The 72,089-nt window shown below is 46.4% G+C and overlaps 1 long non-coding RNA gene and 1 other non-coding gene across 2 annotated transcripts; one reads left to right on the top strand and one right to left on the bottom strand.

The window, feature by feature from the left end:
* The first annotated feature begins 16,953 nt into the window (after window positions 1-16,953).
* On the top strand, window positions 16,954-22,623 carry LOC141042295 (uncharacterized). The gene is made up of 2 exons (XR_012204432.1): window positions 16,954-17,084; window positions 17,193-22,623. It is a non-coding gene; the product is annotated as an uncharacterized lncRNA (long non-coding RNA).
* Window positions 22,624-40,110: 17,487 nt separating this feature from the next.
* Window positions 40,111-40,229, bottom strand: LOC120962142 (5S ribosomal RNA). Its single transcript, XR_005753003.1, has one exon. It is a non-coding gene; the product is annotated as a 5S ribosomal RNA (ribosomal RNA).
* Window positions 40,230-72,089: the final 31,860 nt, after the last annotated feature.

Below are 72,089 nucleotides of genomic sequence, written 5' to 3'. Positions count from 1 at the left end.
CACATCACTATAAGCCTTGCAAGCAATTTGACTAATGAGTTAGTTACGGGATGATGCATTACGGAACGAGTAAAGAGACTTGCCGGTAACGAGATTGTACTAGGTATGAAGATACCGACAATCGAATCTCTGGCAAGTAACATACCGATGACAAAGGGAATGACATATGTTGTTATGCAGTTTGACCGATAAAGATCTTCGTAGAATATGTAGGAGCCAATATGAGCATCCAGGAGTTCCGCTATTGGTTATTGACCGAAGATGTGTCTCGGTCATGTCTACATAGTTCTTGAACCCGTAGGGTCCGCACGCTTAACGTTCGATGACGATTTGTATTATGAGTTATGTGATTTGATGACCGAAGTTTGTTCGGACTCCTGGACGAGATCACGGACATGACGAGGAGTCTCGAAATGGTCGAGAGGTAAAGATTCATATATTGGAAGGTTACATTCGGACACCAGAATGGTTTTAGGAAGTTTCGGATAAGTTTCGGAGTATTGGGAGGTTACCGGAACCCCCCGGGAAGGTAATGGGCCAACATGGGCCTTAGTGGAGAAGAGAGGGCCGGCCATAGGAGGTGGCGCGCGCCCCCCTTGACAACCCGAATTGGACAAAGGGTGGGGGCGGCGCCCCCCTTTCCCTCTCCTACTCCTTCTCTCTTTCCCCCTTTGCTACTCCGGAAAAGGAAAAAAAGGAAGGGGAATCCTACTAGGACTAGGGAGTCCTAGTAGGACTCCCCACACTTGGCGCGCCCCTAGGGGGCCGGCCTCCTACTCCTCCCCTCCTTTATATATGGGAAGGGGGCACCCCAAAGGCACAACAAGTCTTCTCTTCCCAGTTTAACACCTCGGTCATATCATCGTAGTGCTTAGGTGAAGCCCTGCGCCGGTAACTTCATATCACCGTCGCCACGCCGTCGTGCTGACGGAACTCTCCCTCTTCCTCAACTGGATCAAGAGCTCGAGGGACGTCATCATGTTGAACGTGTGCTGAACACGGAGGTGCCGTACGTTCGGTACTTGGATCGGTTGAATCGTGACGACGTTCGACTACATCAACCGCGTTACTGAACGCTTCCACTTTCGGTCTACGAGGGTACGTGGACACACTCTCCCGTCTTGTTGCTATGCATCTCCTAGATAGATCTTGCGTGATCGTAGGAATTTTTTTGAAATACTGCGTTCCCCAACAGGATCCTTACCGGTGCGGTGGATCAGGGACGTCGAGATGTTGCGGTGGACGATGTTGTCAGGGAAGAGGCTTCGGCTGGGTGGCGGACAGAGGAGGGTGTGGGGCTTTGCAGGTTTTCGCGGCCTCGGTGTACGAATGGGGGCGGAGGGGAGGGGAGGGGGAACCATGGCTTAGGGATGCGCTTGTCCGAAATGTGCGGTAAGTTATGAAAGTACCTCCACCGATTTGAATTAGGTGGTTCTTTCGGTTCAGGGGTATCACGGGAATTTCACGTGTCGGGATTTCGGAGGAGGTGGGAGTTTTTGCGTGTGTCATAATTTTGGGATAGCAAGGCGCGGGTTGGGATGGAGGAAATTTTAGGAGCACAACGAGACAAAGAGGTATCTTAAAATTTCGGGATAACAAGGCGCGGGTTGAAATTTCCGGAGAAGCCTAACATGTACTGTACCAAATCAATTCGCACTTCCCTCGACGAAATAAAAAGAAATCAATTCGCAGTCTAGCCCCGTTTTACTGTATGAGTTACTACAAATGCCATTCAAAACTTTGAATCCAAGTTATGTGCAATTAAAATATGTTGCTACGTGTATAATGCATGTAACTTGCTACTCAAATGATTATTTTAATGCATCCCAAACGTATATACTACCACTTCAATATGAACTAAATTTGAATTCGTTTCTCTATTTGAATCAGATTTACAATCATGATTGTTGTCAAGGTAAACCATTTGAATTTGTTTCTCTATTTTAATAAGATCTACAATCATCATTGTTGTCAAGTTAAACCATTGTTTGTATATTATCTTCACAACACACCACATGATTACTGTCGAGTTAGATATGAACTATGTGTACTATATTAACTCGAACTCGAATTTTTGAATCCACTTTATGTTGATTTCAAATCATAGTACATTTCAAGCTCTAGCTAGATCTTCATAATCTAAACCATGTCTCATATGTATAATGTGTTCATCACATAATGTATGTTGCCCCACCCCCTACCCATACAAGTATTTAATTGTGAGCTGCAAACACCACACATTATCACAAATTCAAATAGAATGTGAGATTGTTCGATATATAGTATGGTTTACATTGTTCAATATTTAGCTGTGAGCTGCAAACGCCACACATTATCATGAATTCAAATAAAATGTGAGATTGTTCGATATTTAGCTGTGAGCTGCAAATGCCACACATTATCACAAATTCAAATAAAATGTGAGATTGTTCGATATATAGTATGGTTTAGATTGTTCGATATTTAGTTGTGAGTTGCAAACGCCATGCATTATCACATTATAGTATAACATGTCCAAAGCCATACCACACGTAACACCGCTATATTCATGCATGCATAAGTTTAAAACACTATGACCTCTTATTCAAATGTATGAATCCACTTTAATAACGAATTATGATCTTTGTTAGTCTTTTACACCCACACAATCCTCTAACCTTTGTAGCTAGCACTAACTTTCTCTCGTGCATGCACACACCCTCCTCGCCCCCTCCCTCAGCATTCTATCCATCGCGCACATTCATTTATTTTATTTAGGTCGTTCTCCCATGGTCTCCACAACTCCTTCTCTCCGACACACACAGATCGATAAACCTCTCTGGCGAGGCCTGCCTACCACATACACACACACACACTTTCCATCTCCTTCTTTCACCGTCCATGCCTCATGTCTCTCATACGGTCCCACACACGTGTAAGATCTCGCCCCTGTTTTCATTGATCTCACAATCGCACACTCCCCCCCTGTCTAGTAGGCCTCTCGCACTACCTCCTAGCTCCATTCTGTTGGGGAAAGTAGCATGCAATTTCAAAAACTTTCCTACGAACACGCAAGATCTATCTAGGAGATGTATAGCAACGAGAGGGGGAGTGTGTGTCCACGTACCCTCGTAGACCGAAAGCGGAAGCGTTAGTATAACACGGTTGATGTAGTCGAACGTCTTCGCGATCCAACCAATCTAGTACCGAACGTACGACTCCTCCGAGTTCAGCACATGTTCAGCTCGATGACGTCCCTCAAACTCTTGATCCAACAGAGGGTTGAGGGATAGTTTCGTCAGCACGATGGCGTGGTGACGGTGATGGTGATGTGATCCGTGCAGGGCTTTGCCTAAGCACTACGACGCTATGACCAGAGGAGTAAACTGTGGAGGGGAGCACCACACAAGGCTAAGAGGACAACTGTTGTGTTTTGGGGTGCTCCCCTGCCCCCGTATATAAAGGAGGGGAGGAGGAGGCCGACCACCAAGGGGCGCGCCAAGGGGGGAGTCCTACCAGGAGTCCACTCCTAGTAGGATTCGCGCCCCTTTTTTTCCTTTCTCATGGAGGGGAAAGAGGGAAGGAGAGGGAGAGGGAGAGGGAAAGAGGAAGGGGGCCGCACCGCCCTCCCCCTTGTCCAATTCGGACTCCCTTGGGGGGCGCCACCCTGCAGGCTCCCTTCTCTCTTTGCCCTATGGCCCATGAAGGCCCATTACTTCCCCGGGGGGTTCCGGTAACCCCTCGGGACCCCAATAAATATCTGAAACGTCTCGAAACCATTCCGGTGTCCGAATACATTCGTCCAATATATCAATCTTTACCTCTCGACTATTTCGAGACTCCTCGTCATGTCTGTGATCTCATCCGGGACTCCGAACAATCTTCAGTCACCAAAATACATAACTCATAATACAAATCGTCATCGAACGTTAAGCGTGCGGACCCTACGGGTTCGAGAACTATGTAGACATGACCGAGACAAATCTCCAATCAATAACCAATAGCGGAACCTGGATGCTCATTTTGGTTCCTACATATTCTATGAAGATCTTTATCGGTCAAATCGCAATAACAACATACGTTATTCCCTTTGTCATCGGTATGTTACTTGCCCGGGATTCGATCGTTGGTATCATCACACCTAGTTCAATCTCGTTACTGGCAAGTCTCTTTACTCGTTCCATAATGCATCATCCTGTAACTAACTCATTAGTCACATTGCTTGCAAGGCTTATAGTGATGTGCATTACCGAGAGGGCCCAGAGATACCTCTCCGATACTCGGAGTGACAAATCCTAGTCTTGATCTATGCCAACCCAACAAACACCTTTGGAGACACCTGTAGAGCATCTTTATAATCACCCAGTTATGTTGTGACGTTTGATAACACACAAGGTGTTCCTCCGGTATTCGGGAGTTGCATAATCTCATAGTGAGAGGAATATGTATAAGTCATGAAGAAAGCAATATCAATAAAACTTAACGATCATTATGCTAAGCTAACGGATGGGTCTTGTCCATCACATCATTTCTCTAATGATGTGATACCGTTCATCAAATGAAAACACATGTCTATGGTCAGGAAACTTAACCATCTTTGACTAACGAGCTAGTCAAGTAGAGGCATACTAGGGACACTCTGTTTTGTCTATGTATTCACACATGTACTAAGTTTCCGGTTAATACAATTCTAGCATGAATAATAAACATTTATCATGATATAAGGAAATATAAATAACAACTTTATTATTGCCTCTAGGGCATATTTCCTTCACATTCCTCTCTCTCCATCCGTCTGTCTGGGCCTTATTTTCCTATAACAAATGGATGTGCACTGATCAATCTCCCACTATACATATAGCTAGCTAGGTCGTCTATAACTCGTTTTCCCTACGTGCCGATCGATCTACCTCATTAGTTATGTCTCTCCCTTCCTCCGACACACAACAATTGATCTACCGATCTAGTTAGGTCTGCTTACCAAACACATATGGCCCCCCTTCATCATCCATGCATGCCTCCCGATACGTGTATCACGCACACGCACACACAAAAACACATCCCCTCTCTTCTTTCATATTGCAGTTGTACCCTCCGCTTGTCTAGTAGACCTCTCCCACCATCTCCGAGAAGCAACTCCACCACCCCTCCGGCACTCTACCTCTATCTGTCTGTCCGTCTCTCTCTCTCTCTCTCTCTCTCTCTCTCTCTCTTCTCTCTTCTCTCTCTCAACCTATTTACCGTCCTTCGCTTATGTATGGACACCGATCGATCTCCCTCAAGACATAGGTAGTTAGATCTCTCCTTCTCAACACATATACGAGGTCGATCTACCTCTCTAGTTAGGTCTCTGCCCCCTCGCACCCCCCCCCACACACCGATACATCGAGCGCACTAGTCATGTGTCCCTGCCACACAAAACTTTCCCTCCCCCCTCTGACATTCCGATAGGTCAGTCACGCTATATCTTTGACGTGCGCACACACAATTTCGATGGATCTCTTCATCAATATCCCACCCACACTTGATCCTCTCTTCGAATCTATCGATATCTATGACCCTCCCTCTCTTCTCGTGGATCGCCCCCTCTATATATGATATAGCTAGGCCTCTATTTCACACACATTGCATGTGTCACATTTTTTTGAGATATGATCGACACATATCACTACAAAAAAAGACACATCCATGACATTATGGGCTGAACAAAAAAATGTCATGCTTATGACACTTCTATGACGATAATTGTGACAAAACCACGTATCATCATAGATGTGGTGGGCTCATACTTCTATGACAAAAAATCATGACAGAAAATGAGCTTTTTGTCCTGGGCGGGCCGGGCACGCACCTGCATGACATTCTTTGGGACGTCTGAGGGAGTCCTGGATTAGGGGGTCCTCGGGCGTCCGGCCTATGTGACATGGGCCGGACTAATGGGCCGTGAAGATACAAGACAGAAGAATTCCTACCGTGTCCGGATGGGACTCTCCTTTGCGTGGATGGCAAGCTTGGCGTTCGGATGTGAAGATTCCCTTCTCTGTAAACCGACTCTATACAATCCTAGGACCCTCCGGTGTCTATATAAACTGGAGGGTTTAGTCCGTAGAGGCAATCATAATCATACAGGCTAGACATCTAGGGTTTAGCCATTACGATCTCGAGGTGGATCAACTCTTGTAAACTCCATATTCATCCAAGATAATCAAGCAGGAAGTAGGGTATTACCTCCATCAAGAGGGCCCGGACCTGGGTAAACATCGTGTCCTTGTCTCCTATTACCTTCAATCCTCAGACGCACAGTTCGGGACCCCCTACCCGAGATCTGCCGGTTTTGACACCGACATTGGTGCTTTCATTGAGAGTTCTGCTGTGTCGTCGATGACAGGATTGATGGCTCGCCTTGTTATCAAGGACAGTATCACTTCCGGAGGAGCCATGGCCTTAGGCCAAACCCTCCGGCTGGGAAGCTTTACCATGGCCGCCCGTTCGGCCGTTAAGCCGATGATGACCTCCCTAGTCATCGAAAATCGTCTCCGTATTGGCCCCGAATACTCCAAACGGATGGATCCGGCGGATTTGTCGTCTTTAAGCAAACTCCTGGATCGCATCGCTGCCCTGGGGGTCGCTACAGACTATGATCAGATTGGGCTTAAGCCCGATTAGAGAGAAATCAAATCTTCGCCGATCACCCATCACATAGTGGTTGTAGAGGAGCAAAACAACAACAACTTGTCCCCTATATTGAAAACGAGCTATGTTCGGATTTCTGTGCCCCGAGAGACGGATACCCGTCCGCGGGGCGACACTCCTAGTCCTCCAAACTTAGAATTGGGCGTTGAGCCTAAAGAATCATTGGACAAACCGGAGCCCGAACTAATAAAATCAGAATTTTTTAAACTCTGGACTCCACATTGGGTCAGGGTTCGGATTTAACGCCACCCACCCACCACAAGCAATATTCTCCAAGCAATTCTGGTCCCCCGGATATATGCGACCTCATGCACGTACGACAGCAGTCTCAGGAAACTGTCCATCACTTTTGGGCCAGATTCCTCCTTGTCAAGGACAAGATTTAGGATTGCCCCGACGAGGACGTGATTTCAGTATTCCGCAATAATTGCACGGATGAAGGAATCCTCAACGCCCTCAACCGCCGTCGCATATTACACTTCGCTGACTTGGCAACCATAGTACAGAAGTACTGCACAATGGAAAGCACATGGAAAATTCAGACAGCTCGCTGAGAACCACCGGCCTTCTTGCCACCTCCATGGCGGGCAAAAAGGATGCACTCTCGCGGGGCACCCGACCACATAGGCAAGAAAATTAAACCCATTACGGGGCGTGGAAACGTTCTTGAAGGATGGCTCGATAAGCCATGCAAAATACACATGACACCGGATTCCGAACCAACCCACAGCCTTAGAGCATGTTGGATACTCCGGCAAGTGGCCAAGAGCGGCGAGGATATCCTCACCAAAAATACCTCAGAGCAGTACTCTCCGGAGGACGACGACGTCAGAGTATTGACGATCTTCAAGACTTTCGCTTCAAACAATCGGCGCAAGAGGGTACTTCGTGACCTCGCCGAAGTCTGCCAAGTCGCGGCAATAAATCCCTGGAACGACACGGCCATAACTTTTAATGCCGATGACGAACCAAAGTTCCGGTCAGTCCGGGCACCAGCTGCCTTGGTCCTCAATCCAATTGTGGATGGCTTACGGCTCACTAAAGTGCTCATGGACGGGGGCAGCGGGCTGAACCTCATTTAAGAGGACACGCTCAATAAAATGCAAATAGACAGAAGCCGCATCGAGCAAAGTAATATGACCTTTTGAGGAATCATTCCCAGTCGGGAAGCAAGATGCGCAGGAAAAATTAAGCTCGACGTGGTATTTGGCACACCGGAGAACTATCGGTCCGAAGAGATAACCTTCAAAGTGGCCCCTTTTAATAGTGGATATCATGCCCTATTGGGGCGAGATGCATTCACGCGCTTTCAAGCCATACCTCATTACGGGTATATGAAGCTCAAGATGCCCGGTCCGAACGATATTATCCCTCTCACCAGTGATCCGGACATAGCACTCCGCGCCGAAAACAAAACTGCATCCTGGCCCTCGAGGCACTATCCGAGGCCCTTGCGGCCGATGAATTGACTGCACTACATTCCACAGTGGATAGGGACGACGTAGTCCTTGATAAGCGCCCCAAATCCACCTCCTTCAAACCAGCAGACGAAATAGTCAAATTTCAAGTTCACCCGACGGACCCCAAGAAGACAGCTTCCATCGGGGCACAGCTGGACCCGACGGTTGGCGCCGCATTACACGCGTTCCTGCGTGAAAACTGGGACATATTCGCCTGGCACCCTTCTGAATGCCAGGAATCCCACGCAGGTTGGCCGAACACAGTCTCAATATATTGAAGGGATACAAGCCGGTCAAGCAAACACTGCGGCGCTTTTCTAAACCCAAACGACAAGCTATGGGGGAGGAGCTAGCAAAGTTAATTGAGGTTGGATTCATCAGAGAAATAAAACATCCGGACTGGCTAGAAAACCTGGTGATGGTACCAAAGAAGGATAAATCCTGGCGCTTGTGTGTCGATTTCAAAGATCTCAACAAGGCCTGCCTTAAGGATCCCTCCCCCTCCTCCGCATCGATTAGATCACTGATGCTAGGCAGGACACGACTCAATGTGTTTCCTCGACGCATACTCCGGATACCATCAAATCAAAATGAAGGAGTCTGATCAAGCCGCGACGGCATTCATTACCCCATACGGGCCTTTCTGCTTCAACACTATGCCCTTCGGGCTGAAAAACGCCGGCGCCACCTACCAACGCATGATTCAAACATGCCTGGAGAAACAAATTGGCAAGACGGTCGAAGCATATGTGGACGACGTCGTCATCAAAACTAAGCACGTCGAGTCACTAGTAGACGACCTGCGTCTCACATTCGACAACCTTCGTACATATGACATTAAGCTCAATCCGAAAAAGTGTGTTTTCGGCGTCCCCGCCGAAAAACTGCTGGGCTTCATCGTTTCCAATAGAGGAATCGAGGCAATCCCAGCCAAAATCCGAGCTTTGTCACAATTGGCTACACCAACAGACCTCAAACAGGTCCAAAAACTAGCCGGGTGCGTGGCAGTTTTAAGCCGCTTTATCTCCAGGTTAGGAGAAAAGGCATTGCCACTATATCGCCTGCTCCGACGCACTGACCACTTCGAGTGGACGGATGTGGCAATGGCCGGACTGGAAGAAATAAAAGCTCTTTTAGCAACTAACCCAATCCTTTCCGCGCCGAACGTCGGCGACCGATGTTATTATACATCTCTACAACACACCAAGTGGTGAGTGCGGTGCTCGTCGTTGAACGAGAGGAGGACGGACATAAATTCCCACTTCAGAAACAGGTATACTACGTATCCACTATCCTCACAACATGCAAATCCCGGTACCCTCATTACCAAAAGATAGCATACCCGGTCTCCATGGCATCCCGGAAGCTACGCCACTACTTTCAAGAGTGCTCGACCACGGTGGCTTCCGAAGTACCACTCAATGACATAATAAACAACTGCGATGCTACAAGCCGGATTGCCAAGTGGGCCTTTGAGCTCTTGCCATTCGATATAACATACAAACCACGCCGAGCCATTAAATCCTAAGTATTGGCCGACTTCGTCACCGAATGGACAGAGGCCGAACTCCCTGAAGAGTACGGTACATATTACAACTGGGTCATGCATTTCTATGGCTCTAAAATGCCGGCCGGTTTAGGAGCGGGCGTTGTCTTAACGTCCCCCACAGGAGACACAACCCAACACGTACTCCAAATATTATACAGAGACTCCAATAACGCAGCCGAATACGAGGCCTTATTGCACGGTCTTCAGATGGCTGTCTCCATGGGCATACAACGCCTGGAGGTGCGCGGGGATTCAAATCTCGCAATATTCCAAGTAAACGGAGACTTCGACGCAAAAGATCCGAAGATGGTGGCCTATCGTAACGTCGTACTCAAAATATCAGCTCGGTTCGAGGGACTCGAGTTTCATCATCTGGCTCGAGAAAGTAATCAAGCGACGGATGTCCTTGCTCGCATGGGCGCCAAGCGTGACCCCATCCTGCCTAACATCTTTTTGGAAAGGCTCTTCAAGCCATCCGTGGCGTGGCAGGATGAGAGCAGCAACACTAGTCCGGATCCGATTATACCCCCAGATTCCGAACACAGTACCGATATCATCGGGGGCTCAGCCACCGAAATAACACCATCGGCCCATCAAATAATGGCAGTAATTGCCCCATGGACCGAACCCTTCTTGGCCTACCTCAATAGGCGAGAGCTCCCTGAGGATCAGAATGAGGCTCGATGCATCGTTCGGCGTTCAAAAGCCTACAAGGTTCATGAAGGAGAGATCTACAAGAAGAGCGCTACCGGAGCCCTTCAAAGATGTATCTCCGAAGAAGAAGGACGACAGCTCCTGGCCGAAATCCATGCTGGCCTCGGCGGTCACCATGCCGCGGCTCTTGCTCTTGTAAGTAAAGCCTTCCGTACCGGTTTCTTCTGGCCGACGGCCCGAGCAGATGCATAGGACCTCGTCCAACATTGTGTGGGATGCCAGCTTTTCGCCAATCAAAGCCATATGCCGCCTACCGCTCTACAAACAATCCCCATTACTTGGCCTTTCGCGGTCTGGGGGCTTGATATGGTCGGACCCCTTAAAGGGGGAAGCCATAAGAAAGAATATCTGTTGGTCATGGTAGATAAATTCACCAAGTGGATAGAGGCCAAACCAGTTAAAACGGCCGAAGCCGGACCAATGATAGACTTTATATCCGGTGTCGTACACCGTTATGGTGTCCCACACAGAATCATCACCGATAACGGCTCCAACTTTACAGTCGACAAAGTGAAAACTTTGTGTGCTAACCTGGCATCAAGCTCGATTATGCCTCCGTCTATCACCCTCAAATAAACGGACAAGTCGAACGAGCTAATGGTCTTATCATGAGCGGCATTAAGCCCAGACTAGTACGATCTTTAAAAGAGTCAGACAAACACTGGGTCGAGCAGCTCGACTCCGTACTCTGGGGGCTATGGACCACTCCCAATTGCACTACCGGTTACACACCATTCTTCATGGTGTACGGCGCGAAGGCTGTTTTGCCCTACGGCATCATTCATGACTCACCTCGAGTGCGCATGTACGAAGAGAGAGAAGCTGAGCTTGATCGGCAGGACAGTCTAGATGCCCTGGAAGAGGAGCGCGACGTTGCAAAAGCCCGTTTCGCACTATATCAACAACAAGCTCACAGATACCAAAGCAGAGAAGTGCGGGCCAAAACTTATAATGTTGGTGAACTCGTTCTACGCTTGCCGGAAAAGAAAAAGGACAAACTCACGCCCAAGTGGGAAGGTCCCTTCATTATAGATGAAGTTCTCACTGGAGATGCGTATCGTCTGCATGATGCATCGGATAATCGCTTAGAGCCGAACCCGTGGAATGCCGCTAGACTCCAAAGATTCTACGCCTAGAGCCGGACACATTGTTTGTTTTCTTTTTCTCCTTTTTCCATTTTCTCTCTCTTTAAATTTTTTCTTTACCTTTATAGCCCTTGTGCGGCTAGACCGCACACTTATGAGGTACACATCCTTAAATGTACACGCCCATAATACCTGGGGGACTTCTTTTATAGAAGCTTATTATCATTTCCCGAGCATCAAGCTCACAACATATGTGTCCTTTTCTCATATGTACCTTTTCTTCGCCATTATTTGCACCTTTATGACTTAAGTTTTTGCCAAGCTGGGTTACCTGGCTCCTGTGCTTATGCCCTACGTTCCCATTTGTTTGGCTAGGGCATAAAGGGAGCACCTCTGCGATTGTTATAGCCGGGTCATCCGGACTTGTACCTCAGACTGGGTGAAGCCGAAAGCTAGCGTTCTTAAGGGAATAATCGGTCGGCAGACTAAAGACGTTTTACCCTCGTTGCACTATGAACCCCCAGATATTATGTATGCTATGATTTTTTGAATCACAGTTTGGGCATGCATACTAACGCATGTTCACCCACGGAAAGGAACCCTTAACAGAACTATTCTCTCTGGAAGATGTTTCTTACAATCAATCAATAATATAACATAGCTAGCCGAATACAACTTGTCTGTTCAAGCAACTATGACCCCTACGCCTGGTTTCCCCGCATGCCTCGATATTTATCACCGGTCCGGTATTCGGAAACACTCCGCACCTTCGGGTCCGGAGGTCGAAGCGAAAAGGTCTGCCATGACAATTGTTTTACAATTCGGCTAGGATCAAATTTGTCAATTGAAGTACATAGTCAATTGGACTCAAAAACTTCTTCCTTTATACCGTCTAACAGGCTGTCTAGCTTACAATCCTGTTGTGAAAACTTGGCGGCTATCTTTACTTGGTCATATACCAAGCTCACTGGAATCTCTTGTCCATCTGACCCTCGAGGTCCGACCCGGGCCATATGATTCGGATCAAGTCCGGTGTACCGTGTTTTCACCATGGCCCAGGCCTCTCGCGCGCCTTCCCGGCAAGCCGATATCTTCCATAATTTAAAGCGGCGCGAGCTCCCTTGAACAGCTTCACAAGCTCCTCCATACTTCCTGGAGGGGATGCAGATGGCCATAAAGCCTTGGCAACGCTCCGGATTGCTTTCCGAGCTCGATCGTGCACTTGGGACAGCTCTTGCAGCAGATCGCCTTGGGATCCAGACATTTCCTCTTCAGGACGGCCAGTCAGCATACCTGCAGACATAAATCTGTTAACTCATTTCTTCACTACACTACACGAAGGTAAGTTCAAAAGCATACTGAATATGCCGCCCCGTAGCCTCCTGTTTTCTTTTCCGGCGTCCACTAGCTGGGCTCGCACGTCTTTTAGCTCTTTGCCCAGCTGGGTGTTGGAATCCTGCAGCTTGTTCTTATCATCCCTGGTCTGCATCAACACACGTTCGCCAGCGGCCAGTTGCCTTTCGGCCTGTTGTCTACCCGCCTGCGCGACCTTTAGTTCCTATTTCAGTTGATCTAACGATCCTGCCATGGGAAATACAACAGTATTAACATTACGAGTATATGATTATATTTTTCTGGATGGAGGGGAACATTACCAGGCGGTGCCTCCTTGGATTTCTCTAGTTCGGCGGTAACGACAGCTAGATGGGTCCGACACTTTTCCAACTCATGAGACAACATGTTGTTCTTCTCCGTGAGTGCCTGATTATACGATGATCCTTAAATCAGTTGTTTCAACTGCTTCAAGTCTCGGGGGCTACTGGTATATGATTACCAGATCTGTACAATGCGTACTTACCCGCATATCTTTCAAATGCTGGTCAGTGGCTCTGGCAAGCCCATCCCGAGCAGCTCAGATGTACGCATCAGCCGAGCTGAAGGCATTTAACGCCTCTTTAGTAAAGCTGGGGTCGCGAAGAGCGGCTCTCTGGCGCCGATGATTCATGGCGCTCTCTACTTCAGAGTCCGTAACGAATACATCATTCGAATCCTCTGAAGGAGGACAATCTGGCGTCACTCCCGTGTCAGCCCCCGCCCTAGAGGCAGGGTCTAGAACCTGATTGGTGGAGGCGCGACCGACAGGATCCCCGGACATAGTCCGGCAAACACTTTTCCTGATAAAACATAGCGGACAATGTCACAGTTCGATGTGACTTCCAGAGGGCATATTTAATGTCATACCTCTTTGATGAAGGCTCAGCCGTATTGTCATTCGCCTTCCTCTTCAAAGACCCGCCCAGCGCAGGCGCCGCTCTCTTATGAGACGCCTCTGGTGTAGAAGGGTGCGCCGAACGCTTCCCCTTTGGAGCACGAGACAGTGCGGCGGGTGAGGCATAATGAGGAAGTTCTTTTGGAGGAGATGTCTCCTGACTACTTACATATGAAGCGGTAAGGAGGCGAGGATAATCGGCCATGATGGCCACTTCTGTGCGATCATAGCTCGCCTGGTAGAAGACTCCCCCCTTGAGCTCTACAAATATGTCCGGATCCTCTTCGTATCCGGGATCGAGGTCCTGGTTATGGTCCTCCGGCTGTGGAGCGGGGCTATGGATCCCCGCGACAACCTTCCGCCATTCCTATTAAAAATGGACAGGTTAATGTCAATCAAACATAACTCAGGGAGAGGATTGAGTAAGGTGGTGGGACTAAAACTCACCCAGTTAGGAGGGTTGTACATGGAAAATCCCTCTCGACGCTTAAGATGAGTGAACTCCTGTTTCTCCCCTTTGTACAAAGCGGCCAATATTGTGGCCAGGGCGGCAGGAGTGTCCGGACCTCTTCGTCCGCAGCATGAGGCATCATCTTCCCCATTATAGTGCCACACAGGGAGCCCTCTGAGTTGGAGTGGCTGAACGCCTCGCGCTATGGAAGTCGCCATTACCTCGATTATTGATAATCCGGATTGGGCAAGTGTCCTTATCTTGCCCATTAATTGTTGAACTTCCGCGCTATCTTCCTCTTCAAGGCTCCGAGGGCGCCAGCTGTGGCATTTCCTCAATGGAGCGCTGGAAAATTCGGGAAGGCCCATTCGGACTGGGTCGGTGTCATAGCCTGATTTTTGGCCCTTTCTTTTTCTTTTGTTTTTCTGAGATTTTTGCTTGAGTTTTCTTTTTCCGTGGCTTTGTGGTCTGGAAACTGAAGAAGATGATCTCTTCTTTATTTCCAGAGTGGCTTGTCATCCTCAAATCCTTCCCTAGATCATATCATTTCCATCCTAGCCCAATCCCAAAATTCTTTTGCTAGGGAATATTCCTTTTTCTATTAAAGGAATAACCCTGTCTGCCCTAGGTTGTGAAGCAACCTATATTTCCATCACTCCTAAAATTTCCAAATAATTCTCATAAATTTTTTGGGTCCTATATTCATCAAATATGGAAAAACTTTTCATTGCCACGTTCAAAAATATTCCTCCAATAATTCTTTTCCCATTCTGCCCTAAATGGCACTTTGTGAAGCAAGTGCTATTTACCTTTTCTCAATTGACCTCAAACTCCTTGGACATCTTTTCCTGTCCATATCATTGCCACATGCCAAAATTCAACCTCATTTGCCTAGTAGTCATTTAATTATGATTTTCCAAACTTTCTGTCCAAACAAAAACTTTGTGAAGGAGGTACAATCTAGGCATATCCAAATGAGTTTAACTTTTGCATGGTCCTTCATATCATCAAATCATAGCCCTCCGCCAAAGTTGACCTCATTTAATGTCTCCATGTGAGCACAGCTTCAAATCTTTGATTATGTCCAAAATTTCAGTTTGTGAAGCAAGTATATTTTATCTTGCTTCATTATGGCTGTAAATTTTTCTAGGCCTTCTCCTATCCATATAAACTCCCCCACCAAGTTGTGGCTCAATCCATTTAGCCATTTTCCCTCTAGAATTTCTGCAAGTTTCTGGTCAGTGGGGATGTTTGTGAAGGAAGTACCATTTTGGTTTATCCAAATGGTGTGAAACCTTTTTCAGCATCTTCATATGACCAAATAACTCTTCCCTGCCCAAGTTCAGCTCAAGTGGCTTCACCATTTGAGTGCATCATCATGATTTCTATTCTGGACCAATTTAGGCAGTTGTGAAGCAGCTATATCAAATATTTTTCCTAATCCCTCCATAGTTTCCAGGACCGTAGTCCTTCCATAGTAAAACACCCCAGACAGCTCTGTTTGACCCAATCATTTCCCTGTTGATCAGCAGTACTCAGCCAAAACTGATACAGCAAACTTCAGGCGATCACTCACATCTCTCCTTTGCACTTATGCGTGATCTATCACCTCCCTCGGCCTCTAGTATGAAAGGACTAAACTCTAGACAACGTATCCCTGCCTCTTGCGTCCCCTCCTTGCCGGTCACAGTGGTGACCACCGCCCTGGCACGCCATGGACGCGAGCTGAGCGGTGTTTTGCTCGGGCCCCTCCTCGGTTCGTCGTGCTCGCGCGCCTCGTCGTGTCCAACAGCTAGCCTGCGTTGTCTCCGTTCCCCTGGAGCCGTCTCCCCCTCCCGAAGCCTCCTCGCTCGCGCTCGTCGCCGTGCGCCCACGGGCGAAGTGTAGCCGACCGGCTCTGTTCGCGCCGCGGCAGCTTCCCTCTCTTGTCCCCGAGCTCCGCTCGTCCGCGTGACCTCTGGCGCTCGTCCGTTCCCTCCCCGTCGTCTTCCCCAAGCTCATGAGCGAGCACACGCGTCCGCGGCGCTGTCCACGCGTCCGCGGCGACGCCAGCTCGGCCATGACCTCGCACGGCTATAAGTAGCCCCTCCCCGCGCAGCCCGAGCACTCCAGCAGCCTCACCTCGCTCCCAGGAACCTTCCTAGACTCTCCATTAGCCTCCAGGAGCTCTCCTCGCCCTCCCTTGCCGCCATGGCCGCCGCCTCAGCCGTTTCAAATTAGGGGCCAGTCGAGCTTCCCCCTCCCTCTAGACCCCACCATCGCCTTGCCCATACTCCGCGACTCTCCCCTTGCCCTTGCGCCTTTGCCGGAGCCCCTCTAGGGCCGTGCCCCGAAGACCATGTTCGTCGGAGCCCGTCTCTGTCCACCTCCGCCCCGCGTGCTCCTCCCCTCCCCGGCGCCCGCTAGCCCTCTGGATGGGTGCGGTTGGCCGCTGCGGTCCCACCGGTGCCCTCGGTTGGGCCGGAGACGGCCGGAGCAGGCCGGCCCCCTCGCCGCCCCTCCCCTGCTCTGCCTCTGCTTCACGCGAGGAACAGGGCGAGCGGGAGGAAGGGGACGAGCGCCCGTGCCTCCTCCCCCTGCGCGTGGGACCCGCCCGTCAGCCTCACCTGCGTTGACCAGGCGCTGATGATGTGGATAAGTGGAGGCATGTTTCCCTCTTGCGCTTTTCTCTCTTGTAAGCGTATTCCAGGAATACGTTTTCCCTTTGAGGAAACGTACTTTGGTTGTTCTTCGGCTGAAAATACGTTTTATTTTGCAGAAGGCGTAATCTGTCCGAAGGCGCTTTCAGTTTTTGCCTCCACAGACTTGTTTGTTGAAGATTTATTCATAGATTGGTCCCTGGTGTTCAAGTCCTCCTAACTCCGCAAGAGTAACTCCGATTTAGGTGATTCCAAAGCCCACTTCTTTGTCTCGTTGAGCCCGAACTTTTGGTACCATTGTCACTATGGTTTGACATACTGGAAATGACCATTTTACCATTGCCCCTAATCAGCCCCCTCCGAGAGCGAAACCTTTCCGGCGATTCTTTCTGCGATCTTTCTGCACTTCTCCCCGGAGCCTTCTTCATCCCCAGGCAAGCCACAACCACAATTTGCATGATAGCCATGCAGAAGCATTGGTTTTCAACTTGAATCTTAAATAACTGTTTGTTTGCTTTGCTGCTATTGTCGTTATTTCGGTTATGCTTATGGATCGGTGTTTACCGTGATGCTTTGTTTTTCTTGCACTCTGTTATTATGTTCCTCATGCTAGTGCGACTTTAATATTGGCCATGCTTGGTAATAATACATGTTGGTGATGGTCTTCGGTGCATGACTATCGTCTGTTCCGAGTACCGTTGTTATGCATGTTATTTTGCACCGAGTTGGTTAAATATTTGCATGGTAGTTTTATCGTTTGCATGATATTTATTATTGATGCTAGTGTTCATGTCATGCTATGAGTAGTGTTCTAGTTGTGATATTCATGCTCGTTAGTATGCCATGCTCATCTGGTTAAATGATTAAATGTTGTTGTTATGCTCGTTGATTATGTTGCACCCCCATGCTGATGTTGATATCATGTTCATGCATTGTAGTTGCATCATGTTATTTTTATCATGGCTCAGCATATTGCATTCAAGTTTAACCGGATTAAATTGAACTTGAACAACTGTTGGCTGAGTCATGGTGCCACCAGATCGAGCTGACCAGTGCAACCACATTTGCCTTGTGTATGGGAAAGGCCCTAACGGGTCTATTGTCATGCCTCTCGCCGGTGCCTCCAACGTAGGGAAGGTTATGCGCGGGCGCTACCTTGGCCAGGTAGGATGGCATAAGCCTTGTGAGCCCGAGTTGTTTGCGCGCTTTGTCCCCGTTTGGGACCGTTTTCGCCACGACGGTGGCCGTAAGACCTTTGGTAGGCATGGGCCACCCAGGACTGAACCCAAAAGGGGTGTTGGTCGGAGTGGCCGAGGGAGTGCCATGGCAATAGATCGGATTTGTCGGAACGCCGTTGGTCTACCCGAATGAGAGTGGGAGGCCATGGGTTTCGTGGTGTGGGTACAGTGCGCTACCTCTGCAGTGTGTGTGTGTGTGTTAAATCTATCGATACCCGCGCCCGCGGATATGGGCCCAGTTCGTGTCGGTCACACTATGGGTCAACAGTAATAATAATGATGTGCTTAATAACAACCTTGGTTCGATGATGAAAGAAGTTGGTTGATATTTATGTGATCGTGAGAGGATCACTGTAGTATCGTGAATACCAACTTGTTGGATATTTGGAATGTTATTCGAGAGTCAAGGGTAAAGGTCAAGCTCCTTGTGATCATAAATGATTGCTACGGTATTGTTAATACCAAGCTTGATTGGATCCTGAGATGATCGTGTGATATCCGTGATGGTAAGTGATATAGGTGATGGTTACAAGGTAGCCAGAGCAGAGTAAGTTGGTGCATGATAGTTTCATCATGTTGCATGCTAGGCTCATCTTGTTCATATGTTCATGCCATGCTCGTATTGTTCTAGCTGTATCATCTTGTCCATGCTATGATTGATCTGATAGTATCATGTTAATCCTTGTTAACCTGTAATTGCCATGCTGTTGTTTGTCTTGATTGCTTTGGTTGCTGTGAGCTTGCAAGTACATTCAATGTACTGGCCTGGCGTGTCATGCCAGCTTGCAGGTCATGCCGGATATGATTGCTTGTTTGCCCTGGATTCCTTGTTTGCGAGCTTGGATAAGCGTTCCAGCCAGAGTCCCTGCGGAGTGGAGTTCACCACCGTCGTCGGTTTTCCGCTCCCAGTAGTCATTCCGCTACGTTGTGTTGTTCTGCTGCTTGCATAGAGCAACGGTGGCAGGCGTAGTGTAGCCATGCCGATGTAATCCCCTTGTACCTCAATAGATTGCAAGAAAGAGCTAATTTGTTCTATGCTAAGCAGTGCCGTATTCCAGAAGACTTCTCCTCGACCTCTGGGCTGGAATACGGGGCGTTCCGGTTTCTCTGAGCCGGGGTGCCACAGTCGGGAAGAGCGACATCTTCAATATAAAACCACTCTGAGGGCCACTCTTCGGACGCCTTCTTCAGCGTGCCGGACAGGTATCCGGTCCCGGCTATGCGCCAAATCTCAGCGCCGCCCACCTCGAATACAGATCCCTTTTGGGTGCGAGGGACGAGGCAGAAAAGCTTCCTCCATAACTCAAAATGGGCCTCGCAGCCCAGGAATAGCTCGCAAAGAGCGACGAAACCCGCGATGTGCAGGATAGAGGCCTGCGTAAGATTGTGCAGTTGGAGGCCATAGTACTCCAGGAGACCTCGGAGGAAAGGGTGGATTGGAAATCCAACGCCTCTTAATAAAAAGGAGACGAAGCACACTTGTTCCCCCTTGGTTGGATTGGGGAAATTTTCCGCCAGGGCTTCGCCAGTAAAAGAGGTTAATCCTGCCCGAACGGGGACTAGATTTGCGAGTGGAAGGAATCCCTGTGTTTGAAGCTTAACCAGCTGGTCATGGGATACTGAACATCTCTCCGAGTCGCCTTTTCCGGAGCCATGAGGATGGGAGGAAGAACTGGGAGCGCTAGCCATGTTTGAAGGGTTTCTCCTAGCAAGCTCTAAGGATTTTCCGCCTGGTGTGGAAGGGCATCTGAGATCTAATCCCTTTAAATAGGTGCCTTTCTTACATGACCAGGGTGTTATGTGCAAAAAATACTTTGACTTTTTGTATTCACTCGACACGTGGAAGCAGAAGCAATGGAGGCGCAAAAGCCGAAGGGTATGACATTAAATAGAAAACCGATTACAACTCTTCGGGCCGGATGCTTTGGACTATTCAGAGGAGGAACTCGCCTTGCAATGCCGAAGACAATCAGCGTGCCGGACACATCATCATTGAAGCCTGGTTCGGGGGCTACCGAGGGAGTCCTGGATTATGGGGTCCTCGAGTGTCCGGCCTATGTGACGTGGGCCGAACTAATGGGCCATGAAGATACAAGACATAAGACTTCCTCCCGTGTCCGGATGGGACTCTCCTTTGCGTGGATGGCAAGCTTGGCGTTCGGATATGAAGATTCCATTCTCTGTAAACTGACTCTGTACAATCCTAGGCCCCTCCGGTGTCTATATAAACTGGAGGGTTTAGTCCATAGAGGCAATCATAATCATACAGACTAGACATCTAGGGTTTAGCCATTACAATCTCGAGGTAGATCAACTCTTGTAAACTCCATATTCATCCAAGATAATCAAGCAGGAAGTAGGGTATTACCTCCATCAAGAGGGCCCGAACCTGGGTAAACATCGTGTCCCTGTCTCCTCTTACCTTCGATCCTCAGATGCATAGTTCGGGACCCCCTACCCGAGATCTGCCGGTTTTGACACCGACAACGTCCATGAAGGAAAAAATCATGGTAGAAGCGAGGGCGAGGAAAATTTCAGGGAGTTCCCGGTTATGGTGGGTGGTCGGGGCCGGGCGATGCACGGACGTTTGCGCGCTTTTCTCGTACATACGCGCGTGTGTGCGAGCCGTTGGGCTCTAACTGAACCCGAGCGAGGCGTTCGCTTACTGAACCCGAGCGATTGCACTAGCTACGTTACTGAACCCGAGCAATCAATCCCTTGGCTGCTAACTGAACCCGAGCGATTCCTTCGCTACTGCTGCTAACTGAAGCCGATAGAACCTGCTGCCTCTTGATGAACAATGACCATTGTTGGGGTTTGGATGAACAGGACCCGTGGTAGTAGAGGTCGTTGCCGCTGGATGAACAGGACCCCGATCGAGGAGGCCGCCACACCCGAGCCGGTTGGGGGGTGGATGAACAGAACCCCGTGGAGGGCTGGTTGAACAGTAGCCAGTGGAGGCCGGATGAACAGTAGCCCGTGGATGAACAGTAGCCGGTGGAGGCAGGAGGAAGACGTGATGGATGAACAGTAGCAGGTGGAGGCTGGAGGAAGTCGAGGGTGGATGAACAGTAGCCCGTGGAGGCTGGAGCAAGGTAGTAGACGGTGGATGAACAATAGCCCGTGGACTCCTGTTTTGCGGTACGCCACACCCCTCCTGATGAACAGGGCCCCGTTTTGACCGTAGGCGCTCCAACACAAGTCCGTTTCCTCCGTTTTGCGGTAGGCCACACCCCTCCCAATCAACAGCACCCCGTTTCGACCGTAGGAGCTCGAACACAAGTCTGTTTCCTCCGTTTTGCGGTACGCCAGACCCTTCTCGATGAACAGGACCCTGTTTCGACTATACGCGGTCGAACAAAAGGCCGTTTCCTCTGTTCTGCAGTATGCCAGACCTCGTTTCGGCTGTTCCGTCCAAGCCGGTAGGCTCACGATGAACACGACGCATTCTGTTGCCTCCCGATGAACACGACGCGGTTTCTCCATTCCCATCCATCCGGCCGGCTACCGATGAACAAGATGCCGTTGCTGATGTCCGTTGCCTCTCCATGTACACGAGCCCTGGCCGTACATATGCGCGAGTAGGCGTTCAAGACCCTGCCCGTATGTACGTGCGTGGCCGTATTTTTTAGCATGTGGTTGTATGTACGTGTACACGGTTTAGAAGGGATTTCCTGAACCGCCACGTCAGGGGCTCTACTACTACACTTGCCACTGCTTGCTCGGCCACTGTTCATCATTGCAGAGAGACCGATCAACCAGTATGTACGTACATGATACGTCTCCAACGTATCTATAATTTTCGATTGCTTCATGCTATATTATATTCTATTTTGGATGTTTAATGGGCTTTATTATACACTTTTATATCATTTTTGGGACTAACCTATTAATTGGAGGCCCAGCCCAGAATTGCTGTTTTTTTGCCTATTTCAGTGATTCGCAGAAAAAGAATATCAAACGGAGTCCAAACGGAATGAAACCTTCGGGAACGTGATTTTCGGAACAAACGTGATCCAGAGGACTTGGACCCTACGTCAAGACATCAACCAGGAGGGCACGAGGTAGGGGGGCGCGCCTACCCCCTGGGCGCGCCCTCCACCCTCATGGGGCCCACGTTGCTCCACCGACGTACTTCTTCCTCCTATATATACCTACGTACCCCCAAACCAACAGAAGCATCCACGAAAACCTAATTCCACCGCCGCAACCTTCTGTGCCCGTGAGATCCCATCTTGGGGCCTTTTCCGGCGTCCTGCCGGAGGGGGCATTGATCATGGAGGGCTTCTACATCAACACCATAGCCTCTCCGATGATGTGTGAGTAGTTTACCTCAGACCATCGGGTCCATAGTTATTAGCTAGATGGCTTCTTCTCTCTCTTTGGATCTCAATACAAAGTTCTCCACGATTCTCGTGGAGATCTATTCGATGTAATCTTCTTTTGCGGTGTGTTTGTTGAGACCGATGAATTGTGGGTTTATGATCAAGTTTATCTATGAACAATATTTGAATCTCCTCTGAATTCTTTTATGTATGATTGGTTATCTTTGCAAGTCTCTTCGAATTATCAGTTTGGTTTGGCCTACTAGATTGATCTTTCTTGCAATGGGAGAAGTGCTAGCTTTGGGTTCAATCTTGCGGTGTCCTTTCCCAGTGACAGTAGGGGCAGCAAGGCACGTATTGTATTGTTGCCATTGAGGATAACAAGATGGGGTTTATATCATATTGCATGAGTTTATCCGTCTACATCATGTCATCTTACTTAAAGCGTTACTCTGTTCTTTTGAACTTAATACTCTAGATGCATGCTGGATAGCGGTCGATGTGTGAAGTAATAGTAGTAGATGCAGGCAGGAGTCGGTGTACTTGTCGCAGACGTGATGCCTATATACATGATCATACCTAGATATTCTCATAACTATGCTCAATTCTATCGATTGCTCAACAGTAATTTGTTCACCCACCATAATACTTATGCTCTTGAGAGAAGCCACTAGTGAAACCTATGGCCCCCGGGTCTATTTTCCATCATATCAATTTCCCGACAACAAGCTATTTCTGGCACCGTTTATTTTGCAATCTTTACTTTTAATCTTTATCATAAAAATACCAAAAATATTATCTTATCATATCTATCAGATCTCACTTTAGTAAGTGACTGTGAAGGGATTGACAACCCCTTTATTGCATTGGTTGCGAGGTTTTTATTTGTTTGTGTAGGTGCGAGGGACTTGAGCGTGGTCTCCTACTGGATTGATACCTTGGTTCTAAAAAACTGAGGGAAATACTTACGCTACTTTACTGCATCACCCTTTCCTCTTCAAGGGAAAACCAACGCAGTGCTCAAGAGGTAGCAAGAAGGATTTCTGGCGCCGTTGCCGGGGAGTCTACGCAAAAGTCAACATACCAAGTACCCATCACAAACTCTTATCTCCCGCATTACATTATTTGCCATTCGCCTCTCGTTTTCCTCCCCCCCACTTCACCCTTGCCGTTTTATTCGCCCTCTCTTTTCCGTTCGCCTCTTCTTCGCTTGCTTGTCGTTATGGCTAGTCCTCTATCTTCTCCGTTGTCTCCTGAGAATGAAGTTCTTAATTTTAAGCAAAGGGAGGGAGAAAATCTAAAAGACGCTTGGTATAGAATTTGCAATGCTCAAAATAGATCTACCAGGAAGCAATCTACTTCCGTTCTTCTCCGCAATTTTTATGTAGGCGCTACTCCTTGGTACAGATATATTCTTGATACCATTACCGGAGGGAATTTCTTGGGAAGCCGCACTTTTGATTCTTATAATGCTATGATAGATTTGTTTGGCTCACCACCTCTTTTGGTTAATGGAACTATGTTAACTTTGGAGCATGTAATGCAAAGACTTGAAATTATTGAAAATAAGGTTGCTACCGTAGAGTTAATTGAAAATTTGGATAAAAATATCCACAACCAAATTACCCAATATGGATCTAAAGTAGGAGCCACTTTGAAAAATATTAAGGAGAAGGAACCCATAGTTGATGAAAGAATAAATCAGGATTCCACTAGAATCGATAAACTTGAGGGTATCATTACCAACTTGGGGACCGCCTTTTCTTCCATAAAGAATACTCCAAGTCCTCCAACTAAAATTTCCAAGCTTGTTTATGTTCCTAAAAATAAGGGTGAATCCTCTAGTAAGGAAAATGCGGATCTAAAATCAATAAGTGTTCATCCCAATCTTTTTGCTATCGTTAAGGAACCGTTTGTTGCAAATGATTTTCTTGATTTTGTGCCTAGAAGTTTGATAATTAATATAAAGAAAGAAACTCCTAAGGGTGATAGGTGTCTTATTGAAGAATTGCCTACCAAAGATGGCAACACCTAGATCTATCCTTGCTTTTATGCCTAGCTAGGGGCGTTAAACGATAGCGCTTGTTGGGAGGCAACCCAATTTTATTTTTAGTTTTTTGCTTTTTGCTTCTGTTTAGGAATAAATCATTGATCTAGCCTCTTGTTAGATTTGTTTTTATGTTTTAATTAGTGTTTGTGCAAAGTTAAACCTATAGGATCTTCTTGGATGATAGTTATTTGATCTTGCTGAAAATTACAGAAACTTTCTGTTCACGAAAATAATTGTTAAAAATCACCAGAAAGTGATAAGATATTGATTCCAATTTCTGCTGATCAATAAACAAATTTTCTAGGTCGTCCTATTTTGGCTGAATTTTTTGAGTTCCAGAAGTTTGCGTTAGTTACAGATTACTACAGACTGTTCTGTTTTTGACAGATTCTGTTTTTCGTGTGTTGTTTGCTTATTTTGATGAATCTATGGCTAATAAAATAGTTTATAAACCATAGAGAAGTTGGAATACAGGAGGTTTAACACCAATATAAATAAAGAATGAGTTCATTACAGTACCTTGAAGTGGTGTTTTGTTTTCTTTCGCTAACGGAGCTCACGAGATTTTCTGTTAAGTTTTGTGTTGTGAAGTTTTCAAGTTTTGGGTAAAAGATTTGATGGATTATGGAACAAGGAGTCGCAAGAGCCTAAGCTTGGGGATGCCCATGGCACCCCAAGATAATCTAATGACACCAAAAAGCCAAAGCTTGGGGATGCCCCGGAAGGCATCCCCTCTTTCGTCTACTTCCATCGGTAACTTTACTTGGAGCTATATTTTTATTCACCACATGATATGTGTTTTGTTTGGAGCGTCTTGTATGATTTGAGTCTTTGCTTTTTAGTTTACCTCAATCATCTTTTCTGTACACACCTTTTGAGAGAGACACACTTGATTCGGAATTTGTTAGAATACTCTATGTGCTTCACTTATATCTTTTGAGTTATATAGTTTTTGCTCTAGTGCTTCACTTATATCTTTTAGAGCATGGTGGTGGATTTGTTTTATAGAAACTATTGTTCTCTCATGCTTCACTTATATTATTTTGAGATTCCTACAAAACAGCGTGGTAATTTGCTTTAATTATGATAGGCATTCGAGATTAATAAAAAATTTCTTATGAGTGTGTTGAATACTATGAGAAGTTTGATGCTTGATAATTGTTTTGAGATATAAAGATAGTGATAGTAGAGTCATGCTAGTTGAGTAGTTGTGGATTTGAAAAATACTTGTGTTAAAGTTTGTGATTCCCGTAGCATGCACGTATGGTGAACCGTTATGTGATGAAGTCGGAGCATAATTTATTTATTGATTGTCTTCCTTATGAGTGGTGGTCGGGGACGAGCGATGGTCTTTTCCTACCAATCTATCCCCCTAGGAGCATGCGCGTAATACTTTGCTTTGATAACTTGTAGATTTTTGCAATAAATATATGAGTTCTTTATGACTAGAGTCCATGGATTATACACACTTTTCTTCCTTCGACCATTGCTAGCCTCTCTAATACCGCGCACTTTTCGCCGGTATCATACACCCACCATATACCTTCCTCAAAACAGCCACCATACCTACCTATCATGGCATTTCCATAGCCATTCCGAGATATATTGCCATGCAACTTACCACCGTTCCGTTTACCATGATACGCTCCATTATTGTCATATTGCCTCGCATGATCATGTAGTTGACATCGTATTTGTGGCAAAGCCACCGTTCATAATTCTTTCATACATGTCACTCTTGATTCATTGCATATCCCGGTACACCGCCGGAGGCATTCACATAGAGTCATATTTTGTTCTAAGTTTGTAATTGTTGAGTTGTAAATAAATAAAAGTGTGATGATCATCATTTTTAGAGCATTGTCCCAAGTGAGGAAAGGATGATGGAGACTATGATTCCCCCATAAGTCGGGATGAGACTCTGGACTAAATAAAAAAAAGAGGCCATAAAAAAAGAGAAAAGGCCCCAAAAAGAGAGAAAAAGAGAGAAGGGACAATGTTACTATCCTTTTACCACACTTGTTCTTCAAAGTAGCACCATGATCTTCATGATAGAGAGTCTCTTATGATATCACTTTCATATACTAGTGGGAATTTTTCATTATAGAACTTGGCTTGTATATTCCAACGATGGGCTTCCTCAAAATGCCCTAGGTCTTCGTGAGCAAGCGAGTTGGATGCACACCCACTTAGTTTCTTTTGTTGAGATTTCATATACTTATAGCCCTAGTTGTCGGTGTCAAAACCGGCGGATCTCGGGTAGGGGGTCCCGAACTGTGCGTCTAAGGCGGATGGTAACAGGAGGCGGGGGACACAATGTTTACCCAGGTTCTGGCCCTCTCGATGGAGGTAATACCCTACTTCCTGCTTGATTGATCTTGATGATATGAGTATTACAAGAGTTGATCTACCACGAGATCGTAGAGGCTAAACCCTAGAAGCTAGCATATGATTATGATTGTTGTTGTCCTACGGACTAAACCCTCCGGTTTATATAAACACCGGAGGAGGCTAGGGTTACACAAAGTCGGTTACAAGGGAGGAGATCTACATATCCGAATTGCCAAGCTTGCCTTCCACACAAAGGAGAGTCCCACCCGGAGACGGGACAAAGTCTTCAATCTTGTATCCTCATAGTCCAACAGTCCGGCCAAAGCATATAGTCCGGCTGTCCGAGGACCCCCTAATCCAGGACTCCCTCAGTAGCCCCTGAACCAGGCTTCAATGACGATGAGTCCGGCGCGCAGATTGTCTTCTCCAAATCCTGAGTACCTGTCGAGCAGTGTCCGGCTTCCCATGAATGTTGCACTCCTCGGCTTCTGTGCCTAATAATGGCTATCTTCCACGTGTCGAGCGAATGCGAGAAGTCGAGGCATTTTTACATTTGTCACCCTAACCATGTGAGTAAATCGTCTATTTAAAGAGTCGGGGATCCTCAGATCCAGATCACACCATCCTCCCACAGCGAGTATCCATCGGAGCGCGCCCGGAAAAGTCCATCCCATCATGGCCGGCCATCGCAGCTCCTCCTCTCGCTCCCGTAGCACTAAGCCAGGCAATTGGGAGAAGTGTTCCGTCCCCCACAACCAAGTAGTAGAGTTACAGACCCAGGGGTTTCTCCCTCCTGTGTATATGATCCCCGTCCGAGCCGGACTAGCCACTTACAATGGCGGGCAGCAAGCGGAGAGCTTTCCCAACCCATCCATGGGGGAGCGGGTATGCCTTGTCCCTTACTTATTAAGGGGACTCGGATTTCCAATCCATCCGTTCCTCCGCGGGCTCCTGGAGTTCTACGGCCTCCAGCTGCATAAATTTACTCCCGCCTCCATATTACACATCGCTGGCTACGTCGCCTTTTGCGAGCTGTTTCTGGGCTGCGAAGCTCATTTCGAGCTATGGAAGAGGCTATTCTGCCTCGTACCCCGTACACAGGAGGGGTCAATATATCAAGTGGGCGGAGCCGAAATATGGCGCATCGCCGGGACTGGATACCTGTCCGGTACTCCGAAGAAGACATCCGAAGGCTGGCCTTCGGAGTGGTTTTATATGGAGGACGTCCCCCTTCCGGACCTTATTCGGATGGGCCTTCCTGAGTTTAACAACGCCCCTTTGAAGAAACGGCGCAGCTGGCGCCCTCGGAGCCCCCAGGAGGAAGATAACAGAGAGGTCCTTTACCTAATGGGCCGGATAAAAACGCTGGCCAAATCAGGATTGACAATAATTGAGGTTATGTCAATATGTATAATGCGGGGGGTGCAGCCACTTCAATATCGGGGACAGCCCATGTGGCACTTCAATGGAGAAGACGATGCCACCCGCTGCGGCCGTAAAGGTCCGGACTCCGCCGCCGCTCTAGTGAAAATACTGTTCGATTTATATAAAGGAGAGGAAGAGGAGTTCATCCGCATTAAGCCACGGGATGGATTCTCCATGTACAACCCCCCAAACTGGGTGAGCTGCTACTTTTTACTCCAGACCTTCCCGCATTCTTCGTCATAAATATTTACCTTGCTATTTCATAGCAGGAACTGCGAAAAGCTGTGAGGGAGGTCCACAGCCCGTCTCCATAGCCAGAGGACCCTGACCGGGCCCTCGACCCCGGACTCGAAGAAGATCCGAACATATTTGTGGAGCTTATCGACAGGACGTTCTATCAGTTAAGCTGCGACGGTGCCTTGGTGGCCATCATAGTTGATTATCCTGGACTACTCCCTGCATCGCATGTAAGTAAAACCGGAGTCCCAACTTCCAAGAAGGATCCCTTTTTTGCACTTCACCCACCGCACATATGGTGTCTTACAGGGAAGGCCCTCAGGACGCCATGCCGAACCCGCGGTGACTCACCAACAAGGGGCACCGAAGCCGGGTAGGCTTAAAAGGAAGGCGGTCAGGACTGAGACGCCGTCGCAGAGGTGTGAAAAAGAACCCTGCTCCGTGGTTGTCGTCTTTAAAATATAATAACGTCCATGGTTCCTGGCAGGAAAAACGCTCGCCGGACCGTATCCGGAGAGCCTGCCGGCCACGCCTCCACCAGCCGGGCTCCAGAACCGAACTTAGAGGCAGATGCTAACATGGGGACAACACTGGATGTCCCCCTACAGAGGATGCGGATAGGCTGTCCGCTACGAATTCCGAAGTGGAGAGTGCCATGAATCACAGGCGTCGCCGGGCCGTACTCCGCGACCCTGGTTTCTCTGAAGAGGCGTTCGATGCCTTCAACTCAGGAGACGCGTACATCTGAGCTGCTCAAAATGGTCTTGCCAGAGCCACGGACCAGTATGTAAAGGATATACGGGTAAGAAAATCTGATAATTATGTATATCAGTAGCCCCTGAGACTTGAAACAGTTGGCACAACTGATTTAAGGATCATTATTTGCGTAGGTTCTTACAGAGAAGAATACCCAGTTGACTCAAGAGCTGGAGGAGTGCAAAGCCCAGCTACGGGCCGCAGTTGCCGCAATGAAGGAGTCCAAGAAGGCCCCATCTGGTAACACTTGTTCCTATCGAAAAGAATGACATATAACAGTCAGTATTCGGCATGCATGCAAATCTAACAATAGATTCTGCAGATGATCCCGGAGTGAATCCGAAGGTCGTGCGAGGAGATGAGCAACATGCTCAACGACAGCTAGAGGCTGGAGAGCGCGTGCTTACGCGGGTTAGGCGGGAGAAAAACGATCTCCAAGATGCCAATACCCGGCTGGGTGTTGAACTGAAAGATGTTTGGGCCCAGCTAGCTGACTCCGTAAAGGAGAATAAGGAGCTTCGACGCGACATTTTTAGTAAGTGCTTGAACGAACTTTTATAGAGTTCGGCGAAGAAACCGGCTAACAGAGTTATATCTGTAGGTATGCTGACGGGTCATCCCGAAGAGGAGATGCCCGGGTCTGCGAGTGATCTTCTGCCAGAGCTCTCACAACTCCACGAACAAGTTTGGTAGGTGATGCCGGGCATTACCCAGGCCTTGTGGCCATCCGCCTCCCTGCCAGGAGGCATGGGGGAGCTCGTAGAGATGCTCAAGGGAGCGCGGCGGCGCTTCCGATTATGGAAGATATCTGCCTACCGACAAGGTGCAAGGGAAGCCTGGGCCATGGTGAAGACTCGATATACCAAGGCTGACCCGAACCACATGGCCGAGGTCGGTCCTGTGGGGTCTGATGGGAAAGAGATCCCCGTCAGTTTGGTGTATGACCAGGTAAAATTAGCCGCAAAGTATTCCCAACAGGATTGTAGTCTAGACATCCCGTTGGATGGTATAGAAGAAGAATTTAGTCAGTCTAAGTGACTGTGTACTTCAAGTGACATATATTGTCCCTAGCCGGATTGTAAATCATTTGTCATGGCGGACCTTTTCGCTTCAACCTCCGGACTCGACAGTCCGGAGTGTATCCGAGTACCCGCTCAGTTATGTAAAAACCGGGGTACGCGTGGAAACCCGGCGTAGGGGTCATAAGTGCTTGAACAGACAAATACCCAACTAGCTATGTTATATTACATGGATAGTAAGAAACATCTTGCAGGGAGGATAGTTCCGTTAATGGTTCCTTTCCCTGGGTACGCATGCATTAATGTGCATGTCCGTACTGCGAAAAGAGACGCAGGATATAAACATCTGGGGGCATGTATTGTAATAAGTAAAACTCATCTTTTGTTCATCGACCGAATATTCCCTTAAGAATGCTAGCTTTCGGCTTCACCCAGTCTGAGGTACACATCCGGCTGACCCGGCAGTAACAATCGCAGAGGTGCTCCCCTTATGCCCTAGCCGAATTAACGGGAACATAGGGCATAAACACAAGAGCCAGGCAACCCAGCTTGGCCAAAACTTAAGTCATATCGATGCATATAATGGCGAAGAAAAGGTACATGTGGAAAAGTAACACATGTGCAGGGGCATAGAGCCCGGAACATAATTATATTAAGCTTCTGTATAAGAAGCCCCCAGGTATAATGAGCACGCCTGGCGCGTCAAGATTGTGTAGTCAAGACACATTTTAACCTTTTAAGGTCGTGAAGAAAAAGGGCAGAAAGAAAGAAAGAAAGACAGATAGTGGATATATATACAAAAAAAGGGATGGAGGTAAGGAGACGAACACAGAGTCTGGCACTAGGCGTAGAACCTTCGGAGTCTGGCCGCGTTCCATGGGTTTGGCTCTAGTCGATTGTCCGATGCATCCCGCAGACGGTACGCTCCACCGGTTAGAACTTTGTCAATAACGAAGGGACCTTCCCATTTGGGCTTGAGCTTGTCCTTTTTCTTCTCTGGTAGGCGTAGAACGAGTTCGCCAACGTTATAAGTTTTGGCCCGTACTTCTCTGCTTTGATACCGTCGAGCCTGTTGCTGATAGAATGCGGAGCGGGCTTTTGCCACATCACGCTCCTCCTACAGGGCGTCTAAACTGTCTTGCCGATCAAGCTCGGCTTCTTTCTCTTCGTACATGCGCACTCGAGGTGAGTCATGAATGATGTCGCAGGGCAGTACGGCCTCTGCGCCATACACCATAAAAAACGGTGTGTATCCGGTAGTGCGATTCGGCGTGGTCCGCAGCCCCCATAGGACGGAGCCGAGCTCCTCAACCCAGTGCGTATCTGATTCCTTCAAGGATCGCACTAATCTGGGTTTAATGCCGCTCATAATAAGACCATTTGCTCACTCGACTTGACCGTTTGTTTGGGGGTGATAGACGGAGGCATAATCGAGCATAATGCCCATGTTGCCGCACCAAGTTTTTACCTCGTCGGCTGTAAAGTTCGAGCCGTTATCGGTGATGATGCTGTGGGGGACACCGTAACGGTGTACAACCCCGGATATGAAGTCTATCACTGGTCCGGACTCGGCCGTTTTAACTGGTTTGGCTTCTATCCATTTGGTGAATTTATCCACCATGACCAATAGGTACTTTTTCTTATGGCTTCCTCCTTTAAGGGGTCCGACCATATGAAGCCCCCAAACCGCAAAGGGCCAAGTAATAGGGATTGTTTGGAGAGCGGTAGGTGGCATATGGCTTTGGTTTGCAAAAAGCTGGCAACCGACGCAATGTTGGACAAGGTCCTGTGCGTCTGCTTGGGCCGTCGGCCAGTAGAAACCTGTACGGAAGGACTTGCTTACAAGGGCCCGAGCTACGGCGTGGTGGCTGCCGAGTCCAGCATGAATTTCTGCCAAAAGTTGCCGTCCTTCCTCTTCGGAGATGCACCTTTGAAGTACTCCGGTAGCGCTTTCTTATAAAGCTCTCCCTCGTGGACCTTGTAGGCTTTAGACCGCCGCACAATGCAACGTGCCTCGTTTGGGTCCTCAGGGAGTTCTTGCCTAGTTAGGTAAGCCAAGAAGGGTTCTGTCCACGGGGCGATGACAGCCATAATCACGTGGGCCGAAGGTGTTATTTCAGTGGCGGAGCCTCCGATTACGTCAGAGTGTTCGGGATCTGGCGTTGTGGCCGGATCCAGACTGTTGTTGCCGGTCTCCCCTTCCCACACCACGGATGGCTTAAACAGCCTTTCCAAGAAGATATTAGGTGGGACAGGGTTGCGCTTAGTGATATCCGCCGCTTGATTGTTTTCTCGGACCACATGGTGGAATTCGAGCCCCTCGAATCGAGCTGACATTTTGAGGACGGCGGTGCAGTAAGCCACCACTTTTGGTTCCTTGGCGTCAAAGTCTCCATTTATTTGAGATATTGCGAGGTTCGAATACCCACGCACCTCTAGGCATTGAATGCCCATGGAGACTGCCATCCGGAGACCATGCAACAGGGCCTCATATTCTGCTGCATTGTTGGAGTCTGTGTATAATATTTGGAGTACGTATTAGACTGTATCTCCGGTGGGGGATGTCAGGACGACGCCTGCCCCTAGACCAGCTAGCATCCTAGAGCCGTTGAAGTGCATGATCCAATTGGAGTACGCGCCGTACTCTTTAGGGAGTTCGGCTTCTGTCCATTCGGCGACGAAATCAGCCAGTACTTGCGACTTAATGGCTCGCCCTGGTTTGTATGCTATGTTGAACGCGAGGAGCTCAATAGCCCATTTAGCAATCCGGCCCGTGGCATTGCGGTTATTTATTATGTCGTTGAGTGGTACTTTAGAGGCCACCGTAATTGAACACTCTTGAAAGTAGTGTCGTAGTTTTCGGGATGCCATGAAGACCGCATATGCTATCTTTTGATAATGTGGGTACCGTGATTTGCATGGAGTGAGGATAGTGGATACGAAGCGGGAACTTATGTTCGTCCGTCTCTCCTTCAACGACGAGCACTGCGCTTACAACCTGGTGTGTTGCCGCTATATATAACAGCAGTGGTTCGCCGATATTTGGCGCGGCCAAGATTGGGTTGCTGGCCAAGAGAGCTTTTATTTCTTCCAGTCCGGCCGTGGCCGCATCCGTCCACTCGAAGTGTTCGGTGCGCCGAAGAAGGCGATAGAGAGGTAATGCCTTTTCTCCCAATCGGGAGATAAAGCGGCTTAAGGCAGCCACGCATCCGGTTAATTTCTGGATTTGCTTGAGGTCAGTTGGGATAGCCAACTGAGCTCGGATTTTAGCCGGATTTGCTTCAATTCCTCTATTGGAAACGATGAAGCCCAAGAGCTTTCCGGCGGGCACGCCGAAAACGCATTTTTCCGGATTGAGCTTGATGTCATATGTTCGGAGATTGTCGAACGTGAGCCTCAAGTCGTCTATTAAGGATTCGACGTGTCTAGTTTTAATGACCACATCGTCTACGTATGCCTCCACTGTTTTGCCGATTTGTGTTTCCAGGCATGTCTGAATCATGCGTTGATAGGTTGCATAAAGCCATGGTGTTAAAACAGAAGGGGCCGTATGGAGTGATGAATGCCGTTGCGGCTTGATCGGACTCCGCCATCTTAATTTGATCGTATCTGGAGTATGCGTCGAGGAAACACAATGAGTCGTGTCCTGTGGTAGCGTCGATAATTTGATCGATGCGGGGGAGGGGGAAGGGATCCTTGGGGCAAGCCTTGTTAAGGTCCTTGAAATCGACACATAGGCGCCATGATTTGTCCTTCTTTGGTACCATCACCAGGTTTGCTAGCCAGTCCGGATGTTTTATTTCTCTAATGAATCCGGCCTCGAGTAACTTGGCTAGCTCTTCTCCCATGGCTTGTCGCTTAGGCTCAAAGAAACGCCGAAGAGTCTGCTTGATCGGCTTGAACCCCTTTAGAATGTTAAGGCTATGCTCGGCCAGCCTGCGTGGGATTCCTGGCATGTCTGAAGGATGCCAGGCGAAGATGTCCCAATTCTCGCGCAAGAACTCCCGCATTGCGGCGTCTATTGTGGGGTTCAGTTGTGCCCCGATGGATGCTGTTTTTGTAGGGTCCGTTAGGTGGACCTGGAATTTGACTATTTCGTCTGCTGGTTTAAAAAAGGTGGACTTGGGTCTTTTGTCGAGTATCACGTCGTCCCTGTCCATTGTAGAGTGCAGCGCAGTTAGTTCTTCGGCTGCAAGGGCTTCGAATAACGCCTCGAGGGCCAGTGCGGCGGTTTTATTTTCAGCACGGAGTGCTATGTCCAGATCACTAACTAGAGTGATGATTCCATTGGGCCCGGGCATCTTGAGCTTCATGTACCCGTAATGGGGTATAGCTTGGAAGATCGTGAATGCCTCCTGCCCTAAAAGGGCGTGGTACCCGCTACTAAACGGGGCCACTTGGAATGTGATTTCTTCAGACCTGTAATTCTCCGGCATGCTGAATACCACATCAAGTTTGTTTTCCCCGCGCATCATGCCTCCCGACTAGGGATGATTCCTGTGAAGGTCGTGCTGCTTTGCCCAATGCGACTCTTGTCTATTTCCATTTTTCTAAGAGTCTCCTCATAGATGAGGTTTAATCCGCTGCCACCGTCCATGAGCACTTTAGTAAGCCGGAAGCCGTCCACAATTGGACTAAGGACCAAAGCGGCTGGTGGTCGGGCTATTCGGAATTGAGGTTCGTCACTGGCATTGAAGGTTATAGCCGTATCGTTCCATGGATTTATTGTTGCAACGTGGCAGACTTTGGTGAGGCTGCGGAGTGCTTGCTTGCGCCTATTATTTGAGGCGAAGGTCTCGAAGACTGTGAGTACTGTATTGTTATTTTCCACGGGATGGTGCTCTGTGGTATTTTTGATGAGGATATCCTCGCCGCTTTTGGCCACCTGCCGGAGTATCCACCATGCTCTAAGGCTATGTGTTGGCATGGTATCCGGTGTACTGTGGATTTTGCATGGTCCATTTAGCCATCCCTCCAATACGGTTCCTCGCCCTGTCGTGGGCTTTGGTTTCTTTGTAATTGGATCGGGTGACTTATGAGAGTACACCCTTTTAGTTCGGACGGTGGGTTTAGTGAGAGCCGGAGGATCCCATAATTTTGTTTGGGTTTTCCAGGTGCTTTCCATCGCACAGTATTTCTGTACTATGGCCGCCAAGTCAGCGAAGTTTACTATGTCACGGTGACTTATGGCGTTGAGGATTCCCTTGTCCGTGCAATTTTTGCAAAAGAATAAAATTGCGTCTTCCTCGTGACAGTCCTTGACCTTGCTCATTACAAGGAGGAATCTGGCCCAATAGTGATGTACTGTCTCTTGGGGCTCTTGTCTAATGTGGGAAAGATCACTTATGTGAGAGTGGGTGGGTAGATTTAGGTCCAAACCCTGATCCGATCTGAGACCCAGGGGCGGAGTTTCCGAGCTTGGCAGTTCGGGCTCTGGGACGATGCCCAATAGTTCTGGCCCACTGTCCGATTCTAGGTTCGAAGCTTGGGTCATGTCCTCCCGTAGACGGGTATCCGGCTCGGAGAGCTCGGGAATCCGGACATAGTTTGTCCTCAAAATAGAGGAAGAATCGCTACATTGCTCCTCCACCACCGCTATCTGATGGGTGACCGGCGGAGAGTTAATCTCCCTTTGGTCGGGTTTAAGCCCGATCCGATCATAGTCCGTAGCGACTCCCAAGGCAGCGATGCGAACCAAGAGCTCGTTCAAAGAAGAGAGCTCCATTGGATCCATCTGCTCGGTGAATTCCGAGCCGACGTGGAGGCTGTTTTTGATGACCCGAGAAGTCATTGTCGGCGCGACGGCCGAACGGGCGGTCATGACAAAGCCGCCTAGTCGGAGAGTTTGGCCTACAGCCAGGGCTCCCCCAGAAGTAATGCTGTCCTTGACAACAAGATGAGCCATCAAGCCTTATCGTGATGGCACAGTGGAACTCTCAATGAAAGCACCAATGTCGGTGTCAAAACCGGCGGATCTCGGGTAGGGGGTCCCGAACTGTGCGTCTAAGGCGGATGGTAACAGGAGGTGGGGGACACAATGTTTACCCAGGTTCGGGCCCTCTCGATGGAGGTAATACCCTACTTCCTGCTTGATTGATCTTGATGATATGAGTATTACAAGAGTTGATCTACCACGAGATCGTAGAGGCTAAACCCTAGAAGCTAGCCTATGATTATGATTGTTGTTGTCCTGCGGACTAAACCCTCTGGTTTATATAAACACCGGAGGGGGCTAGGGTTACACAAAGTCGGTTACAAGGGAGGAGATCTACATATCCGAATTGCCAAGCTTGCCTTCCACGCAAAGGAGAGTCCCACCCGGACACGGGACGAAGTCTTCAATCTTGTATCCTCATAGTCCAACAGTCCGGCCAAAGCATATAGTCCAGCTGTCCGAGGACCCCCTAATCCAGGACTCCCTCACTAGTGCATCTGTTGCATGGCAATCCCTACTCACTCACATTGATATCTATTAATGGGCATCTCCATAGCCCGTTGATAAGCCTAGTTGATGTGAGACTATCTTCTCCCTCTTTTTTTCTTCTCCACAACCACTGTTCTATTCCACATATAGTGCTATGTCCATGGCTCACGCTCATGTATTGTGTGAAGATTGAAAAAGTTTGAGAACACCAAAAGTATGAAACAATTGCTTGGCTTGTCATCGGGGTTGTGCATGATTTAAATACTTTGTGTGGTGAAGATAGAGCATAGCCAGACTATATGATTTTGTAGGGATAGCTTTCTTTGGCCATGTTAATTTGAGAAGACATAATTGCTTAGTTAGTATGCTTGAAGTATTATTATTTTTATGTCAATATTAAACTTTTGTCTTGAATCTTTTGGTCTTAATATTCATACCACAATTAAGAGAATTACATTGAAAATTATGCCAAGTAGCATTCCGCATCAAAAATTCTGTTTTTATCATTTACCTACTCGAGGACGAGCAGGAATTAAGCTTGGGGATGCTTGATACGTCTCCAACGTATCTATAATTTTTGATTGCTTCATGCTATATTATATTCTGTTTTGGATGTTTAATGGGCTTTATTATACACTTTTATATCATTTTTGGGACTAACCTATTAACTGGAGGCCCAGCCCAGAATTGCTGTTTTTTTGCCTATTTCAGTTATTCGTAGAAAAAGAATATCAAACGGAGTCCAAACGGAATGAAACCTTCGGGAACGTGATTTTCGGAACAAACGTGATCCAGAGGACTTGGACCCTACGTCAAGACATCAACCAGGAGGGCACGAGGTAGGGGGGCGCGCCCTCCACCCTCGTGGGGCCCATGTTGCTCCACCGACGTACTTCTTCCTCCTATATATACCTACGTACCCCCAAACCAACAGAAGCATCCACGAAAACCTAATTCCACCGCCGCAACCTTCTATACCCGTGAGATCTCATCTTGGGGCCTTTTCCGGCGTCCTGCCGGAGGGGGCATTGATCACGGAGGGCTTCTACATCAACACCATATCCTCTCCGATGATGTGTGAGTAGTTTACCTCAGACCTTCGGGTCCATAGTTATTAGCTAGATGGCTTCTTCTCTCTCTTTGGATCTCAATACAAAGTTCTCCACGATTCTCGTGGAGATCTATTCGATGTAATCTTCTTTTGCGGTGTGTTTGTTGAGACCGATGAATTGTGGGTTTATGATCAAGTTTATCTATGAACAATATTTGAATCTCCTCTGAATTCTTTTATGTATGATTGGTTATCTTTGCAAGTCTCTTCGAATTATCAGTTTGGTTTGGCCTACTAGATTGATCTTTCTTGCAATGGGAGAAGTGCTTAGCTTTGGGTTCAATCTTGCGGTGTCCTTTCCTAGTGACAGTAGGGCCAGCAAGGCACGTATTGTATTGTTGCCATCGAGGATAACAAGATGGGGTTTATATCATATTGCATGAGTTTATCCCTCTACATCATGTCATCTTACTTAAAGCGTTACTCTGTTCTTTTGAACTTAATACTCTAGATGCATGTTGGATAGCGGTCGATGTGTGGAGTAATAGTAGTAGATGCAGGCAGGAGTCGGTCTACTTGTCGCGGACGTGATGCCTATATACATGATCATACCTAGATATTCTCATAACTATGCTCAATTCTATCAATTGCTCAACAGTAATTTGTTCACCCACCATAATACTTATGCTCTTGAGAGAAGCCACTAGTGAAACCTATGGCCCCTGGGTCTATTTTCCATCATATCAATTTCCCGACAACAAGCTATTTCTGGCCCCCGGGTCTTTTTTTGCACGTAATAAGGAGGCACTTCCTTGCGTGTGAAGATGTAGCTGGTGGGTCCAAATGTCAGCCTCACTGTGTACAGTCGTCTTCCGATGGTTGTCGTTCATTGACAACGTTGACCACGCCGTATGCAGAGCACCAAGGCGGTGGACAACGGTGAGGCCTGCTAAGGGAACGATGCGGAGCTGAGGAAGACGAGGCAGTGGATGCCCACGCGAAGGGGAGTACGAGGGTTCACTGGTTCCACTGCGGTGTGAGGCTGCCGTCGTCGGAGAATAACATGGGGTATGGGTGAGTAGAGGGAAGGCCTGGCCGGCAGTGGGATTAGGGTGGGGCGGTGAGGCCTGCGCGGCAGCACTGCCGCCCACGGGAGGCAGGAGCAGGCGGTCCCGCCGGTGCTTTTTGGGCGGCTGTCCAAGAAGATTAGAGGTTGAAGAAGCAGCACGGCTGTTGGATTAACATCCAATGGTCCAACTGCTAGAATAATTTGTTGACTAAATTGAGAAAGCCCCGCGTACGTGTTAGCTTAGTAGGCCCACAAGTCAGTGTAATAAGGAGGCACTGGTTTGTGTGGGTCCCTACTGTTAGCCTCTCCACTTACATCCTCTTCCGATGGATGTCGTTTGTTGACCATGCTGACCATGCCGCGCTGAGAGCACCAACACGGTGGACGACGACGAGGCCCAGGAAGGGAATGACCTGGAGCCGGCGAAGCCACAACAGTGGATGCCCACACTGAGGGGAGTACGAGGGCTGACTGGACGGTTGCGGGGTGAGGCTGCCATCGCCGGAAAAGAACAGGAGGTGCGGGTGGGTAGAGGGATGGCCTGGCCAGCGGTGGGAGTAGGGTGGGTCGGTGAGGCCTGCACGACAGCAAAGCCGGCCACAGAAGAAGGGAGCAGGCAGTCCTGCCAGTGCTGGTTTGAGCTGCTCGTGCAGGAAGAGCAGAGATTGAAGAAGCACAACGGCAGTTGGATGGACATCCAACAGTCACTGGTCTCGTGTGTTGACTAAGTTGACACGGAGCGCCTATTTACCACGGTTTCGACCCCTTTCGGAATGCGCTTACCGCACCACAGCGCCGCCGCTAGACGCGTGAATAATGAGCAGCGAGCTAAAACTTACCGCAAACATGGAAAATAATAAAACATGGTAAATATATGCCACGCACATGCGTTTTGCTTTGCACGTGACGCAAAAAAATTAAAAAAGGAATGCAACACAAGGACTAAGTTGACACGGAGCGCCTATTTACCATGGTTTCGACCCCTTTCGGAACGCGCTTGCCGCGCCACAACGCCGCCGCTAGACGCGTGAATAATGAGCAGCGTGCTAAAACTTACTGCAAACATGGAAAATAATAAAACATGGTAAATATATGCCGCGCACATGCGTTTTGTTTTGCACGTGACGCAAAAAAAATAAAAAAGGAATGCAACACACGGAGCGCCTAATTACCACGGTTTCGACCCCTTATGAAACGCGCTTGCCGCGCTACAACATCGCCGCTAGACGCGTGAATAATGAGCAGCGAGCTAAAACTTACCGCAAACATGGAAAATAATAAAACATGGTAAATATATGCCGCGCACATGCATTTTGTTTTGCACGCGACGCAAAAAAAAGAAAAAAGGAATGCAACACAAGGACTTCCCAAGAGGGAACCCATCCTAGTACTACTCTCGCCCAAGCACACTTAACTTTGGAGTTTTGATGGGATCCGGTGCTTTACTGCTGGTATGATCACATCCAACATGTTACCCCCGTTTTCGTCCCTTATGCTTGCCCCTCCCAGCTCCACTACAAAGACGATTGTACAATGCTTTGGCCGCTCCCGCTCAACTACGGAGACGAGTTTACCAAGGCTTCCACCCCTCTCTGTCAACCGCACCAGCACCTATTTACCACGGTTTTGACCAGCCGTCAGGGAGGATAAGGAGGCACTCCCTTGCGTGCGAAGATATATGTGCTGGGCCCTAGCTGTCAGAGGGAGGAACCATTTTTTTGCGCGTAATAAGGAGGCACTTCCTTGCGTGCGAAGATGTAGCTGGTGGGTCCAGATGTCAGCCTCACTGTGTACAGTCCTCTTCCGATGGCTGTCGTTTGTTGACAACGTTGACCATGCCGCACGGAGAGCACCAAGGCGGTGGACGACGGCAAGGCCTGGTAAGGGAACGATGCGGAGCCAAGGAAGACGAGGCAGTTGATGCCCACACGGAGGGGAGTATGAGGGTTCACTGGTTCCTCTACGGTGTGAGGCTGCCGTCATCGGAGAATAACACGGGTGGGGCGGTAAGGCCTGCGCGGCAGCACTGTCGCCCATGGGAGGCAGGAGCAGGCGGTCCCGCCGGCGCTGGTTTGGGCGGCAGGACCAAGAAGGACAAGGTTGAATAAGCAACACGACTGTTGGATTAACATCCAATGGTCCAGCTGCTAGAATCATTTGTTGACTAAGTTGACATAGCCCTGCGTATGCGTCAGCTTAGTAGGCCCACAAGTCAGCGTAATAAGGAGGCACTTGCTTGTGTGGGTCCCTACTGTCAGCCTCTCCACTTACATCCTCTTCCGATGGCCGTCATTTGTTGACCATGCTAACCATGCCGCGCCGAGAGCACCAACACGGTGGACGACGGTGAGGCCCAAGAAGGGAATGACCCGGAGCCGGCAAAGCCACAACAGTGGATGCCCACGCTGAGGGGAGTACGGGGGTTGACTAATCGGTTGCGGGGTGAGGTTGCCGTCGCCGAAAAATAACAGGAGGTGCGGGTGGGTAGAGGGATAACCTAGCCAACGGTGGGAGTAGGGTGGGCCGGTGAGGCCTGCGCGATAGCAAAGCCGACCACGGATGGAGGGAGCAGGAAGTCATACTGGCGCTAGTTTGAACGGCTGGTGCAGGAAGAGCAGAGATTGAAGAAGGACGACGGCCGTTGGATAGACATCCAACAGTCACTGCTCTCGTGTGTTGACTAAGTTGACACGACCTTGCGTGCACGTCAACCTTTTTTTAGGAAAGCGTACACGTCAACCTTTTTTTACGAAAGCATACGCTTCAACCTATAGTAGGCGCACAAGTCAGCCTCAAATATGTGGACAACAGCATACGACCCATCCGCCATTATTTCTAATAATTTACATCCCATTTGCTAATTCTTAGGATTTTTTGGAGCCCATATTCTTTTTGTCAGCATTACAGCCCATATTGTGGCCATGGTTAAAAACTTCTACGAAATTTTGCATATTTTGGTGCGGTCCGAACTGTTTTTAATCCCGAAATTTCAAGTCACATTCAAACTAATTTGAAAAATAAATTTATATCAATATAAAATCCAAATAATTGTCCACACATAAAAATCAATGGAATTTAAAATCTCAAAATGAAAAAAAAAGAAATTTGAAACTAATTTCCGGTTTTGATGTGTTTTAAAAATGTACAACCCATTTCTCATTACTGATAGCCCATTTTCTGGGCAAGCCGAATGAAACTCTCCTCGTCTTGAAAGATTTGCAGCCCAACAGGGCTGACAAAAAGCAAGTAGGCCTCGGTTGGGTATTCTGCAAAAAAAAAAACTGGGCTAGCCATTTTCAGAAGGAAAAAAAACTACTGGGCTGGTCTTGTGGTAAACATAAAATAAAAGGCTGGCTAGACAGGCCAGAGTACCCCGCATAGCCCAGTTGACACCCTGCTACCGTCTCAAAAATAAAAAGAACTGGGCAAGCTGCTGGGTCTCTAGTGTCAGCCGCTCGTTGTGCAATTCTCTCGTTTATTGACTACGTTGACAATGACATGGGACCTAGATGTCAAAAATCCATTAGGAGGTACCATTTTTTGGCTTGAAATAAGGAGGCATTTGCTTGCATACTGCCATGACCCTGGTGGGTCCCTGCTGTCATCCTCTCCACGTACAATCATCTCCTGATTGTGTACGCGTCAACCTAGTAGGCCCACAAGTCATCCTCTAAACCCGTGGCGGACAAATACAACCCATTTTAAAAAATAACAGCCCATACCATACATTCAAACGAAAAGTTCAACATTCAAAGCAAAGTAACAGGTCTGATCCAGATATAGAGTACTGAAATTCCACGTTGACAACCATCATAGCCAAATTAACTATCTACTCCCACTAATACTCTAGTAGTGTACAAGTACTAACTTACTCTTAGCTAACTAGACGATGCCGTATGCCATCTGCGGTACACACTAAACGCCGACACCGTCGTCCTCCTCCTTGCTTCAGACTTGCCAAAGGTGCGATAGGGCATGTTGTTCGCGCGCGTTGGCCCTTTCCATGCCGGCCCACTTAACGAGCTGGTAGTAAAATTCGGCGTCGTGAACGCGTGTGTGCCTGACAGCCTCCAGGGCTATTTGCCGGGCGCCAACCTCCATGTAGTCGGCCCAGTTGCGGGCGCTCTGCTCGCGACTCAAAGCGTCGGTGCGCTGCTGCTCCATGCCCCGCTGGCGGCGCAAATCGGTGATACGTTGCTCCTCCGCCAGGCGGTCGCGTGTTCCTGTTTCTAGAACATACAATATTTGTCTATCACACCATGTTCTTACATCAAAGTACTACTATTGTGTAACCTGCAACAATCACTTTTCACAAAGACACGTTTAACTTGGGAGTCTGATATAGTTTACATATCGCATTATTTTCTAGCTTGTACTACTAATTTGTTGAAATGGCACTAATGACGAGACAATTTTAACTTGGTAGAGTGATATTCGTTGCGTCTTACATATGGTGTCTAGCTTTCATTGCTTCTAATTTATTGAAATGTCTTCTGCTTAGTTTACACATCATAAGCTGTGAATATGCAGTGGCACTAATGATGAGAGACCTTTAACTTGGTAGTGTGATGTTGTTTGCATCTTGCATATGATTTATTTCCTGTACTACTTCACATTTGTTTAAACGCCAGTTATGACGAGACACTGTTAACTTTGCAGAGCGATATTTGTAGCATCTTTCATATGGTGTCTACCTTCCATTGCATTGCTTCTAATTTAGTGAAATGCCTTCTGCTTAGTTTACACATCATAGTTCTGATTATCTCATGTTGTCCTGTTTTTCGTACATATTACATCCTCCTATCATGTGGTTGTCTAACATCAAAGTTCAGTTCGTCTGTATCACGCATCAATTTGTTCTGAAGAACTAAATTTTTATTCCTTTTTCTTGTCGGCTTGACTTAACATGGCACAGAGAAAGAGGAAGGAACACAGAATGACAGGGGATGGTGTTAGTACTAAGGACACACGGAAACGGAAGCAGAACAATTATGCAGATTCTGCTAGTACTTCTGGTGCAATAGAAGGTCAAAGTCCAGCGAAAAATTGTACAAACGGGGTATCCCGTGCTACACGAGTTGCAAAACAAGCCAAACAGAAACCAATAGCTGCCACCAAACATGCAGAGACAGCCCTAGTTGTTGCAACACCTTCCACAGTACCATAAGCTACATGAGTTACTCGTTTGTCAACTCAGCTAGCAGCACGTTTGTAGGATCGAAAGTATGTCTAGAGGGGGGTGATTAGACTACTTGACCAAATAAAAATCTAGCCTTTTCCCAATTTTAGTTCTTAGCAGATTTTAGCAACTTAGCACAAGTCAAGCAATCAACTTACACATGCAATTCTAAGAGTGTAGCAGCGGAATGTAGAACAATTGCATATGAAGGTAAAGGGAGGAATTTTAGGGAGCAAACGCAATGTTGACACGGATATTTTTTATCCGTGGTTCCGATAGGTGGTGCTATCGTACATCCACGTTGATGGAGACTTCGACCCACGAAGGGTAACGGTTGCGCGAGTCCACCGAGGGCTCCACCCACGAAGGGTCCACGAAGAAGCAACCTTGTCTATCCCACCATGGTCGTTGCCCACGAAGGACTTGCCTCACTCGGGTAGATCTTCATGAAGTAAGCGATCTCCTTGCCCTTACAAACTCCTTGGTTCAACTCCACAATCTTGACGGAGGCTCCCAAGTGACACCTAGCCAATCTAGGAGACACCACTCTCCAAGAGGTAACAAATGGTGTGTTGATGATGAACTCCTTGCTCTTGTGCTTCAAATGATAGTCTCCCCAACACTCAACTCTCTCTCATAGGATTGGATTTGGTGGAAAGATGATTTGAGTGGAAAGCAACTTGGGGAAGGCTAGAGATCAAGATTTATGTGGTTGGAATGGAATATCTTGACCTCAACACAAGTGTAGGTGGTTCTCTCTCAGAAAATGTATGTTGGAAGTGTAGGCATGTTCTGATGGCTTTCTCCACGAATGAAGAGTCGGTGGAGGGGTATATATAGCCTCCACACAAAATCTAACCGTTACACACAATTTACCAAACTCGGTGGGACCTAATCGTGAAACTCGGTCAGACCGATTTAGTTCATGACCGTTAGGCATTTCGGTGGGACCGGCACGTCAACTCGGTGAGACCGATTTCGTTAGGGTTAGGGCATAACGTAATCTCGGTGAGACCGATTACACAAACTCGGTGAGACCGATTTTGGTAATAGACAAACAGAGAGTTGGTCAGGCAAACTCGATGGGACCGATTTGCTCATCTTGGTTGGACCGATACGTTACGAAAGGGAAACAGAGAGTTTGCATTGCAATCTTGGTGGGACCGATCGCTCATCTCGGTTTGACCAAAACGTTGCGAAGGGAAACAAAGAGATACAACCCCATCTCGGTGAGACCGAGATCCCTATCGGTGAGACCGAAAAGACTAGGGTTTCTGGCAGTGGCTATGTCAACTGAACTCGGTGGCGCCGGATAGAAAGTTTCGGTGGGGCCGAGTTTGACTTTTGGTTTGGGACATATGTGGATGTGAGAAAGTAGTTGAGGGTTTTTGGAGCATATCACTAAGCACTTTGAGCAGGAAACTCATTAAGCAACACCTCACCCCCTCTTGATAGTATTGGCTTTTCCTATGGACTCAATGTGATCTTGGATCACTTAAAATGAAAAATGTAGAGTCCTGAGCTTTGAGCTTGAGCCAATCCTTTGTCCTTAGCATTTTGAGGGGTCCACTTTTCTCATCCATGCCATGCCAATCATTGAGCTTTCCTGAAATGTTTATCTTGAAATAGCATTAGCTCAATGAGCTATATGTTGTTAGGAATTACCAAAACCACCCAGGGATAGTTGCACTTTCAACGTTCCCAATCTCCCTTGCCACCTGACACTACTTCTGAAGCACTCTTGACACAAGACGAGTTGGCAGGATCAGATGAACCTTGTGAGCTTCAACAGCAAGAAGGTAGTTGCTGGAGTCAAGTTACAGTTGCATGCTTCTTTATATGTAGTCTCACAGTTTGATGTTCACTAACACTTCCTATGTTCGTTGTTGCACTAGCACCTAGGCGCAAGAGGAAACAAACATCAGGGATATTGCTCGATAGGTTAACTAAATCTAGAGGAGGAAGAATGGAGATCCATTTTGAGGCAGGTTTAAAAAGGCCACGTGATGCTACAGAGTCAACCAAGTTAGTATCAGAGGCAGCGGTTGCCGTTAGGTGTCATGCACGTATCCTCCCAACAAGGATTCAGTACAGGAATGACAAAGACGAAACCCAGTTCAACACCTTCCTCGACCATTTATCTGTAAGTATGGTTATGTATGGAAACTAGTAATATCGGCTTGCTCTGCGCCATACTTTCTAGGTTGCTGATAATGAGACTCCCATAATTTTCAACAGATGAGGTTCAAGTTGGATAGCCAAGATGATGCAACCAGACAAGCTTGCACCCATGTTTTGAAGTCTGCTCTACGACAGTATCAGTATAACTTGAGGAAAACTCGCTTTGAAGGCAAGGCTAACAGTGAACTTGCCCAAACATCTCCAGTGGAAAATATATCGGATGAAGACTGGAGAGGCCTCGTTAAACACTGGTCTGATCCAAAGTATCAGGTACGTTATATGTATGTGATCAGATCACATGTTGAACCCCTATTTACGCATGTGCCTCACAAATCTATCTTCTTGTAGGTGAACTATTCAAAGAACAAGGCCAACCGTACGAAAGTGAAATTCCAACAGACGACAGGATCTCGTAGCTATATTGCACAATGCGAGGCTCTTGTAATTAGCTGTTGTTTCACTCTTTTTGCTGTGCCATATTATTAGATCTATATTGACTTGTTCCAAATGCATAGGAAAGCCCGCAAGGACCAAAAAGTACCTGAACCAAATGCTGTGGAAATCTTCAAGGACTGTCACACCAGCAAGACCAAGGGCATGACTACACCAGCCAAAGCCGCTATTGTAAGTCCTTAATCCTCATGCCTTTTAACTACTACTTACTCTGACTCGTGCATTGAACTGCATGGTTTGCAGCCAATGTCTTTTACTCTTTTCAATTTTATACACGATTGTCTTTGCGTATCATTGCACCTTACAAGGTTTAAAGAGAGGAATGATGTTCCTTTGATCTTGATCTGTAATCTAGTTCCATGCTGGACTTGCCCATACAATGTTACAATTGCCTGTTTGTCTGTTCTCAGTTGTTTTGTGATATGAATGATGTCATACTATGCTTACCGTATTATAAACTTTGTCTCTTTATCCTTAGTTGTCAATACAATGTGAACAAATAGACAATACATTAGCCATGGTATATGGTCATATGTTTGGAACCTGGTTTTATTATGTACTTTGCAGTAAAATACAACTAATATTTTACACGGGTTCACCAGAATAAGTTCTGTATATAGACCAAAGCTATTTTGTTTGGTTTTGCTGCCTCCTTAATATCTTCTGTTCTGGTACTACTAATGTAAAACTCAACTTTTTAGCAAGCAATGGAAAAATGGTGGAACCACCACCTTTTGAAGGTGACGAGGCAACTATAACCGCAATGTCACCTCTTGCTGCAGTGGGTCAGTACCTGTCCACTAACAGTGCCAAAAGCACGTTCCTGCGTAATACTAGGTTGGTTGTTAAGGCAATGTCGTCCAAACTGCCTCTTGATCAAGATATGCAAGCTCAAAACAATGTTATATCTGCGCTCCAGACACAAGTCCATTCCCTAACAAAGACCCTTTGTGAAACAAGGACAACCATTGTTCGATGTCGTCAAGATATGCACGGTTTTGAAACTAGACTATCACACATTTGCTATGTTGTTCAGGAGCCTAGGAGAAATGAAGGCGAAGGTTATGGTGCTCCATTGGACAATACAACATGAAAACGTAATAGTCAGGTCGAATGAACTGAGCTTCTGAACTTCTGGTGGTGCATTTATCTGCCAGACTGTTAACTTTTATGCCAACCTTCATTTTGTTTTATGGTTGTAATTTGTTTTGTTGCGATACAACATTTATTCTTAATGTGCAGCCACCGGCTGAAGAAAACAACAAGCCATTTTTGTAAAGTGTAGGGTGTTCCCTATATTTGCACTGGTGGCGAACTGTGATGCCCAGTGGATGTAATCTGTGCAATCGCCTTAATAGCCTAGCGTTAGTTTTGGGCTTATTTATTTCCTAATCTTCTTTTCCCCTGGTTTGCTAGTGGCCGCAGCAACCATGGGCCATGTACGGACCGTGGTAACCTTGACCCTGCTACAGGCCGTAGGATCCATGGGCCTCCTACGTGACGTTGGATAAATGGGCCTCCAATGGACCGTAGAATCGGTGGGCCTCGGGCCGTCAGATAAATGGGTCCACATGGGCCGTAAACGGGCATAGTTGGTATCAGGCCACCACGGTAACGGACCGTTAACAGGCCGGAAGACAGCAAAGCCTTAATTCTGTCACAGGCATAACAGGTCATTAATGGGCCAGAATATAGGACGGGCTGGAAGCGGCGCAACGGGTTAACAGACCACAAATGGGCCGATTCTAGCCATGGGCCGAATTTGGCCCATTAGGGGAACATGCCAGTAACGGGCCGGAAGTAATCGAGGGCCAAAAAGGAGCCCAAGAACGTATGGGCCGTCAGTAGGCCGAAAGCTAACACGGGCTGGAAACGTCCCATGTGAATCATGGGCCATTAATGGTTACAAAGAAATTTACTGTTCATTATGGGCTAGAGTCACCGTGGGCCACTAAAGGGCCTAAAGATATGAAATGCCTCATATGGGCCGAAAGACATCGTGGGTCGTACATGGGCCGAAAGTGAAACGGGCTGGTGTTATAGTTGACGGCCCACATGACGTTGTTGGGTCGATTTCGGGAAGGCCCTAACGGGCGTGAGTTACCAGGCCGTAAAATGGGCTATATGCAAACAGACCGTTAACAGGCTTTTCACGGGCCAGCCCGCTAACCTTTAACCAAGTCAAATGGGCCGGCCTTTGTAAGCTAAATGGGCCAGTGGTGGGCCATCACACGTGTCGACATATCATAGGCGCCTATCTGACCCAATGACGAGCTGGCATGTGTTTCCTTTGGCCAATGAGAATTTTACACGTGGAAAATCCCCATTGGCCCGGTTTGTTAACGGTTATCGGATCCAAAACCGGACCCGATAGCTTAATGGCGACCCGTTACGGTGGATGCCACGTGTCGGTTACCCTTGACGAAAGCACTTCCATGATGCGTCATTTATAGTCATGGAAGTGAACACTTCCGTGATGATAATTTTGGTATTGTCATGGAACACTTCTACGATAGCACATGTATGACTATCTTGATTCTGTCATAAAATCGTCATGGATGTACATACATGACAGAAAAGGTGACCTACTGTGACAAACACGTATCATCATGGAAGTGTATTTTTTTGTAGTGCACGGAGGGCTCCACCCACGAAGGGTCCACGAAGAAGCAACCTTGTCTATCCCACCATGGCCATCACCCATGAAGGACTTGCCTCACTCGGGTAGATCTTCACGAAGTAGGCGATCTCCTTGCGCTTACAAACTTCTTGGTTCAACTCCACATCTTGACGGAGGCTCCCAAGCAACACCTAACCAATCTAGCAGACACCACTCTCCAAAAGGTAATAGATGGTGTGTTGACGATGAAATCCTTGCTCTCGTGCTTCAAATGACAGTCTCCCCAACACTCAACTCTCTCTCTCAGATTTGGCTATGGTGGAAGAGTGATTTGAGTGGAAAGAAACTTGGGGAAGGCTAGAAATCAAGGTTCAAATGGTAGTAATGGATTCTCTTGATCTCAACACATGAGTAGCTGGTTCTCTCTCAAAAATGTATGGTGGAAGTGTAGGCATGTTCTGATGGCTCTCTCACAAATGGAGAAGGGGGTGGAGGGGTATATATAGCCTCCACACAAAATCCAACCGTTACACACATTTGACTCATCTCGATGGTACCGAATGGTTAAACTCGGTGGCACCAATCTGTTCAAAAATGTGAATGTGAGGAATCTTGGTGGGACCGACTGGAACAACTCGGTGGGATCGATGTGCTAGGTCTTAGGGAAAACATCATCTCGGTGGCGCGAATTGCATCAACTCGGTGAGACCGAAGTGAAGCAATAAGCAACAGAGAATCTGTCAAGCCAACTCGATGAGACCGATTGCATAACTCGGTGAGACCGAAATAAATGCAACAAGTCACAAAGTGCCGGCAAGGCCATCTCGGTGAGACAGAGACCCGCATTGGTGGAACCGAACTGTTAGGGTTTCTGGCTGTGGCTATGTCATATGAACTCGGTGGCTCCGGGTGGAAAGAATCAGTGGAGCCGAGTTGGAGTCTAAGGTTTTGACATATTTGGATGGAGAAAGTAGCTGAGTGTTTTGGAGCAATATCACTAAGCATTTGAGCAAGCAAGCCATTAAGCAACACCTCATCCCCTTTTAATAGTATTGGCTTTCCTATGGACTCAATGTGATCTTGGATCACTAAAATAAAGATGAAGTGTCTTGAGCTTTTCCCAATATTTGTCCTTAGCATTTTGAGGGCTCTACATCTTGATGTCGGCTAGGACTACGTCGGTATTTCCCCAGAGAGGAAGGGATGATGCAGCACAACGACGGTAGGTATTTGCCTCAGTGATGAGACCAAGGTTATCGAACCAGTAGGAGAACCAAGCAACACAATGTAAACAGCCCCTGCACACAAATAACAACCACTCGCAACCCGATGTTTTAAAGGGGTTGTCACTCCCTTTCGGGTAACGGCGCCAGAAATTGGTGCGTGGATGGGAGAAAGTTGTAATAGATTGGATAAATAGATCGCAAATAAAATAAAGTGCAGCAAAGTATTTTCGTATTTTTGGTTTAATAGATCTGAAAATAAATGCAAAGGAAAAGTAGATCGCAAAGGCAAATAAATGAGAAAGAGACCCGGGGGCCGTAGGTTTCACTAGTGGCTTATCTCGAGAAAAATAGCAAACGGTGGGTGAACAAATTACTGTTTGGCAATTGATAGAACTTCAAATAATCATGACGATATCCAGGCAATGATCATTCACTAGTAGAAAACAGGGCTTTCGCTCAAGCCTGGCCAGCCCATTAGTCCCGGTTCTGCACGAACCGGGACCCATGGGGTGCATTAGTCCCGGTTCGTGAGCCCAGGGGGCCGGCCGGGCCACGTGGGCCACTGGTCCTGGTTCGTCTGGACCTTTTGGTCCCGGTCCAAGGCACGAACCGGGACCAATGCGCCTCACCCCTGGCCCATGACCATTAGTCGCGGTTTGTGCCACAAACTGGGACTACAGGGTTGGTCCTCGTTGCGGCCAGAGTTTAGTCCCACCTCGCCAACCGAAGGGCGCTCACACCGGTTTATAAGCTCGTCCCTCTCTGCCTTGTTGAGCTCCTCTCAAAATGAAAATAGATGCCCTTATACAGGGAATTTGACCTAAATTCAGAGTGAGTTTCTCTGAAATTCATAGAAATTTAGGTTGAATTTAGGTTGAATTTTCTCTATAAGCGTATCTATGCTCATTTTTTTATGTTGGGGTTGGCGATCTTTACAGACTTTTTGTGTGTTGAATATGCACCATTCAAAATCAGTCTCTGCTTTGAATGGTGCATTTTGAACACACAAAAAGTCAGGAGTTAAAATAAGTTTTAAAAAATGAAATCCCTTTGTAACAGACGAGTTTCCGTATGAAATCCTGATACTTTGAAAGAGATTGTCCATTTTGTACACGAAGTGCATCCAGTTTTTGCCGTAACCCTCTCAACTTTCTTGCACATGCTATGTGGATGAAATGATGATACCATGCCAACTTTCAACCTTTTCAGAGTTCATTTGAAATGCTTTTCAATTTTAGGGTCTTATAGCTCAAAATAATTAGTAAATGCATGAAAAATAACAAATGAAGTCAGAAAGGATTGAAAAATGATGATGTGGCTTTGAATGGTGCATTTTGAACACACAAAAAGTCAGGAGTTCAAATAAGTTTAAAAAAATGAAATCCCTTTGTAACAGATGAGTTTCCGTATGAAATCCTGATACTTTGAAAGAGATTGTCCGTTTTGTACATGAAGTGCATCCAGTTTTTGCCGTAACCCTCTCAACTTTCTTGCACATGCTATGTGGATGAAATGATGATACCATGCCAACTTTCAACCTTTTCAGAGTTCATTTGAAATGCTTTTCAATTTTAGGGTCTTATAGCTCAAAATAATTAGTAAATGCATGAAAAATAACAAATGAAGTCAGAAAGGATTGAAAAATGATGATGTGGCGTTGAATGGTGCATTTTGAACACACAAAAAGTCAGGAGTTAAAATAAGTTTTAAAAAATGAAATCCCTTTGTAACAGACGTGTTTCCGGATGAAATCCTGATACTTTGAAAGAGATTGTCCGTTTTGTACACGAAGTGCATCCAGTTTTTGCCGTAACCCTCTCAACTTTCTTGCACATGCTATGTGGATGAAATGATGATACCATGCCAACTTTCAACCTTTTCAGAGTTCATTTGAAATGCTTTTCAATTTTAGGGTCTTATAGCTCAAAATAATTAGTAAATGCATGAAAAATAACAAATGAAGTCAGAAAGGATTGAAAAATGATGATGTGGCTTTGAATGGTGCATTTTGAACACACAAAAAGTCAGGAGTTCAAATAAGTTTTAAAAAATGAAATCCCTTTGTAACAGACGAGTTTCCGTATGAAATCCTGATACTTTGAAAGAGATTGTCCGTTTTGTACTCGAAGTGCATCCAGTTTTTGCCGTAACCCTCTCAACTTTCTTGAACATGCTATGTGGATGAAATGATGATACCATGCAAACTTTCAACCTTTCCAGAGTTCATTTGAAATGCTTTTATAAACTCTAATAGCAAAAGGAATCAACTAAAAAGCTTTTATAAACCTCTAGTATTTTCGTAAAGAATTAAAATTTAAACTATTCAAATTTGGAAACTAATGGAGTAACAGAAAGTTTATAATTATTCTGAGCTAAAAGCAAAAAGAATAAAAAAATAAAGCAAAAATCAAAAGAAAATAAAAAATTCAAAAAACAAAAAAAAATACTGGAAAAAAATGCCGCCTAATGGGCCACACGGCCTGCATACGACTAGAAACCCATCTGCACATGGGCCAGGATGCAGGCCCGCAGGCCCAATAGGCCCAACATGGCAGTGACAAGGGTAGGCATGTAATGCCTGCATATTAGCGAGGAGCTCAGCCCCTGAGCTGCAACGCAGCTTATAAACAGGTGCTGAGCTCTCTCAGCTAGCGAGGTGGGACTAAACTTCCCACCGCACCGCGCCAGCACATTAGTCCCGGTTGGTGGCTCCAACCGGAACCAATGCTCCCCTTTGGTCCCGGTTGGTGGCACCAACCCGAACCAATGCCCACCCTTTAGTCCCGGTTGGTGCCACCAACCGGGACCAAAGCCCTCTGCTTCCCGCCCTTTGGGCTGGTGAAAAGAGGCCTTTGGTCCTGGTTGGTGCCACCAACCGGGACTAAAGGTGGCATCGGTCCCGGTTTGTGCGTCGAACCGGGACCAAAGCCTTTGCTATATAAGCCAGCACTTAGGAAATTTTTCAGATTTCCATCGCCAGTTTATCCCCGCCCGATGACGCCGCGAGCTCGATCTACGCCGCCAGGCTGCCCCGCCGCCGTCGCCGTCGCCCGTGCCCCCGAGCCCACGCCGTCGCCCGTCGCCGTCGTCCTCCGCCCCCCGCCGCCGTCGCCGTCGCCCTCCGCCGCGCGCCCCCGAGCCGTGTCGCCCGTACGTCACCATCGCCGTCGCCCTCCGCCCCCGGCCCGCCGCGGTCGCCGTCGCCCTCCGCCACCCATGCCGTCGCCCTCCGCCGCCCACGCCGTCGCCCTCCGTTGCCCGATGTGAGCCGCCGCCACGCCACGGCTCTGTTTATTTTTTCATATAATTTGTATTATTTTTTTGTTCATTGCATTTTTTCATATATATAATGTATATATATATATATGTATGTGGTAGCTATATGATTAATAGATGTGGCTATGTATGTATGAATATAATGTTCATAGAATTTTTTTGTTTATATACTTTTTTTCATATATGTATTAATTTTTTATTGAGGTTAATTATTAGTAGATATCGATTTTAGGTTAGTGCTTAGTAGTTGAACTAGTTGATTTAATAAAACTATTTTATTAAGTTTTACTATATATAGAAGTAGTTTATTTTTAGTAAGAACTACTTTATTTTTTATATTTATAGTAAGTGCTTAGTAGTTGAACTAGTTGATTAATTAATAAAACTATTTTATTAAATTTTACTATATATAGAAGTAGTTTATTTTTAGTAAGAACTACTTTATTTTATTTATTTATAGTAAGTGCTTAGTAGTTGAACTAGTTGATTAAATAATAAAACTACTTTATTTTATTTATAGTAAGTGCTTAATTAGTAGTTGAACTAGTTGATCTAATAAAACTAGTTTATTTTACTATAGAAGTAGTTTATTTTTAGCAAGGAAATTAATAGAACTAGTTCATTTTTTTAGTTAAAGCAATTATTCCCGCATCGACGTAGATGATGCCTATCCCGCATCCTCGTCGTCGAGTCGGCGGAGGAGGCCGGCTTGATCAGAGGGGCCATGTCCTGGACTGGGCTCCGCCGGGCTGGTTTTGGGAGGTGCTACCTTCCGGTGGGCGTAGGTTGGTGAGGAGCCAGCCCGTCGTTGACCCGATCCTTGTTTGGTGGCGGTCGCGTGGGCCAGTGACGGTGCCGAGGCTTTCGGACACCGCGGAGGTGGTACGTCACCGTGTCAGCGAGGAGGACCAACACGTCCGTCGCTACATGGTTGCGTTGGAGGGCAGGTTCGACAATACCTGGCAGGTTCTTCAGGGATCTCACTGGAGCTATGATCCTGTGATGGTTCCGTCCCTTTGGGTGTCCACCGCCCGCGCCGATACCCGTCGGGCGCTACTGTTCTAGCTGTACTAGCGATGCTATATGTATGATAGTATTCGAGGTGTATTAGTGATAATATTCGACGATGTACGGACGCATGGAGATGATGTAGTTTTGCTTATAATTGAATGCATCCTAATTTGAATACTACTTTATTTTGTGATTTGATTTTGCTTATTGAATGCTCAAAGTGGAAAACTACTCCTACTTTGAATGCTAAAAGTGGAGAGCACTATGATTAGTTGATAGCTTATAGGGTTTTTGTTTTCGCAGAAATCTAGGAGCCCCCGGCCCCTCCATCATCCCCGCCGTCGTCCCCGTCACCGCCCCCTCCGACATCGAGGTGAGACCAGCCAAATCCTCTTTTAGAAAGATAATTAAACGATATTTCGGGTTGATTGTAAGTGTGTTGAGTCTCCACCATATATGAGAGGACGAAGAATCCCGACTGTTGTCGTGGGGGTAGCTTCTCCTTCGTTCCCGTGGCACTCGAGAACGAAAGGAGGAGCTACCATCACCGACGGTCGCAAATGTCAGAGAGGAATCAGTGAGGGAGAGTTCGGCCATATATATATGAGAGGACGAAGATTCCCGACTATTGTCGTGGGGGTCGCTTCTCCTTTGTTCCCGTGTGCTAGACATTTTGGTGTAATGCACTCGGGGACAAATGGAGGAGCGACCATCACCAACGGTCGAATGTATACACCACGTGAGCTGAGAGTTTTCAAGAAAAGACTCGACAAACCGATAGTCAACCCGTGATTTATAATAATGATCTAACTTAGGTTTTTTAGTACATATATTTAATTGTAGACGTTTAGTATTTGAATTATGAACATAGGAAATGTCGTACTCGGACGACGAAAGTCTCCCGGGGGAGTGCGACTGGTGCGACGACGACCAAGGTCAGTGCGACAGGCCTCACCTGGACGAAGATCGGCGCTTCAGTATTAAGCTGGAGGAGACCTTCGATGTTGAAACGGTACGCAACGACGACAAGTGTTATTTTTTCGTAATTAAGCACGACTTCAACTATTTCAATGTGTACTTTTCATCTTTTACAATTCGGCTAGCTTATCCCATGCCATGCAAGACGCTACGTCTTGGAGAGGATGGGTTTTGAAGACCATGAAAGTATGGAAACAAAGAAAATTCACCTAAGGACCCATCATGATATAGATTTTGAAGTAAATCTGTATAATTCTGAGAGCGTAACCCATTTTGGTTGCAAAAATTGGGAAGCATTTTGCAAGATGTATGGTTTTGATGAGGGTATGCTTGTCACCATGGATCTTGGTGATCCTGACATCGAGCAAGACAATATGGACATTTGGGTCCTTGTTGATACGCCTCCAATTCTACCGCTATGTGAGTTTCTCAAACATAGTTATTAGCTAATTTATATTGTTCATTTCAAAATAGTTGACAGCTTATTTTCATTGACAGCTTATTTTGATTGTTCAAACAATGTGCGGAACATGGTAGACAGAACCTACTACACCGATGGCTCTGAGTTAACTTATAAGGAGAAAGCTCATCTGGTCGGATTTTGTACTGATCTTGAGAATTACAATATCTATTGTAAAACTCCTCCACATTATGGTCAATAGGTGCCACTAGTGCACGTGTTGAACTACGGTAACTACTATGGAGATACCCTGGTAAGATTTCTTACTATTACGACATCCGTGCATATTTTGCATACTTCTAAAACTAGTACATCATTGCTAACTATGAAGTTATTACTATGTTTTTCAACAGATAATCCCAGAGGATTGTGCCTCATTTGATGTATCAGAATGGTAGGCTTGATGTTTTGAACATACAACTAGGTCATCCTACGAATCTCAACTGTCCATACCGGATTTCTAAAAGAAGTGGAGACATGCAAATCAAAGAATGGAAAAAATGTATGGACAGTCGCAAGGAGGTTCTTGGAAGCAAAATGAAGCCAAGCGCAAGAATTGGAGACAGGATGATCTCCATTCTCCATAATGGAGAGTCAGGGTCTATATTGTTTTATGCTATTTTACCTTAAAGAGGGTATTTTGGTCCTACCTAATACTGATGATCATGTGCTAAGAACAATTAAGTAGGGTTGGTTCGATGACTAAGAGGATGATGATCGTATGACTTGTTATTAATAACGAGTAGAAGTTGTATGATGATGATTAGTAGGACTTGTTATTATATATGATGATGCATGATGCACGCATGAAGAGTTATTATATATCAGCGGGTGAAATGAACATGGATTGGATTGAAGTTAAGGCAGCATCCATGTGGTGCATGTCGAAAGTAGTACAATCCAAACTTGATCAAGTTAGGATTAGTATTACTTTCGACATGCACCACATGTTGCCTTCACTTCAATCTAAGCCATGTTTAGGCATAGCAGTACGTAGCGTTGGTAAACCAAGCACGGAGATATAAGAGAGGACACTTCTCTCTAATAGCTACCTAATAACAACCTAAATTAACCCCCAAAACCCCTAAATCAGCCCCTTTCAAAAAAACCTTAGCTCCAGCCAGATGCTGACGCGTGGATGCCTATTGGTCCCGGTTGGTGTCACCAACCGGGAGCAAAGGCCCCCCGTCCTAGGCTGGCCGCAGCGGCCACGTGGAGGACCTTCTATCCTGGTTCGTGTAAGAATCGGAACTAAAGGCCAAGGGCATTAGTAACGACCTTTTAGTCCCGGTTCACAAACCGGGACAGAAGGCCCTCACGAACCGGGACAATAGGCCCTTTTTCTACTAGTGATTATATAGGCATCATGTCCAAGATTAGTAGACCGACTCCTGCCTACATCTACTACTATTACTCCACACATCGACCGCTATCCAGCATGCATCTAGCGTATTAATTTCATGGAAAAATGGAGTAATGCAATAAGAACGATGACATGATGTAGACAAGATCTATCTATGTAGAGATAGACCCCATCGTTTTATCCTTAGTAGCAACGATACATACGTGTCTGTTCCCCTTCTGTCACTGGGATCAAGCACCGTAAGATCGAACCCACTACAAAGCACCTCTTCCCATTGCAAGATAAATAGATCAAGTAGGCCAAACAAAACCCAAATATCGGAGAAGAAATACGAGGCTATAAGAGATCATGCATAAAAGAGATCAAAGAAACTCAAATACTTTCATGGATATAAAGAAGATATAACTGATCATAAACTCAAAGTTCATCAGATCCCAACAAACACACCGCAAAAAGAGTTACATCATATGGATCTCCAAGAGACCATTGTATTAAGAATTCAGCGAGAGAGAGGAAGCCATCTAGCTACTAACTATGGACCCAAAGGTGTCGGGGATATACCCCGCGGCGTAAACCGGCCGGAATTATAACCCGGCCGGACCTGTCGGTTTACTTGAGACCCGGCTGAGACTTGACGATTCACTGGCGACCCGTTTGGACCTAGCGGTTTACGATTCATTGGTAATCCGGCAGGCGGGTCAGAGGAGCGACAAGACCCGGTGGCCCAACGGGCAGTTCATGAAGGCCGGTTCATACTATGGTGGGCCGGTTTAAGAGGAAAGGCGTGAGGAATATTTGTCTTACAAGGAGTTAAGACCTGGACTTGTATCCGGTTTGTATTAGAGATAGACTAGTCCTAATCCTAATAGGACTCCACATGTAACCCGCCCCTTCAAGATATATAAGGAGGGGCAGGGCTCCCCAAAGAGGACAGACAACAATCAGTAATCTCTAGGGCTAGACACAATCAGAGGAGAGCCGGTTTACGGCGACTCCCTCATGAGCGTAATGAGATCTAGCCTCAAACAACATGTAGGGTTATTACCGGATGATGTTTCCCGGGGCCCGAAGCTGTCTAAATCCTCGTCTTGTGTTGCGTCTCTCGATTCCGCTCAATCCCTCTCAAGCTACTACATAGATGCGCTGGCCTCACGACTAAGTCCTCACCCTAGGACATCTGACGTGACAATTCCACGACAGTTGGCGCCCACCGTGGGGCCTGCGCACGGTGGCGTTGAGTTCTTGAAGGGATTTCATTCAGGGATCATGAAGCTCGCGTTATGTCAAAGGAAAAAGGCGCCTGCACGGAAAGCGCGCAGGGTAACCTGGCATGCAAGTTGAAAGATTGAAAGATTAGGGTTCAGTACGCCGCCGTCGGGTCGTTTCAATCCACCGAGTCAGAGACGAGATCTCTTGTACAAGGTGATTTATCTGCCACGTTTCTACTCCAAAGGCCGACAGGAATTTGTCTATAGCTGTCGTGCGCCGGGTCGGATCAATCAACACACGCGTGAGGAGACATGAGTCACAATACGAGGCGTTTTCATAAATTGATCTGCCAAAGACTGCTGCTACTGTTGCTCGGAGTAGTACTACTTCCAATGAACAATTATGCTACTATTCTCATGAAGGCAATACTGCTATAGTACTACTCTGCTGCTACTGTTCGTAACTCAGATTTTGGAAGGGGTAATCTGTACAGCAAGACCATGACCCGGATTCTGCTCCGTTGCCGAGTCGCCCGCGGCGTGCAAGTCGCCGTCAAGCTGGCCGTGACCTAGGGAAGGGCGCGCACTCCGCCATCACCTTGCGCCAAGCCCGCCGAGCGACCCGCCATCTCCAAGACGCTGCTCCGGCGATGCCGTCACCGCCACCCACCTCTGACACAGTTGGGTTCTGCGACCTGACGCCTGCACTGCGCTTCAACCTGCCACCACGAGTTGACCCGGCCTACCATCACCGCCGCAGCGCCGAGCTGCTGCTGTAATAAAGCTACGCACGCCTCTTGCCATTCCGTCGTGGAAGGCCACCTCCGTTTCTACGGAAAACCGCCTCAAGCTGGCTCACCTACATTGACGGCCGCCGCCGGGTCAAATCGCTGCAGCTCCAACTGTCGCGCGGCCACGACCCCTGCTGCGTCTCTCCAACCCACCACCAATTCATCCGCACCTCACCAGCCTCGCCGTCGAGCCGTCCACCTTGGGCCGCCCCGGGTGAGTCGCCGTGTCCGTTTCTGATGGACCCCATTGAGTCGCTACCTCGTGTTCTGCTACGAATCACACTCTGTCACGTCGGGCCGGTTTTCGCCGCCACCGCGGTAGGTCGCTCTGATGGCCAACCCGCCTCCGCTGCGTTTTCACCTCGCCTCTGTCACAAGTCGCCCCCGCCGGGTGAATCTAACCCGCTGCTGCGGGCCTGCTTCCGCCGCCTCCAAGTGGCCCTGCATCCGCGCCAAATCGCCTGCGATGCTGCGGTTGAACCGCCATTTGCTCACCATGCCGTTTCAAGCCGCCGTCGTCAGAACTCAGAAGCCGCGTCGTCTGCACGCCTCTGCTGCGCCTCGCTGCTGCCTTTGCCGCGTAACTACAGTCTCGTTTGGTCTGGGACACACACACAAAAAGCGGCTGCTTGTGATTGCGCAGTCCGCTAAGTCTCCACAAGTGCTCTGACGAAATATCCAGGTGTTGTCATCGTTCCATGTGTACTGGTACTCCCATCAAGCAAGACAGTCCAAGATCAGTATAATATTGGCTGAGGCCAGATACACAACAAGCTTCGACGATAGCCAGATTAACCAAAGCATGATGATGTATCATTAATTCGTGAGGGGAATCAAACTGTTCAAGTGCACAAATTCATATGCCAACTATTACATCAAAGTTGGTCAACCAAGAAGGTACTATGACCTGGATAAGTCCGGTGATGTGCACAGTACTGATCATCGGTCGTCCAAGCAAATCAGGTGACATCCATCTAAGTTTGTTTATTTAGCATATATTGTTTTTTGTCAAAGAGCAATTTATCTTTGCCGTCGTCGGCAATGTTTTTATGCAGGATAATTATTTATGACAAGGGTATTGTTATACCGCGGACATGGAGCGCGTGCCAGCATAATTTTGCACTGGTATTCCTCCGGGCCATGCTGCTCGACGAATACATGTGCAAATCACCGCCCCCGCTGTTCGGTTTACATCCGTCCGTGCATGCGGCCGACTCGTTGTCCGCGCCGGCTTACAAATGTCACGGCCGATTCACCCGTCCGCACCGGCTTACCACACTGCGGCCGGTTCACCCGTGATTGATTTCAGCTTCATCCGGTGATCATCAAGTCTGTGACGGATAATATCCGGCCTAACATATCAGGTGAAATCCATCTAAATCTAGTTTGGACACATATTGTTTTGTCAAAGAACAATTACGTTGGTTTGTATCTTTTTATATGCAGGACAATTATTTCAAAGTGGCGCTACATTGCGGATGATTGTTTTTTCCGTGCCACTCAATAGAAGCGCCTAAATTGCCATTCTTGCAGACCAATCTATATCAGCATATCAGGGTCACACCCGTTCATGCAAGTTGTCCAATGGATGTATACAAACCGCCGCCATGTGGTCCGTTCTATATTATCAGCCGCCGTCCGCACCTGTCTGCATGAGCTGTTTATTAAGTATGAGCAAGTCACAACTTGGGTAGCCCGGTTTCTCTTTCAAACAAAATGGAGGGAGATTATCCTATACTATCAGCCGCCGTCTACACTGGATGACTCGATGGACAGGCACACAAGTCGCCGCCACTACAGTTTGGTTAAACTTCAAGGAGCCAGTCGGAAGGAACCATTGGCCGAGTTGCTGATACGGCTCATACGGGGTCATTTATAACCCGCCGCAGTCACCTCAACCTTCTATGGATTTACATCGTGCTATCAACACCAATGATATACGAGTTATGCCGGTTTATATCACGGTCAAATATGGAGAATCTCAAGTCAACTCCTCGAGTCACCTTGAGACTCGGGGTCTACAGTAATATGACTCAGCAAATGTTGCCGGTTTTCAGTGAAGTCAAGAACCCCAGGACGTTGGAGGGAAAGATAACCCGGTCCCGGAGGCTACTACCATATGGATGAAAATTTAAAGGCCGTCAGAAAATTTCTGGCTTAGAAAATATATGACAGTTACAAAAACCCGGCTCAATGAAGAAGTTCCGGGTCATCAGAAAGGATTCCGGTTTAAAATCCGGCTAAAGGGAAGTCAGTCTCGCTGAAGCTCTCAAATCCGGTTTACAATCCGGTTCAAGGGAAATCTGTTCTCCCACAAAGCTCTGAAGCTCTCAAAACCGGTTTAAGAATTTCCGGTTCAAAAAGAATTAATCTCTCGCAAGTTCGAGTTTAAATGCCGTCAGAAAATTTCCGGCTGAAAATAAATATTCCGGTTTAAAATCCGGTTCAAGAGAAAGATGTCTCCCATAAAGCTTTGAAGCTCTCAATATCCGGTTTAAAATCCCAGTTAAAGAAGAATTTATCTCTTGCAAAAAGTTAAAGGTTGCCGAAGAGGACCTGCTGCCATGATGCGCGGTTCAAACATGGGTATCCTGCCTTATTGGCTTATCATATTATTGATCACTTGGGGGCTTGGTCGTATTCGAACCATAGCTACACCTCTTGATCGGCGCAATGCCACAGCATCACTTGGGGGCTTGGTCGAACCCGAACCATAGCTACACCTCTTGATTGGCGTAATGCCACAGCATCACTTGGGGGCTTGGTCGAACCCGAACCATAGCTACACCTCTTGATCAAATTTGGGGCCTGGCAGCCCGTGAAAAGCCTCGACTACAATGGTTTTATTTGCCTTTTGCTAAGTTTCTCTTTCTTTTGATAAGATTTGTGATGTTTTCAAACCGGTGTTTATCAACCCGGTTAGGTTGTCAACTACAAGTTGTCAGTATATGATCAGTCATAATCCGGAGATTATCAACCCGGTGTGGTTTTGACTACAAGTCACCAGTATTATATATGGTTAATCCGGTGTTTATCACAACCCGGTACGGTTTTATCATAAACCGGCGCAATATGGAAGGAGTTATCAGTACTCAGGATTGGGGTTATCACCTTTTACTACAATAAAGTTGGCCAACCAGTGATGTGATTTAATGTCACAGGTATGATATATTTCATATTTGATTATTTTTAAGTGCAACCTTGGTTATCAACCCAGGTTATATGTTGGGCATTACGACCCGTCCGGCGGTAAACCGCTAGGACACTTTAAACTTGCTGTATGCAGAAACAGGTTGAATAAAGCATGATTATAAATCACCGGCGTTTATTAACCCGGCCTGGCTTTTGACTATATGTCGCCAGTATGATGATAAATTATCCGGTGTTTATTAAACCGGCCTGGCTTTTGATTATAAATCGCTAGTATGATGATAAATTATCCAGTGTTTATTAGCCCGGACTGGCTTGGGATTGTAAGTTGCCAGTATATATTTGAATTGCGCCATTTGAATCATGCGCTCATAAATCATTGGATTATATTATTCAAATCTTCAAATAGCCAATATGGCTGGATTTTTCTTATGGTTATCAATAACCAGTATTATGATGAAGGTTTTCAAAGTCGCTTTAGCGCAATGGCTATCATATTATCAATGGATATGATTTATTCTACAATTGAAGGAATAGTTCCGAGTCGCTGCAGGCTTACGACCCGGCACTTGGGGGCTACATTATTTAAATTGAGATTATATCAAATATGCAAGTCTCATGTCGCTGCGAGCATGCACCATGACACTTGGGGGCTAATGCAAAGTCATTTTTTGCTCGTATTATTGAAGACCCGACTCATCATATCATAATGAGCCGGCCCTTGGGGGCTACACATCACTGCTCAAGTCTACATGATTATATTTACAAAGTCCCTGCTCATTATTGCATAATGACCCGGCCCTTGGGGGCTACACCGATTGAAGTTTTTATATGCAATTATAAGTCCCAGGTTGCTGCAAGCATGACAACCCGGTACTTGGGGGCTACATATATGGAGTATTCAGTTTTTACTAGAGATGAACAACATGGATTTCTTCAAAGTGGTAGTAATTATATGGAAACAAGTCTCAAATCATCACTTTCTTCTGTTCAAGACTTGGGGGCTACAGGTAATATGGATATAAGGGAAAATATCTTCCGATTTCCAGTTTTGAGCAAACCAGATTGACCCGGCGTCACCAATCATTATGACCCGGTGTCTGCAATAATCATGACCCGAAATTATCAGTTTTTATAACCCGACAGTTTTGGCAATGATAAACCGGCAAGTTCTATATCTTCAAACCGGTTGAATATCAGATGAGTATTTCAAAACCAATATTTCTTAAGCCGGCGCTTTTGAAGCCGACTCAAGTGGATTATTCTTCACAATATTTCTCTGTGAGAAACCAATATCAGCAAATTGAGTATGAAGCTGGCTTGTTGACCCGGATTTTCTAGAAGGAGGAAATGACAAGGACTTAAGGATGATCAGATGCCGGTTTACAAGAATTCTTAACCTGGAGCATAATCTGTCAACTTTGGTCTTGTATTTGTTTTGCAGGATCAGTTTAACATGGATAAATCCAAATTAAACTGGGGGCTAATGTCGGGGATATACCCCGCGGCGTAAACCGGCCGGAAGTATAACCCAGCCGGACCTGGCGGTTTACTTGAGACCCGGCTGAGACTTGATGATTCACTGGCGACCCGTTTGGACCTGGCGGTTTACGATTCATTGGTAATCCGGCAGGCGGGTCAGAGGAGCGACAAGACCCGGTGGCCCAACGGGCGGTTCATGAAGGCCGGTTCATACTATGGTGGGCCGGTTTAAGAGGAAAGGCGTGAGGAATATTTGTCTTACAAGGAGTTAAGACCTAGACTTGTATCTGGTTTGTATTAGAGATAGACTAGTCCTAATCCTAATAGCACTCCACATGTAACCCGCCCCTTTAAGATATATAAGGAGGGGCAGGGCTCCCCAAAGAGGACAGGCAACAATCAATAATCTCTAGGGCTAGACACAATTAGAGGAGAGCCGGTTTACGGCGACTCCCTCATGAGCGTGATGAGATCTAGCCTCAAACAGCATGTAGGGTTATTACCGGATGATGTTTCCCGGGGCCCGAAGCTGTCTAAATCCTCTTCTTGTGTTGCGTCTCTCGATTCCGCTCAACCCCTCTCAAGCTACTACATAGATGCGCTGGCCTCACGACTAAGTCCTCACCCTAGGACATCTGACGTGACAATTCCACGACAGAAGGTCTACAAAGAACTACTCACGCATCATCGGAGATGCACCAATGGAGGTGGTGAACCCCATCCGAGATGGTTTCTAGATTGGATCTGGTGGTTCTGGACTCTGCGGCGACTGGATCAATATTTCATCGACTCCCCTAGGGTTTTGGGAATATTGGGGTATTTATAGAGAAAAGAGGCGGTCCGGGGGGCACCCGAGGTGGGCACAACCCACTAGGGCGCACCTGGGCCTCCTGGTGCGCCCTGGTGGGTTGTGCTCTCCTCGGAGCACCCCCAGGCACAGCCAGGGCCCATTAGGTGTTTCTGGTCCAAAAAAAATTCTCCGTGAAGTTTCGTTGCATTTGGACTCCGTTTGGTATTGATTTCCTGCGATGTAAGAAACACGCAGAAAACAGCAACTGGCACTTGGCACTATGTCAGTAGGTTAGTACCAAAAAATGATATAAAATAACTATAAAATGGTTATAAAACATCCAATATTTATAATATAACAGCATGGAACAATAAAAAATTATAGATACGTTGGAGACGTATCAACATCCCCAAGCTTAACTCCTACTTGTCCTCGAGTAGGTAAGTGATAAAAACAGAATTTTTGATGTGGAATGTTACGTATCATGTCATATCATAATCTTTTCTTTATAGCATGGACATTTGGACTTTTATGTGATTCAAGGCAATAGTCTAGTTTTGACTTGATAATTTAAATACTCAAGCATATCAACAAGCAACCATGTCTTTCAAAATATCAATGCTAAAATAAGTTATCCCTAGCCCATCATGCTCAAGCATTGATCCATTCATGAAACACACTCGCATATTAACTACACCCAATACTCAAGTATGATCATATTGCCTCCTAGTTGGTGCTTTTATAAGAGAATATGGAGACTCAAATTCAAAAATAAAAATTGCATAAAGTAAAAGAAAGGCCCTTCGCAGAGGGAAGTAGGGATTTGTAGATGTGCTAGAGCTCAAAGCGAAAAATTTAGAGATAAAAACATTTTGGGAGGTGTATCCTTCCCACCAACGAAAACGACTTAGAGTTCCCAACACTTTCCATGCTAGATATATCATAGGCGGTTCCCAAACAGAAAATAAAGTTTATTCTTTTTTATCCATACTTTCACTTTCCATGGCTAGCCGTATCCATGGTTGCCCTCCATACCAACACTTTCCAAGAAATTTATTATTTGACAACATAAAGTAAATTCATTTTTCATTTCGGGACTAGGCATCCCCAGTACCTTTGCCTTACTCTCGTGCAATGACAAGTGAATAAACACTCATCATGAGACTAACACATCTAGCATGGAAAATATTAGCCACCCCTCACCGCTCCGCGAGCGGAACGAACACACAAAAGAGAAGTTTATTTTGAAAATTAGAGATGGCACATACAAATTTGCTTAGAACGGCAAAAGAATACCGCATATAGGTAGATATAGTGGACTCATGTGGCAAAACTGGTTTAAAGGTTTTTGGATGCACAATTAGAGATCATACTTGGTGCAAAATGAAGGCTAGCAAAATATTGAGAAGCGGCCAACCAAGAAACGAATAATCTCATAAGCGAGCATTAAGCATAATTAACACCGAATAAGGCACCATAAGTAGGATATAATTTCATTGCATAATTATTGACTTTCGTGCTTGCATAGGGAATCACAAACCTTAACACCAATATTCTTACTAAAGCATAATTACTCATCAACATAACTCACATATCACATCATCATATCTCAAAACTATTACTAAGAATCAAGTTTATTTTCTCCAATGATCTTCATGAAAGTTTTTATTATATCCTTCTTGGATATCTATCACTTTGGAACTAATTTTCATATGTTGCTTTTGACAAGCTCAAACAAATATAAGTGAAGATCATGAGCATAATTTTTCTTTCTCTCAAATTAATTTAAGTGAAGCAAGAGAGAATTTCTTGAAAATTTTACTAACTCTCAAATAAATCTAAGTGAAGCAAGAGAGCATTTCTTCAAAAATACTAAAGCACACCATGCTCAAAAAGATATAAGTGAAGCACCAGAGCAAGTCCATAGCTCATAAAAGATTTAAGTGAAGCATAGAGAGCAATTCTAACAAGGCATGACATAATTTTGGCTCTCTCAAATAGGTGTGTCCAGCAAGGAATCAAGACTTAAAACACAAAATAAAGCAAGGAAAGACTCATATCATACAAGACACTCCAAGCAAAACACATAGTATGTGACGAATAAAAATATAGCTTCAAGTAAAATACTGATGGTCGTTAGAAGAAAGAGGGGATGCCACTCGGGGGCATCCCCAAGCTTAGTAGTTTGCTCATTTTTGGATAATAGCTTGGGATGCCGGGGCATCCCCAAGTTTAGGCTCTTCTTACTCCTTATTCCTTCATCTATCGTAAGATAACCCAAAACTTGAAAACTTCAATCACACAAAACTTAACAAAACCTTCATGAGATCCGTTAGTGTAAGAAAAACAAATCACTACTATAAGTACTGTATCAAACCAATTCATATTTTATTTTTGCATTATATCTACTGTATTCCAACTTTTCTATGGCAAAAACTCATCAAAGAAAACCATAGAGCCATCAAAATAAGCACACAATGCAAAGAAAACAGAATCTGTCAAAACAGAATAGTCTGTAGCAATCTGATTTGTTCGTATACTTCTGGAACTCCAAAAATTCTGAAAAATCAGGATGACCTGGGTAATTTGTATATTAATCTAATGCAAAACAAATTGGTATTTTATCATGCTCTGGTTAAAAATAAGAATTGTTTTCGTGAGCGCAAAAGTTTTTGTTTTCAGCAAGATCAAACAACTATCACCCAAGAAGATCCTAAAGGCTTTACTTGGCACAAACACTAACTAAAACACAAAAAACACAATCATAACATTAGCATAATTGTGTAAACACTCAAGAACAGAAAAAAGCAAAAATAAATTTTATTCATTGGGTTGCCTCCCAACAAGCGCTATAGTTTTACACCCTTAGTTAGGCATAAGGCAAGGATCTAAGTTTTGTCATCTTTGTCCAACTCCTCAATCAAACATTAGGATTCTTCAGAGATTTAGCATAAAGATTTTCAATGATAATACTCCTAGGAACAACTTTAAAGAATTCATTCTTGCCAAAAGATCTCTTATAACTTCAACAAAGTCCGGGTGAATGCTAATCATCTTAAGATCTCCATTATTACTACTAGAAGTTGCACCCTTATTCTTGGTTACTTGGGTCTTACCAATTTTTACGGGAGTTTTTTCAATAGTTTTAGCGGAAGCAAAAGCCGTGCTCAAATTACTAAAGGTTTCTTCCAGTTTATCAATCCGAGACGGACTTTCTTCAATTCTTTCGTGCATTATGTTTCCCTTTTCTTTTAACAACTTAAATACTTCTCCCATCTTTGACCCAATTTTAGTGGCAAGATTATGCATCTTTTTATCCAAATTTTCAATATGCTCTTCAATAAGCATTTTCTTTTCAATAGCACCTAATCTTTCCATGACATGCTCAAGAGTCAAAGTTGTTTCATTAATGATAAGAGGTGGTGAGCCCACTAAATTTCCCATAACATTACAAGCATCAAGAGAGGGACAAATCAAGAAATTTCCACCGGTAATTGTATCAAGGACGAATCTATACCAAGTGGTGATGCCCACATAAAAGCAACGAAGAAGAACAACGGTAGATTGCTTACGGATAGATCTATTATGAGCATTGCAAATTCTATACCAAGCATCTTTCAGATTTTCTCCTCCCCTTTGTTTAAAGTTGAGAACTTCGTTCTCGGGAGTGCACACAATAGAGGAAGGACTATCCATAACGATAATATTGGCAAGCAAGATTGCACACAAAACAGATCCGGCAAGAAAACGGCGAACGGTAAAAAAGGGGCGGATAAAATGGCAAATTTTTGTGAAGTGGGGGAGAGGAAAAGAAGAGGCAAATGGCAAATAATGTAAATTGCGAGGAGATGAGATTTGTGATTAGGAACCTGGTTTATGTCGAAGATCCTCCCCGGCAACGGCGCCAGAAATTCCTTTTGATGTCGGCTAGGACTGCGTTGGTATTTCCCCAAAGAGGAAGGGATGATGCAGCACAAAGACGGTAGGTATTCCCCTCAGTGATGAGACCAAGGTCATCGAACCAGTAGGAGAACCAAGCAACACAACGTAAACAGCCCCTGCACACAAATAACAACCACTCGCAACCCGACGTGTTAAAGGGGCTGTCAATCCCTTTCGGGTAACGGCGCCAGAAATTGGTGCGTGGACGGGAGAAAGTTGTAATAGATTGAATAAATAGATCGTAAATAAAATAATGTGCAGCAAAGTATTTTCGTATTTTTGGTTTAATAGATCTGAAAGTAAATGCAAAGGAAAAGTAGATCGTAAAGGCAAATAAATGAGAAAGAACCCCGGGGCCATAGGTTTCACTAGTGGCTTCTCTCGAGAAAAATAGCAAACGGTGGGTGAACAAATTACTGTTGGGAAATTGATAGAACTTCAAATAATCATGACGATATCCAGGCAATGATCATTATATAGGCATCACGTCCAAGATTAGTAGACCGACTCGTGCCTGCATCTACTATTATTACTCCACACATCGACCGCTATCCAGCATGCATCTAGTGTATTAAGTTCATGGAAAAACGGAGTAATGCAATAAGAACGATAACATGATGTACGCAAGATCTATCTATGTAGACATAGACCCCATCATTTTATCCTTAGTAGCGACGATACGTATGTGTCGATTCCCCTTCTGTCACTGGGATCAAGCACCGTAAGATCGAACCCACTACAAAGCACCTCTTCCCATTGAAAGATAAATAGATCAAGTTGGCCAAACAAAACCCAAATATCGTAGAAGTACTATGAGGCTATAAGAGATCATGCATAAAGGAGATCAAAGAAACTCAAATACTTTCATGGATATAAAGAAGATATAACTGATCGTAAACTCAAAGTTCATCAGATCTGAACAAACACACTGCAAAAAGAGTTGCATCATATGGATCTCCAAGGGACCATTGTATTGAGAATTCAGCGAGAGAGAGGAAGCCATCTAGCTACTAACTAGGGACCCGAAGGTCTAGAAAGAACTACTCACGCGTCATCGGAGAGGCACCAATGGAGGTGGTGAACCCCATCCGAGATGGTGTCTAGATTGGATCTGGTGGTTCTTGACTCTGCCACGGCTGGATCAATATTTTGTCGACTCCCTAGGGTTTTGGGAATATTGGGGTATTTATAGAGCAAAGAGGCGGTCTGGGGGGCACCCGAGGTGGGCACAACCCACCAGGGCGCGCCTGGGCCTCCTGGCGCGCCCTGGTGGGTTGTGCTCTCCTCGGAGTACCCCCAGGTGTAGCCAGGGCCCATTAGGTGTCTTCTGGTCCAAAAAATTCTCCATGAAGTTTCGTTGCATTTGGACTCTGTTTGGTATTGATTTTCTGTGATGTAAAAAACATGCAGAAATCAACAACTGGCACTTGGCACTATGTCAATAGGTTAGTACCAAAAAATGATATAAAATGACTATAAAATGATTATAAAACATCCAAGATTGATAATATAACAGCATGGAACAATCAAAAATTATAGATACGTTGGAGACGTATCACATCTCTAGTCCATGCCATGCCATTCATTGAACTTCCTAAAATATTTTTCTTGAATGGATATTAGTTCAATGAGCTATGTGTTGTTATGAATTACCAAAACCACCCGGGGATTAGTTGCACTCTCACACTGTACATCATGAAACTAGTTAAGGATGAGACCATGGTGTGGGTCTCGGTGGGGGCAATGCACTTCAGTCCAATAACTCCTTGATTAATGTATGAGGCAAGCATTTTGCCTCTGTTTTGAGGAGCATAGATGGAAAAACACGCTCATGGGTTGTAATGGTAAAAATGTGGATGCATCCTTTCATGCAGATGTCCTCTCAGGTGCTTCAAATGCTATTCTGGTGGAGTGGTGGGCACTACCGCGACATGGTTTATACCGCATGTATCACTAGTACTACGTAATAGTCTGATCTTGGCAAGACATAAGGGAATCTCCAATAGCAAGCCACAAATTTCCTCCCGCATTCTTCCGCGGACCGGGGGGGAGTTCATGGACACTGATGCGGGAGGCCGCCATCTAACCGTAGCCGCATACATCCGGCCTTCCTCATTCTTTTAAGTCTGCATGATCAAATAGCCGCATACATAGGGTACAAACGTTCAAATAGCCGCATGGAGCAGTAGTTCAAATTTAGAAAAGTTCAAATATTACATCCCAACATTATTTTCCCCTTGAACAGCCCACTGATGCTCAACCAGATCTTCCTTCAGCTGCTCGTGAGTTGGTCGATGCCGAATTTGTTGATGCATTTGAATAAACTCTTCAAATGTGGCGGGATTCTGGTCTGGAAATTGGATAGGATCACCCATGTTCTCAAATTCTAGAGCAGCGGCAACATCATCACCCTCATCATCGACGATCATGTTGTGCATGATCACACAACATGTCATCACCTCCCACAAGGTCTCCAGGTCCCATTGTTTAGCAGTTCCACCAAAAACTGCAAAATGAGCCTTCAGAACTCCAAATGCCATCTTGACATCCTTTCTAGCTGCTTCTTGCCTTCGGGCAAAGTGAGCCTTTTCCTGGCCAACTGGGTTAGAGATGGTGCTGACAAAGGTAGCCCACGGAGGATATATACTTTCAACTAGATAGTAGCCCATACTGTACACACGCCCATTGACAGTATAGTGGCAAGGAGGAGATTTTCCTTTAGTCAGACTCGGGCATGCCAAAGGAAGTGTGCCAAATCCAAAGATCTTGTGATGCAAGTGCTTCAAGAATTAGGGTGGCTTCTTACATGACCCTGACATTGCCCTTGTAAAGCCTTCAGGCAGTTTTTCCATTTCCAATGCATGCAGTCAAGAGATCCAAGCAAACCTGGCCACCCTCTTGCTTTTGAGATTACCAAGAGGCCTCTCGGTGTCTGCCACAGTTGGTTCCCTCAGGTACTGAGGTCCGAACACCACGACCGCGGCAGTTGCAAACCTGACCATGGCATTGATGACCCACAAGTATAGGGGATCAGTTGCTGCTCTTTTCGATAAGTAAGATTGTCAAACCCAACGAGGAGCAGAAGGAAATGACAAGTAGTTTTTAGTAAGATAGTGTCTGCAAGTGCTGAAATTGTAAGTAGCAGAGTAGTTTGATAGCAACGAGCAAGTAACGATAATAGTAACAAGTATGCAGCAAGGTAGCCCAATCCTTAT

Source organism: Aegilops tauschii, chromosome 3 (assembly GCF_002575655.3).
Source record: "Aegilops tauschii subsp. strangulata cultivar AL8/78 chromosome 3, Aet v6.0, whole genome shotgun sequence".
In the NCBI taxonomy this organism is placed as follows: domain Eukaryota; kingdom Viridiplantae; phylum Streptophyta; class Magnoliopsida; order Poales; family Poaceae; genus Aegilops; species Aegilops tauschii.
Note: the sequence above shows the minus strand (reverse complement) of the source record. Positions and strands in the feature narration are given on the sequence as shown.